Source organism: Siphateles boraxobius, unplaced genomic scaffold (assembly GCF_051911475.1).
Source record: "Siphateles boraxobius isolate OS27281-9 unplaced genomic scaffold, OSU_SipBor_1 66, whole genome shotgun sequence".
Taxonomy (NCBI): domain Eukaryota; kingdom Metazoa; phylum Chordata; class Actinopteri; order Cypriniformes; family Leuciscidae; genus Siphateles; species Siphateles boraxobius.
The window spans coordinates 19,859,977-19,919,464 of record NW_027509193.1 but is presented as its reverse complement, the minus strand read 5'-3'; the positions used below and the strand labels follow the sequence as shown (position 1 = coordinate 19,919,464).

Below are 59,488 nucleotides of genomic sequence, written 5' to 3'. Positions count from 1 at the left end.
CATTTACAGCGTTTCGAAGGCCCTCATGGAATATCTTCGGAATATTTGTCTTTGTTTTTAGTTTTGTTTGTTTGACCATGGGCTTCATTGGTCATGTGTTTACTATTTCTAATTTCATGTCTTCATTTTTATTCATTTATTTATTATTATTGTAATTTTCATCCTCAATGTTTTTTTTGTGTGTGTGTGTTATTCTTATTCCTTGACCTTGTCCTTGTGCAATGCTAGTTATGCGGTTGTTTTTTTTGTCATGTTATCTATGTGGATCGTGTTGGGTGGGGTTGAGCATTGTGAGCTGGTGTGTGTGTTGTTGTGTTTTGTTGTGCTGTTTTTGACCGTGATATTTGCTCTGCTGTTTTGGTTCTTTTTTTTTTTTTTTGCTTTCATGTATTGGAGGACCCCCTCGAAAACGAGATGTTTCATCTCAAGGGTTTAATCCTCGTCATAAAGATATGTTTAAATAAATAAATAAATAAATAAATATATTATTTGAAATTCAAACTGAAAAAAGTATGTTTGTGGGGAACATCTGATAAATGTCAGAACAAAGTTAAAAAACAAGCAAATCTTGTTCAGTAAGCATTTGTGTAAAAAATACAGTGCATATATTACTACTAAGATCTCCTATACCTGTGAATCAAACTCATGACCTTGGGGTTGTTAGCAATGTTCTAAAACAAAATTTAAAGAGGTTTACTCACACAATGATTTTCTAATTGTTAATTGTGGTAAAGATCAACTTTATTCAAACTTTCAGAGTATTTTATCTTAAAAAGTTAAAAAGATTTTGAGAAGGTCTAGGAACTCTGATGACAGATATCATAAATCCAAAATACTATAGTTACTGACTATACTTTTTTTCAGAATATTGTCTGCAAAAAAGAGAGTGTTGTATTGTATTGTATTGTATTATATATTATGTATACTGTATTATGACCCTCAAGTGAATAAGGCAAACATTGGAACAAAGGCATTTCCTGTTTTCCATCAGTTCAAATGTGTTTCTAAGAATTACAATGAGGCCAAATCACAGCAATTATTGTATAAAAGGGGGGGGGCTTCTGGCTTCTGGCTTCGGCATTTAAACTAGCAGACGCTTTTATCCAACTCTATACTTACAAATGAGGAGAGCAATAGAAGCAATCAAACTAGTAATAGGGCAGCAATATACAAGTGCTGTGACCAGTCCCAGTTGGTCTAGCACAGTTCATGTAAGGTTGTTTTAAATAATGTATAGAAAATTATGAAGGGCACATAGGTCTAAATAGTGCGTTTAGGTATAAGGTTGCAGAGCCAGTGGTTGTTTTGTAGGCAAACATCAGTGCCTTGAAATTGATGCGAGCAGCGATTGGCAACCAGTGCACTTTTGTGAGGAGAGGAGTGACGTGTGCTCTCTTCGGCTCGTTAAAGACCACTCTAGCTGCGGCATTCTGGATCAGTTGCAGAGGTTTGATAGTGCAAGCAGTTCAGTCTGGATAGAACAAGTGCTTGGACAAGGAGTTGTGTAGCATTCTCTGATAGGAAGGGCCTGATCCTCCTAATGTTGTAGAGCAAATCTGCAGGACCGGGCAGTTCTAGCAATGTGGTCTGTGATGTTAAACTGACAATCACAACTCTGAGGTTCCTGGCTGCCCTGTATGGAGTTATGGTTGACGAACCTAGCTGAATGGAGAAGTTGTGACAGCACCCTGAAGGACTTTCCTGAGAGGTAAGACTTGAACCATTGGAGTGCAGTTCCTGAGATTCCTTGAGGATTGACAGAAGGATCTGGTGGTTAACTGTGTCAAAAAGCGGCAGACGGTTCCAGCACGATGAGTACTGAGGATTTGGAAGCTGTTCTTGCCAGTCTCAGAGCTTCAATAACCGAGAGCAGGGAAGTCTCAGTTGAGTGTCCGGTTTTGAAACCAGACTGGTTCTTGCCCTGAAGGTTGTTCTGTGTAAGAAAGGTAGAGACTTGGTTGAAGATGTCTCATTCAAGTGTTTTAACAATGAACGGAAGAAGGGACACCGGTCTGTAATTTTCTAGATGTGCTAAATTTAGAGTGGGTTTCTTAAGCAGTGGGGTTACCCGAGCCTCCTTGAATGCTGTGGGAAAAAAGCATTACTCACACCTTATCACGGAATCTAGTTATTTTCCTGAAGTACAAATGCAGCATATCCATATAAACCTCAGAACTGGTGTTCAAAAAATGTTCCTTTCCTCAATTGAAATTCAGGTTAATTTGATGAAAACCAGGGAAAATAACTGAGGTCTGGAATGCTGTACAGGCTCCACAAATATTTTAAGCAGTAAGTGTTCACTTGACATTGCTTTTTGAGTTTTTGCACACTTAGGGGTGGTTTACCAGACAGTTTTAAATTAAGCCAGGAGTAGGCATTCATCTAGAATAGTTAATCGTGTCTTAAAAATGTCTTTTTGAAACACAGATTAGTAGGCTACAGATTACTAATACCTGGACTATGGAGTCCTGAATAAAAAAAAAACTGATTAATCTGAATTATGACAGAGATTGCGTATAAAACATGAATGGACCAAGAAAAGCTTAAAATTTTATGGAACTGAGAAGCAAATCCAAGGAAAACAATGACAGCAGAAAAAAAATGCTGAACAAGAGAAAACTCTTGGAAACGCAGAAAAATGCACATATTAGCTGTGGAATCTACGAAGCCTCTAAAGGGACACGGTGAAGGAAAAGTGTTTTGCGTTCCCTTGAGAAACTTTGCGTTTACAAAAATATTGTGAGCAAACGCAGTTTCCTACTCTACCCACTCCGAGCAGGATTCAAACCCGGGTCTCCAGCATGGAAGGCAGACATCCTAACAAGGACACTTCCCTACTGTCAGTTGTTAATGCGCCTCTTGAAGTGAAGTTTACACGCACAGCTCTTACTAGTTTGTCTCTGTTACATACATAGGCCTACATACACACACACACATACACACACAGACATATGCATTACATACATATACGTATGTGTGTCTGTGTGTATGTATATATACACACACACACGTGTATATTGATCTTCACTGACATAATCCAAGTATTGTGTCTTCATTGGAAGTTAAACTTGCCTCCTGGCAGACAACGTTTTACAGTTGTTAACAGAATATTTCCATGTCAACTGTAATTCATTTTGAAGGAGGTGTGGTTACTGTAGCTCATTCGTTTTCACAATAACTTACTGTGGTGTGGCATTATGGGATTGCGCAGGCTTTGTTCAAATTTGAAATCCAGTTGACTGGAGCAGCGCGAGAACTATTGAAGATTTGAAGCATTCAGTTCCTGGTAAATTCACTTAATTAAACTTTAGAATATTATTTTATATTCATATTCTTTTTATATTAATTTAATGTATAAGCAATGTCGTGTCACAATAGCGAGCTAACACATCGCCATGGTGAGACGAACAAAAACAAGGAAAAAAATTAACGAAAAGCGTCGTAAAGAATTTTAACATGGATGGATGCTGCTGTTTGCTTCGGTTTTATTTCGCTTTGCATTCAGTTAATTTTCTATTTAGAGAACTTCCTGTAGAGAGAGCATGCATTCGCTGTTTAAACATAACATGAGGGAGACAAAATGGTTTCTTAAAAACGTATGTGTGGTATGACAAAAAACATCAAAAAATGTGAGCATAGTATGAAGTAATCCAGTGAGTCCAGTGGTTAACCTCATTTTATGAAGTGGCAGAATTCGTCAGAGATTACTGTTTTGTAATAAAGTAGTCAATTATGTTAGCACTCAATTTTATGAAGCGTTAAACCACTGGAGTCACTGGATTACTTTAATGCTGTCTTTACTACCTTTCTGGGGTTTGAAAGTGGTAGTTGCACAGGCTGTCAATGGAGCGACAGAAATCTCTCAGATTTCATCAAAAAGATCTTCGTTTTTGTTCTGAAGATTAACGAAAGTCTTAGGTTTGCAACGAAATGAAGGTGAGAAATGAATGACAGAATTTTTATTTTTGGGTGAACAGAAGATAAGCTCAAACAACAGAATGTGTGGCATAATGTTTATTATAGCATTTTATTTTAATCCTTTACTTTAAAAAATCTGAGTTAGCCTACAGTGAGTTTCAACAGGATTCAAACCATTTTTTGTACCAAAATGCCACAAAGTCTGTATTTGACCCTTAATTTCTATTGCAAGTTAATGTTCTAATCAGAATATGACTTAAAATGGCTTTTAAAAAACTTTTTAGTTATTTTGTGATACTATGTATTTTTTTTTACAAGATTTTAACAGTTGAAAGACTGAAAATGTTATTTGACCAGTAAAGGCCTTGCAATGCCTTGCTGCCAGTTTAAATAAATATTTACTTGCAACACCATTGACTATTCTATTCATTTTTAAATATATATTCAGATAGTGTTCATCCTGATGCATTTAAATCAGTCTATTACAATTGTCAAAATGATTATTTGCATTCTTAAACTTTAACAACATAATCTTGGATTTTGGGTATTTACAGGATTTTATTGGCAACTTTAGTTGGTAAATACTGTAGCCTACTATAGTAAAATTACAAAAAAAACTGCGGTAAAATATATTTACAGGATTCGATTGGCAACTTTTGTATGAATGAACATAGGCTAATAGCATTATCACACTGGCTCGTGTGTGAACTTTAGGGGAGCACTCTAGGGGGTGTGGTTATAACACCCACTACCATGAGAACCATTCCGCACTCTCTCTTTTTGAGACACGGGCGTTGACCTCAAACACTAGAGACACACTGGTCGCTACAATAATGAATTCTCTGTTGAAATACTTATTGATACTTGTGGGACTCATCTCAGTGATCATCAACATTGTGTTGATATGCTTAAATTCGAATAGGCTTCCAAAATGTATAATGTCCCGCCCGCAAGTATCCCTTCAAGTCAAACATTCAGATAAAAGTCTGGTTTTTGCGGACCTGACAGCAGAGGAGTACAAGTCTGTTCGCGACTACATGTGGGCTCAAAAAGAATTCAAGATCTCCCGTTCGTTCAAAGCAAAGCCCTCTGAAAATTTTTTATTTTTAATTGACCTCTCACTCCCAAGGAAGGCTGATGTGCTGCGCTACTTGGATGCCAACGGACAGAAGCCCGGACGCGAAGCGACCGTCGTGGTGTTCGATGGCGAGAGTGGTTACGTAAAGGAATATGTGGTGGGACCGTTACCTGGTCCACTGCAGCATCGGGATGTTACTCAGAAGAAATACAATACGCCGATGTTGCCCTTCACAGCCCGAACAGTGACAATTGGGGAGTATGTGGAGCTCTTCAAACTGCTTAATCAAGTTTTCCAAAAACTTGAAAAACCTTTAAGGGAAAGTTTTGGTTATATCCCCCAAAAACGTGAACTGCTGCCGTTTGAGTGTATGCCGAGGGGCATTAAAAGTGGTGACCGCAAGACCTGGATCTCTTTTTTTCGCGATGTAAATGGCATGTACATTCATCCTGTGGGCTTCGAGATGCTGATCAATCACGAAAGCGTTAACACATCACACTGGACGATTGACAAATTGATGTACAACGGTCAATATTTCGAAAACATTGACAGATTTAATGTAGATTACGAAGCGGGTAGTATAAAAAAGATAGTCTACAAAAATATCCCAAACTACGCCTCACTGAAGCCAAGGGAAAAACCTTCTGGTTTAGGACCCCAACAGTATTATCTTCAGGGTAAACGTTTCAGCGTTACAAACAACCAGGTGATTTATCTGGACTGGAGCTTTGCGTTTGGTTTGAGCTCTCTGACTGGGATGAGGGTGTTTGATATTCGTTTTAAAGGAGACAGGATTGCCTACGAACTCAGCGTGCAGGAGGCGATGTCTGTCTACGGTTCTGTAACGCCTGGGATGATGCTCACGAAGTTCCTCGACTCAAGTATCGGAATCGGTCGCTTCGCCCACGAGCTCGTGCGTGGGATCGACTGTCCGTACGCTGCCACCTATGTAGACACGTACCGCTATATTGACACCAACGTCACGCAGCGTTTCAGAAACTCCATTTGTGTCTTTGAGCATGACATTGGGCGACCTCTGCGACGACACTTCTCCGATTTCTTTCATAATGGTTACGGTGGGATGGCAAACAGCGCTCTGGTGATCCGCACAATTACTGCTATAGGGAACTACGACTACATATGGGACTTCATTTTCTATCAAAGTGGCTCTGTGGAGGCGAGAGTTCACGCCACGGGCTACATATCATCCTCCTATAAGGTTGATGGAAATCTGAAGTACGGGCACCAGGTTGCAGAGAATGTCCTGGGAAATATCCATACCCATTTTATTAATTTTAAAGTCGACCTGGATATCTTAGGTAAGTGCCATAAAATGATCAAGAACAATCAACCTGAAATAACTTAGAATCATATTTGGTAAAACTTTATTTTATAATGTCCTTGTTACATGTACTTACCATAGTAATTACTAATAATTACATAACTAACCCTCAACCAAATCCTAATCCTACCCTAACAGTGTAGCTTCTTAATATTACTCAGTACTTAAATATATAATTACTCTGTAACAATGACACCTTAAAATAAAGTGTTACCTCATTTAATTACACACATTGATTACGTTTAAAGGTGGATGGGCCTACTACAAAAAGTCATTGAACATTGAGAAAAAAAGAAGAAATATTGTTTAATACATGTTGAAATAGTTTGACAACATGCCCCAATAGTGGGATATATTGTCACATTATAAGGGGGAATTTGTAGCAATTGAAGCTTTAGACACTAAAACAGTTCATTAAAAATTATCTAAATATCAAATCATTAATAGTTAACTACATGTGACAACTTGCCCATCTTGTTGGTTTATGTAGGTATATATATATATATATATATATATATATATATATATATATATATATATATATATATATATATATATATATATATATATAATATTAATAAACAGAATATATATAAAATAATGAGTCAATTTATGGACAAAACCAGTTATTTTTCAATATATTTTTTATGGAAGAATTTCATACAGGTCTGGAACAACATTTGGGTGAGTAAATGATGAAAGAATGTATTGTTTTTTCCAACAGATGCCTGGCTGCTGTAGCTTCCTGCATTTTGGTCATACTAAAAATGATCTCACAAAGAAATAAAGAAATGTTAATGTTAATGAGAATGCCACATGAATATCTACTGTTGAAAGTCCCAAAAAACGTTTTAAAACATTTTTTTTCTTTTTTGAAGGTGTGAAGAATATATTTCAGACTAAAGACATGATATATGAGGAGGTGCCATTGCCATGGATGCCCTCCCAAAAAGCAAAGATACCACACCTGGTGGAGCAGCAAATCAGGACAGAGAAAGAAGCGGCGATGCTTCATAGCGCCAAAATACCCCGCTACCTTCATATAGCCAGTAATCAGACCAATCGCTGGGGCCATCAGCGCTCTTACAGGCTTCAGGTGGTGAGCTTTGCTGGAGATCACCTCCCTGAAAGTGAGTCTGTAGAGAGGTCCATGTCCTGGGCACGGTAAGGCCTCAGTATCTTGAGTCATGCACACAGTACTGAGACATATGCATGTTGTTTCTAGCTTTAACTTCTCTTTCATTCACTTTCTTTCTTCTAGTTATAAAGTTGCTATAACCAAGCATAAGGATGAAGAGCAGACTAGTAGCAGTCTCTACAATCAGAATTACATGTGGTCCCCATTTGTTGACTTCAGCAAATATATTGAAGATAACGAGCTGATCGACAATGAGGTATTGATGGACAACTTCATCAGAATATTTTTTTTTCGCAGATATGTTTAATTCATTCAAATAGTGATCTTTATTATGTCTTCTTAAGGATTTGGTAGCCTGGGTGACCGCTGGTTTCCTGCACATTCCGCATGCCGAAGACATCCCTAACACAGTTACAGTGGGCAATGGTGGTGGCGTCATCCTTAGACCGCACAACTATTTTGATGAAGATCCATCCATCAACTCACCTGATGGAGTGTATTTTGGACAGGGCTCGGAGAGTGACTGTGAGTACAACAAAATGGCGTGTCTGGAAAAGGATCAATGCAGTTCTACACTGGAGCCGTTCACTTACCACGGCTTTGAAGGTGTTATGAAGTTTGAGTAAGGATCTTAATCCAGATATCTATGCTGTTACAGTCTTGCTAAAACATTTGCAGTAGAATATTCTTCATACTCACTTTACACTAGCCTTCCTTTTTTTTTTGGGTGTTTTTGTAAATATTTTGGATGTTCTCTCTATTTGTCTGTAGCAAAATGATTGTTGTCATTTACCATTTCTGGTGTTTTCTTAGTTGATGATTGTTTTAATTAGACTAGTAAATTAGCATATCCTTTCTATTTTCTATATCCTATCTATTTTTTGCAAAAAATATTTTAAAGGTCATATGAAGGGTATTTTGTATTTTTCTGTTGATATGTAAAATCATGTGCATTTAGCAATATAGCAGGTGAAATACCTATATGATGTATAATACAATGTTATGATGAACTATATGCCTTTCTTCACTGACGTTTGAGTTCCGCTGTGGAATACAAAAGGAGAGTTTTGACAAATCTTCTTGCAAGTGTTTCCCATTCAATAGTTCCAACAAGAACAAAAAAGCATCATAAAAACTCAATTAAAGTAGTCCATACGACAGACTCGTGCACTATATTCAAAATCTTTTGAATATGATAGCTTTAAAAAGAACGTACTAAAATTTGTTGCTATTCACTGAAAACCCTCAAAAATTCAAATTACACATGGTGCAGGTTTGTCATCATGACATTGCGTTCAGGATATTTTTTTCAGTGCATGTGTACCCTGGGAATTTGACCTGTGACCTTAGCAATGCTATTGCCATGTTCTACCAGTTCATGTCCAATCATTTAATAGTGCATTCTGTCTCCTTTCAGCATTTTTTTGGCCTGTTTCACATACACACGTCTTCTCTTCTTGTAAGAGACTGTTGAATTAAAGCCTCAGATTCCTTATTAGCCATCAGCAGATGCATACAAAACAGGCCTGTTTTTACAGTTGAACAGATAAGGAATCCAAACACATTAAGAGCATGACCTGTCAGAGGGCTATAAATTATGAGAACTGACATTGTACGAGAAACTTCTTCTAGGATTGATGATTATTTTGCTCCCGGCTGCCTCTTATTTCAAGGTATACTTGCAAGTAAAGACTAATGTATGTATATATTAAACAAATTCCAAATCTGTTTTCTCTCTTTCTATGTCTCAAACAGACACCCTTCCCCCACATATACATACAGTATACAGCTATTCGGTCAAAATCTCAGCAGTCAATGAATTCCAGATGGTACATTTGGAGAGCAGAACCCGTGACAGTTGCGTCCATGTAATCTTAGTTTACACATACTTTACTCTCCTCCTTTAAACATTTGCAATGAGTTACGTCCTATATGAGATACTGTATGTGTGCTCTATGAAGCAATAACATATATATATATATATATATATATGGGGAGAAGCATGGGCTAGTTGTCACATTTCTTACTACAAAAATGCATTGAACATGTCAACCATTTTTGTCTTCGTAGAGCATATTATCACAAATAAACACGTAAAAATGTAAGCAGTAATAAAATTATGAAACAAAACCTAATGAAAAAAAAATGCAACAGCAAAAATATAGTAGGTAACGTACAAAAATTGTTCTGGCTAAGAAATCCATCCATCCATTCTCCATACCTCTTACCTATCCTCTGTTCATGTGAGGACCCTGGAACACTCTGGTTCGAGGGCCAGTCCATCGCAGGGCTTGGCTATGAAATATTGTAATTAATTAATTGCATGCATTTATAAAAACATGAAAAACTGCCCTAATAAAATGTAACAGTTTGCTCCAACCTGTCATTTGTGTAATTAGTCATTTGACTCGATTCTTTAGTGAGATAGACCTGCAGCCCTTGTAACAACCTGTGTAACAACAAGCCCGTTCTCCCCTATAAGGTAAAATAATTTATCACTGTGCTACAAACAGACTGAACAAACACAGTGAGACTATATTAATTAAAGTATGCATGTTTGTGACATGCTGGGGTGAACTCAAAGTAGACTGTCAGAGTGATGAATAAGCTGTTGCTGACAAAGAACAGACAGTTCTGTCAATATCCAGAGAGACCTGAAGAAAAACAAACAAATATCATGGTTCTGTTATGGTCGCATTTTGTATGTGATTTTTATTTAAAAACACTGATTTTAATCTGAACTTTCAATCACTGAAATTTAATTTGATGTTTTAACAAAAAGGGGGGAAATTAAATATACTGCTGGATTAATATTCAAGCTTTGATATTTTGTAGAACTTTTTTTATTTTGAAACAATAGCAGCTTTACTTTGTTTCTTTTTGGTATGATTAGGATTTCAGTTTTCAATCACACTAAGACTCGTTTCTCTTGCAGTATTTCTTGTAATTTGCTATATTTGTTCTTTCTTCTCTTAAGAAGACGACCAATTGCACCATATAACAGTTTAACTCCAGATGTTCTTTTACCTGTTTTCGTGCTTTTACATGTTTTTCTTTGAGTAATTGAATTTCTTGAACACTCCTTAAGTACTGTTATATCTTTACATCATTCCCAGCCAATGAACTCTGCAGCCCCATCAGTCTGTTTTCAAACTATAAACAATGTCAAAAAAAAGAAAAAAAAGATTGGTTGAGACTGTGAGAGATATTCAGTGCTTAGAAAAACAATGTAGGATTTGTAATTCTGCCAATAAATTGTAATTCAGTTAAGGGTTGCAAATGGGTAGGAATACTTTTTTTTGAAGGTTTGATCTAGCATACGATGCAAAATTTACTTGTACTGTAGCTTATAAATAATACTGTGTTGAGACCTGTTTCAACAGAGCACAGAAACAACTTATCCAAAATCTGCTTTGTTTCCCATAGTTTCACAGGAGGAATGATAAGTGGTTGTGTATCATTGCAAGAATTCTGAGAAATTCCAGTAAGAGTCTTGTGTTTGGCTTGCTCTTAGAATTCCATAGGTTCCAATGGTTGTGCAAGCTCTACAGCTGCTGCTTTTAACTTTCTCAGCACTCCCACTGTCTGGGAATACAGATCACGATTTCCAACTGTGCAGAGTTACAGGTCAATTCAGCGATTTAATCAAAGGCAAAGGCTGACTGCATAATTAGGACTCTGAAAAGAAAAAGTTATTTTAATAATTTCATGATCGATGATGATATGCAAAACCAACACATAAGCAAACAAACTAAACATATCCTTCAACTTTATGCATAATTGACACAATCAAACACATCTATTACCATGCAAAATATTACCATAAAGAGGGAAAGCAAAGCAAGTGCTTCTAATGTTAAGAAAATTGCTGTTTCACTCTGTAACATATCTCCTTATCCAACATGCTCAGAGACAGAAGATGTTACGTACACTCTACTCCATTTTACGTTTATGAATATCTTCTTTCTCACTGGAACATCTCCTTTTTCAGGCCAGCATATATATATAACGAAATATAAATTCACACATTTCAGGAGAACATGTGGTGGACAGTATACAGTATTTATTTTCAAAGCTGAATGTCCACAGGAACTGGCCATTGTTTTGTTTTTGATTATCAGCTGTTTCATGGGGAAAAGACCTCAGAGACTGATTTGACCAAATAGCGTGAGATTGAGCTGCCCTTTGTTGAACTGAGCACTTCCTGTATGTCTTCCTGTGTATGCGAGCTACATTTGGCTAATATGAACAAAGCTTGACTGCAGTAGGCCTAAAATGCATGTGTAACAACAGAAATCAAAATCCAAAACATGCTAAAATGCAAGACGGCATCACAAATGAGACATTTTATTATGATAAATATATATGCTGCCACTTGGTAATATTCTAAGGAAACATGGAATTAGTTTCCATTGTTATGCTGATGACACTTAAATATATATTTCATCACGGCCAGATGAATACGCTAAATTATCCAAATTGACAGATTGTGTTAATGATATAAAAGATTGGATGACGCGTAATTTTCTTTTATTAAATCGAGACAACACAGAGGTAATACTTATCGGTTCTAAAAACCGTCCACAAAACCCTTCACAGCACGACTTTAACATAGTAGGATGCCCTGTTACTTTATCCGCTACAGTAAAAGACCTGGTTGTTATACTAGACCGCAACCTGTCTTTTGAAAAGCATATTTCATATGTTACAAAAACAGCCTTTTTCCACCTTAGAAACATTGCTAAGCTACGTAATATGCTATCAGTCTCTGATGCAGAAAAGTTAGTTCATGCATTCATGACCTCGAGACTAGATTACTGTAATGCTTTATTAGCTGGTTGTCCTGCATCTTCAATAAACAAGCTACAGTTAGTCCAAAATGCAGCCGCTAGAGTTCTTACTAGATCAAGAAAATATGATCATATAACACCGATTTTATCATCACTTCATTGGTTACCTATAAAGTTCCGTATTAAATACAAGATATTGCTTTTGACTTATAAAGCTCTAAATGGTTTAGCTCCAGTCTATTTAAAGGATCTTCTATCGCCTTACAATCCATCGCGCTCTTTAAGATCACTAGATTCGAGGCTTCTGGTCATTCCTAGGATATCCAGATCCACCAAAGGAGGCAGAGCATTTTCACATTTAGCTCCGAAGCTCTGGAATAGCCTTCCTGATATTGTTCGTAGCTCAGACTCTCTCTCCCAGTTTAAAACTAGACGGAAGAAGCATCTATTTAGCCAGGCATTCATATACATTTTTTATCTTACAGTTACTGTAAATTCGGCCTCTAGTTCATAAACGCCAGAGGAGAACTGGCCCCCGACTGAGCCTGGGTTCTCCCAAGGTTTTTTTTTCTCCATTGGGTCATTTGATGGGGTGTTAGGACACCATTAGGTCACTGGATGGAGTTTTTCGGTTCCTTGCCACTGTTGCCTTTGGCTTGCTCAGTTGGGGATATTCAAATTAATTAACCAATCATACCATTGATTAGCTCTACCAAACTTGGATGTCTTTTTTTTCCAGTAATAAACAAACATTGTTAAGTTGTTTTGATTGATACTGTGAAGCAGCTTTGATACAATCTGTATTGTGAAAAGCGCTATATAAATATATTTGACTTGACTTGATAGTACAATGTCTATCAATGCAGCATGTTGTACATTGACTAGGCTAACATGCCCTCAGTAGAGATGGCATCTGTAAACATTGTGGAGCTCTTAACAACCTGCAGGTAGTGTTCTTGTTTACAGTCTGCTCTGAACATGTTCCATCTTTGTTTTTCCACATGGTTGAGTAGTTCTAGCGACTCTCAGAAGTTCTGTGAGCCAATGGAAAATTTGCCATCTCACAAAGTCGTGAGTCTTCGCACGAACAGAACAGGCCTCCGGAGGTTGCTGGAAATTAGCCATCATGTCAAGTCGAGGTAGACAATGTCATGTTAAAGTCTCAGTCAAACTCCTGGTTCTTCTTCATTTGTGAACCAGAACTGAGCTACAGTTTCAATTTCTTATAATAGCACATAATTTTCCCCTAAATTTATATACAATACATTACATATTACATACTACATAGAATTCTGTTCAAAGTTTGGGGTCAGTAAGTTTTTCTGTTGTTGTTTGTTTTGTTATGTTTTTTTTTAAGAAAAATCTTTTAATTCAGCAAGGATGCATTAAATTGCTCATAAAAGACGGTGAAGATGTTAATAATGTTAAAAACAAAATTTCTATTTCACATAGATGTTCTTAAAACATTTCTAAGTAGTAGTATGCGCACATCCAGAAAACTTTAGGCAGGTGTGCGGTCAAATCAAGCATTTCAGAGTAAACAAAAAAGAGTTAAAAAAAAGAGTAAACAGACCTTCGGGTCGAAACATGAATCCTTTGGAAGCAGCAGTGACCGAACCCAACTGTTTATTACATTGGTATTAATAAATGTTTCTTGAGCAGCAAATCAACATGTTAGACTGATTTCTGAAGAATCATGTGACACTGAAGAATGGAGTAATGATACTGAAAATTAAGCTTTGATCACAGGAATAAATTACACTTTACTATATTCACAGAGAAAACAAATTTAAACTGTAATAATATGCAACAATATTACTGTTTTTTTTTTGTTGTATTTTTAATCAAATAAATGCAGCCTTGGTGAGCAGAAGACATGCGTGTGTGTGTGTATGTGTGTGTGTGGACAAAGAGTCAGGAGCCTACATGTCCATGTTATCACCTCATTCAACTAGCGAGTGTCTTTCTCATTATCGAGAGCTAAATTTAGCACACAAAACCTGCCACTTTACACACATGCACAAAACAGGCCCCCTTTAATGACCAGCGTTTAATGTTTAGAGACAATTTTCCCTCTATTTACTCCAGAGTCCAAAGCTCAGTTGGTGCCCAGTGACCAGGCAACTGAGAGGATGGATAAAAGGAGCAGACTGAATTCATGCAGGTCGTCGTTGCGATGACAGTCTGGATTCAAGTCACTGAATACAAGATGATGAGATTTTACAAATAGTGTATTGTGTTCGCTGAGACTGACAACAGTATCCATTGACTGAGAATGAAGATCCATAATACTGTTGTTTTATAGCAGACTGACAGTAGTAATGGAAGTCTTGTATGGGTATGGGTTGAGCAGCACGTTATACCTGCAGACCCATTATGGGCATGCCCAAGGCTGGTTTATGTTTGTGTCTACTGTGGCAGACCTGCGTACAACCTTTTTATTCTTTTTCCCTCTCTGGTTCCACCTACAATCAGCAGTGGGAGTGAAGCTGGTCTGGGTTGCTGTTGTGGGAGACTGGCTCAACTTAGTCCTCAAGTGGTAAGTGGTAAATGTTGTTGTTTCAGTAAAAATACAGGAATACCTTTATTTAAAAAAAAAATTAAAACAGCACAAATAAAGCATTCTCTCAATATTGAACATCTTTGGTTTGTAATTTAAAGAATTTATCTTCATGAAATGTCCTCTAATCTGATCTATTTATTATATCATTAAATAGGCTTATGTTTGGCGAGCGTCCTTATTGGTGGGTTAAAGAAACTGTTTATTATGGCAACTTGACTCTACCACAAATCAAACAGTTCCCCATGACCTGCGAGACTGGCCCTGGTGAGTGTCTCCTGATGGTTCTCATTTTATAGACAAACCAACACACTAAATGAAAAGCAGATTTCACAGCGGATTCTGTCCCCTCTTCAGGAAGTCCTTCGGGTCATGCGATGGGAGCTGCAGGGGTTTACTACGCCATGATCACATCACTACTGCCGATTTTGCAGGGATGTGACCCCCTAAAAAGATGGTAAGAGAGTCAGTCCTGTTAACCTTCCTTTCCCCTTTTGATAAAGTACTCTGCATATTCTTTAATCAATTGAGATAAATAGAAAGGAAAGTAAATCTGGGGAAAAGCACAATATCACAATCTGCAGGATCTTCCTGGCTTCCAGTCCAATGGAATTTCCTTTATTAGCCTGTAAACTCATTGATCTTAGCAGCTCTGTTTTTTTCACAATATCAAGTTCACTCACCTCTCACACAAAGATATTCAAAGTCATTTTCATATCAATGTTTTGCTGTTTAATATTAATAATACACTTCTTCCTTTGCATTTGCTATATACTAGGTGCTTGCAGGGTCTTCTTTGGACTCTTTTCTGGGCTGTTCAGGTGTTTGTCAGTCTTTCTCGAGTTTTCATTGCAGCTCATTTCCCACATCAGGTCTTTGCTGGAGTTGTTTCGGGTCAGTTGCAAAAAATATGATTCATATTTTTCATTAGTCTGCCTAATACAAGATCTCTTAATTCTCTTTGTGTCAGCATACAGTTTCTTAAGTGATTGTTTACTTTCACTATACAGGAATTGCAGTGGCCAAGGCTTTTAACAGAGTGTCCTGGATCTATTCAGCAAGCTTGAAGGGTTATGTGCACACCATCCTCTGTCTCGTGTTTGTTGCGCTGGGGCTTTATGCTCTGCTGGATGCTGCTTCAATAGACCCCTACTGGAGCCTAATGAAGGCACAGAAGTGGTGCATTCAGTCTGAATGGGTCCATCTGGACACCACACCTTTCGCTGGCCTCCTCCGCAACACCGGGGCCCTGTTCGGCCTAGGGCTGAGCCTCCATTTGCCTATTCACGGTGAACTGGAAAAAAACAAGAGTTGTGGAAACAGCGCAGTTTACAGACTGACCTGTACAGCAGCAACACTGCCACTCCTGAGCCTCTTAGACTCATTCAGACCACCGACTAGCACTCATGCTCTCTTCTATGCGCTTTCTTTCTGTAAGAGCGCGACTGTGCCTCTAACCACAATAAGTTTTGTACCTTACTGCATGAGCACATTAGCAAATGTATATCACAAAATGAAAGCACATTAAACTCTTTATTATTATTTTTTGGCAAGTCTGCTATATTTCTCACTTTGCCTGTTTTGTATTATTACTTTATGCTTTGATTTTAATGTATACAAATTAGAGCAGAGATATCATTCATATATTGAAAGAGCATGAATGAAAGAGATCAAAGGGCTAAATCTGAGTAACAATAAAGTTTTCAGTCAGAATATGTGCACATTTATTACATATTCAATATAATTGTTTGATATGTTTGTTTTACTTTTTATATTTTTTCTCTCTTGAATTGGTTTGTGTTTCATAATTGTTTAACTGTTTAAATTTAGCTTAAAATAGGCTGTTCAATGTCAGGTTCAGTTGTGACAACTTACCCCATTTGGTGTGATAACACCTCTCAGTGATACAGAGAAATTGACTTTCAAAAATAAACAACAACAAAAAGTTAAAAGGGTTACAACTAGCCCTGGTAACCCATATTATGAATCAACCACTTTTTTTTAATTGAGCTTGAACAATAACTTACTATGATATGTAAATAACACACATAATAATACCTGGAGGATACGTTACAGAACTTCAAGTTTGACATAATAAATGAACAATTTTATAGTGTCATCGACTGTGGAAAAGCAATTATTTTAAATGTATTATTGATATCTAGTTCCAGAACGCTTTACAAAATCAAACTCAGCGATGAAAAACCATAAACAGACAATATTTCTTCATCAGTGACATTACGACTCAATATGTCCATCTAGCGACAGAAGTATTAAAAGAGGAACTGCACACCCGGTAATAAAAAAAAAATTCTTTGTATTTTTACTTGATAGACCTTTGTAATCTGTTAAAAAAATAGAATAACTATGAAGAAATCGTCCGTATCTATTTAAAACAATAGTTACTTAATCGTGCTTATCATTTTTCGTGAGGCCTTTACATTATATTTTTCCACCGGAAGTGGAGAATGTAAACAACAGACGCGCGCAGTCATGACCCGTGACTGTCTGTGATGAAACAGTTTCCTTACACCTGATTAATGTATCCCTCACTTCCACTGGAATGCATTACATATGCCGCCCTCGACAAGTTTATTCGATCTAACTGTATGAAGAAACCAAGCACAAAATTAACCCGTGTGTTTCGACTGCAGTGAGGGAGAGTCGCGGAGAAGCACTATGCCGCGGCGGAAGGTATGAAGAAGGCCAACAGCGCTGCATACATGCTCATATAGCGCTCGCATCACTCACCTGTGTGTGTGTGTGTGTGTGTGTGTGTGTGTGTGTGTGTGTGTGTGTGTGTGTGTGTGTGTGTGTGTGTGTGTGTGTGTGTGTGTGTGTGATGGGGGACGTTGCTGTCATCCTTAGCAAATGACCGTGTCATGTTTTTTCAAGTTAATTTGTTTGTGCGGGGAAAGTGTAGATGGTAGTCAAAACTTAAAAGTTTAGGCTCGAAATGTACCAGTTAATTTAAATATTTCTGTGTAATTACATAATACGATATTTCCAGCCTTTATTAATAAGCACAAACACTTTTTAAAAAACAGAAAATAAATGTATATGTATTTTAAGCTTATAAAATACAGTCACATAGCCTATCACACACATCAGTTCAGACAGAGTTGTATTTTTGTGAAACAAGGAAAATGGCAAAAATGTGGTAATTTTTTCTCACAAAATGTCATTTTTTCTCTTGTTATTACCTAATATCTTATGTTTTTATTTGTGCTGATAATGCAATATTTACTATCAGGATCATATATTTTAGTGAGCTGTGGTATTAGGATTCATGATCATGATGCATTGCAGCTCACCCAAAATGTTGATTCTGACTTTGTGATGCAGCCTGAATCATTATCGCACTGTGTTCGTTCGTTGGCCAGAAGAGACTGAGCCTGGTTTCTCCCAAGGTTTTTTTTCTTCATTCTGTAACCTGATGGAGTTAGGGTTTCTTGCCACTGTCACCTTTGGCTTGCTTAGTCGGGAACACTTAATATTCAGCAATATTACTGATCTGACTGTACTGACGCTGTTGTATGAGAACTGAACTGAGCTGGACGATGACATCATTTTTTTGCCGAACTTCTTTATAAATGAAATTAACTATTTTAATAATTGATGGTCTTTACAATGAAACTGAACAACAGGCGAAATGCATCATTTTCCTGTTATCACTGTAAAGCTGCTATGAAACGCTCTGTATTGTATAAAGTGCTTTATAAATAAAGGTGACTTGACCTGACTTGAAGCATCAGAGCCCATGGCATTTTATTAGATTTTGGTTCATTGTGTACACTCATTATACTTTAAATTAATCTAATTAAAACATTTTGATTCCTTCAAGCCAGGGACCCCAGTGTAAAAAAAAATCTCAGTAACACTTTAATAATATAGTTTTCTGTTATTGAAGATAATATAATACATGTAATATTCTTACGTTTTATTAAGAATATGAACGTATATTACTACGTTATATAAATTAGTTTAAATTAGGTAAGAATTAATTGACCCCGTGGAGCACCTACTGGGACCCCTGGTTGAAACCCCTGGGTCTGTGTGATTAAATTGAGAGACATAAGGAGAAACTCACCAGGGTCATTGTCACAGGTCAAGTGGAACTATTTGATTTTTTTGTTAGAGTTAAGTTACCCTAATTAAGTATTCATTTTCATGAAAAACTTGCCATCCTTTTAAAGGTCATTTTATTTCTTATGAATCAGTGTCTGTATAACAATAATAATAAAAAAATGTATTCAGTGACCAAAAGTTTTTTGATGTTTCTGACTCTTAGAAAAATGCGGGCAGTAGCTCTGAAGGTACAGAGGATTCCGATTTCTCGGCTGAGCACACGGACAGCTCAGAGAGTGACACCCACACGGTTAGAAACACCCGACTCACTCGATCCTCTCTGAGACTCAGCCGCAACTCGCAAGGTAGGACACGAGAGAGCAGCCATTGCTATATGACTTACTAAGAGCTCTTCTGTAAAAGTATGATTTACTTTTTCATGTGGCTATAGGAATAATGAAATAATCATGCGATTTTACCTGCCCCAACATAAAAATATAATTGTAATCTTGCTACAATAGGTGATGGTTTTATTGGTAGAAAGCGTGATTGGTGGAGAACAAAAAAAAGGAGTGAACGAACAAACTTGAGAGCTTTGTTTGTAGATTCCAGTCCTGTGGGGAACCCTTCTGCCCCGGTTTCAGAGGAGGTGGTGAACTATTCCACCCGCCGTGTGACTCGTAGTCAACAGCAGGGGGTGACAGTCTCGCCCAAGAAATACCCCTTGCGGCAGAGTCGCTCTTCTGGCTCAGACACGGAGCAGCATGGGGAAATCTCAGAGAGGGGTAGGAGAAGAAAACCGCTGGGTTCTTCACTCATGCCTTCCCTCATTTGTGTATCTCCATGCTTAGCTCTGCTCACATGTGCTTCTTTTCATTTGCTCTTTTTTTATTATTATTAATGACAAGTCAAAGTTCATACAACATATTATCTTCACACAACATGAGTTTTCTCACAGGTTTTCTCTTAAGATTCAAAAGTTGGGGGTCAGTTAGATGACATTTTTGAAAGAAATTAATACTTGTATTGGCAAGGATATATGAAATTAATCAGAAGTGACATTTCTAATTTTACAAAAGATTTATATTTAAATAAATGCTGTTATAAATAAATACTTTCTGTTCATCAAAGAATCCTGAAAAAAAAATTATCACGGTTTCCACAAAAATATTAAGTAGTGCAAAGCTTTTGATATAATTTGATAATTGATCATATCAACAATGATAATACTAATAAATGTTTCCAAATCAGTATATTATGATTTCTGAAGGATCATGTGACACTGAAGACTGGAGTAATGATGCTGAAAATTAAGCTTTTCCATCAAAGGAATAAAATACATTTTAAAATATATTCAAATAGAAAACAGTTATTCTAAAATTGTTTAAAAAAATCACAATATTTCTGTTTTTACTGTATTTTTAATCAAATAAATGAATCCTTGGTGAGCACGAGAGACTTCTTTCAAAAACATTAAAAAACTCAGCGACCCCAGACTTTTGAACGGCAGTTTATATCATTTTCATAATTCTTTGTTAAGCTGAAATTTTTGTATTATTTCAAGTAATGCATATCACATTTCATGTTATTCTGTGGCTTTTGCCTACTTTTTCAAATGTCATTTGCTATAATTTGAATTCATATGCACCACTCTCCATTTGTTTAATGTTGTTCACAAATAAATAAATATACAAACAAACACCCTAAAATAGTTAACTCAGTTTAATAGTTTTTTTTATATATATTTTGTCTCGAGCATTAATAAAACTACCCTATGTTGCATTTCAAAGGCATCCTGCTTTTTGAAATTAGTTAAATTTGACTTGATTTTAAAAGTTGAAAAATGAATAAAAAAAATATAGACTTGTCTTTTTGCTAATATTGTCATGAAATTATAGGACAACGACAATCAACATTTTATAATTATTAAACCCAGTTTTTTTAACAAGATTGATCATCACATATGGCATCATCTTTATACTGTAGATTACTTATGAATATGTTCAATATTATAATCCCAACTTTCAAGAGATGTGGTTTGTACTGTATGTTGTTAGCTATACTTTAACTTTTACCTCCTCTTGTTATGGGATTGTTTCATTCTCCCTTTCGTCTGTAGTTGGTTACACATTTAATACAGTTTTCATGTAATGATTAGAACATACCTTATCACATTCCTAGACTTTATACGGTCCGGTTTTCTTTTGTGTTGGTCATCCAGACATTAAGCAAAGCGGAGACCACGATGAGTCCCCACCCAGGACGCCCACAGGCAATGCTCCTTCCTCTGAGTCTGACATTGACATGTCCAGCCCAAATGTGTCTCATGATGAGAGCCTGGCAAAGGAACTATCACTGAAAGAATCCGGCCTTGCTCACCGGCCCAAAAGACGGCGCTTTCATGAGAGCTACAACTTTAACATGAAGTGCCCCACACCTGGTTGTAATTCACTTGGTAATTGGATTTCAGGTCCTCTATTTTAATTTATAAGAATATTTACAATACCATTCAAAAGTTTGGGTCCAAATCTGTTTTTTTTTTTTATAAATCTGTGATGCTCACTAAGGCTGCATTTATTTGATCCAAAATGCAGTAAAAACAGGAGTATTGTGAAATACTATTAAAATTGCAAATAACTTATCTATTTTCATTTATTTTAAAATGCGATTTATTCCTGTGATGACAAAGCTGATTATCCAGCATCATTACTCCAGTCTTCAGTGTCACATGATCCTTCAGAAATCATAATATACTGATTTGGAATCATTTATAAGTATTATCATTGTTGATATGATCAATTATCAAATTATATCAAAACATTTGCACTACTTAATATTTTTGTGGAAACCTGCTCAGGAAACTTTTATTATTATTATCAGTGTTGAAAACGGTTGAGCTGCTTGATATTTTTGTGGGAACCATAATTAAAAAAAATTCAGGATTCTTTGATGAATAGAAAGTTTTTAAAAAAATCATGAATGTCTTTACTGTCCATTTTGATCAATTTAATGTGTCCTTTCTGAATAAAAAAAATATATATATATTTTCTTTAAAAAAAATCCTACTGACTCCAAACTTTTGAACGGTAGTGTATTACTGTTATTCATTTATGTATTAATAGTGGTTTTATTTTTCAGGTTTTGTTAGGTTTACAGACTTTTTTAATGCCGTATTTAAGCACTGTAATATTTCAATTCCACCTTCATTCCTCTTTCAGGACATTTGACAGGGAAACATGAAAGGCACTTTTCAATATCTGGATGTCCACTGTACCATAACCTCTCAGCAGACGAGTGTAAGGTAAGGGTTGTTACCGACGAAACCTTTAGCCAGGTTATATTTTTCTCAAACAGCAAGGTTTGCCTAAAAATCCAACATTTTACTCAGGTTAAGGCAAGCTCCCGAGACAAACATGTGGAGGAGAGGACGCTGTCACAGCGGCAGGATGAGAACCGTCATTCCGCCCGGCAACAGGTAAAGCAGCACACCAAGTATTTAACCTCCTCACTCGTGAACCGGTATGTGCCCTTGTAATGATCCCCGTTGTATGACATTCTTCATGAGCTACTTTCAGGTTCTATGTGCAGTGAACTTTACGTGTCAATGAAATAGTTTCTAGCACTCACATTCTCTGAGTTACCGCTTCCCTCCAGGCCCAGGCAGAGAGACAGCTGCGATATAAAGAGAAGGTGACAGAGATGAGGAGGAAGAGAAACTCTGTTCCACAAAAAGACAAGTACATGGTGGGTGTCACATGCTCCATATATGAAGATCCCTCAGCAGATGCATGTATCAATCTCTCAGCTCTTGTTTGACTCTCTCCAGGAGCACAGACCGTCCCATGGCAGCAGTCGTGAGCCTCTGCTGGAGAACATCACAAGTGACTATGACCTGGAGCTGTTTAGAAAAGCCCAGGCACGTGCTTCGGATGATCTTGTAAGAGAGAAGACCCATCACATTTTCGCCCTCTTGTTTTCTCCTTTCCCCTCTCATTTTCATGAATCTGTAAAGATCGCAGGTGGGATGAGCCTTCGCACCACTGATTTCTGGGATATGCAATGGGCCCACGCTGGACTCTCCGCCACTGTAGCCTCCACACTGCTGCCATTCTCTCATCTGTAGCATGGAGTGTCACTCAAAGTTTTAGGGGCACAATACTTTATCTGTTCTGCCAAGACCACCTTTCCTTAAAGGGACAGAAATTCTGTCATTTACTAACCACCATGACATTTCAAACCTGTATTTCGTTATCTTTTAGAGCTTGACTGGGGAAAAAATCATTTGGAACAACAAGAAGGTGTGTAAGTAATGACAGAATTGTGTTATTTTTGGTTGAGCTGTTCCTTTAAGAGAAAAGAATAATATTAACTTGAGTGGACATTAAATGCACCACCTTATTTTCTCCAGTTGATTTCTATCTTAACTTTAATTTCTAAAATTGCCATCTGTTTATTAATTAGAACATTCTCTGAAAACGTACACTTCCGTTGAAAAGTTTGAGGGTTGGTAAAATGTTTTAAATGTTATTGAAGACATATTTTATGCTCACCAAGGCTGCATTTATTCGATTTTTAAAAAAATATATTATTGCAATTTAAAAGAACTGTTTTTTATTTGAATGTATTTTGAAATGTAATTTATTCCTGTGAATTTTTTCATAGCTGAATATTCAGCATCATTACTCCAGTCTTCAGTGTCACATGATCCTTCGGGAATCATTCTAATATGCTGATTTGCTGCTCAAGAAATATTTATTATTATGATCAATGTTGCAAACAGTTATATTAATGTTTAGTAATATTTTAGTAATATCAGTAATATTTTTGTGGAATCCATTTAGTTGAAATAGAAATATTTTGTAACAATCTAAATGTCTTTACTGTCACTTCTGATTGATTTAATGCATCTTTACTGAATAAAAACATTAATTTCTTTCTTTAAAAAAAATATTTTACTGACCCCAAGCTTTTGAACGGTAGTGTACATCTCAACCTCCTCGCTCACGTGTGAATCTTCTGTGGTAGGCCTCAGGATGTTTTCCTTCTAACTCAGTGTCGTCATTCCCTCTAGTCAGACCTGTGTTTCTCCCACCCTTCATTGGCCCTTGCAGGAAAAACTCCGGCTCGAAGGACAGGTCACAGAGGCCGGCAACATGATAAAGGCCATTGTGTTTGGCCGCTTCGAGTTGGACACTTGGTACCACTCGCCGTACCCCGAAGAGTACGCACGCCTTGGCCGTCTCTACATGTGCGAGTTCTGCCTAAAATACATGAAGAGTCAGACTATTTTGCGACGTCACATGGTAACTTTTTCACATGTTCAGTTAATAACGGTTTAAATTTGAACTTGAGGAGACAAAGACTTCAATTATTAATTTTCCCCAGCCCTAAATCATTATGTTGATAAGTGTGTGTTTTTGCATTCACACATAGACCTCTCTTTTATTTCACTTGCGATCAGGCCAAATGTGTGTGGAAACATCCACCAGGTGATGAGATTTACAGAAAAGGGGCTATATCTGTTTTTGAAGTGGATGGCAAGAAGAACAAGGTAGACCTTCCACCAGGACTCTTGATTATCAAATATCAGTCAGTCCACATATTAATTTGTGATTCTGCCTCACTAACACTGGCATTTTTTTATTAATTTTTTTGCAGATTTATTGCCAAAACCTGTGTCTGCTTGCCAAACTCTTCCTGGACCACAAAACACTGTACTACGATGTGGAGCCGTTCCTCTTCTATGTGATGACTGAAGCTGACAATACCGGCTGCCATCTTGTAGGATACTTCTCCAAGGTACTCTGTTAGTGAATCCAGTGCACCACAAACTTCAGTTACCTTGCAAGTGATGGTTTTGTGGTAATCAAAATATGTATTTGGATTTAGGAAAAGAATTCATTCCTGAACTACAATGTCTCCTGCATCCTGACCATGCCACAGTATATGAGGCAGGGTTATGGCAAGATGCTGATTGATTTCAGTGAGTGCAGTAGATCTAGACCATTTATAACTACGTTTTGTCATTCCTGTGTTCAAGCTTAAACAAAAGATCGGTCTTGCAAATAAGTGGTTTTAAACGTACAATTGCAACCACAGATTACATAATTTATGTTATTTTTTAAAAGGCAAATAATGTGTTTAAATAGCTCCTTTACTTTGTGGTCACGTGCACTTTTGGATGCTGTAATTAATGGAAGAGATGAACATGTTAGAGTGTGAATGGCTGGTATCTGCACAGGTTACCTGCTGTCCAAAGTAGAGGAGAAGGTTGGCTCTCCTGAGCGGCCTCTCTCTGATCTCGGCCTCATCAGTTACAGGAGCTACTGGAAAGAAGTGCTCCTGCGCTACCTGCACAACTTCCAGGGCAAAGAAATCTCCATTAAAGGTACTTAGTGTTACATGCACTACTGTTCAAAAATTGGGGGTCAGAAAGAAATACATTATAAGCATGCATTAAATTGATCAAAAGTGACAGTAAAGAAATTAATAATGTTACCACAAAAATATCAAGCAGCACAACTATTTTCAACATTTATAATAATAAAAAATGATTCTTGAGCAGCAAATCATCATATTAGAATGATTTCTGAAGGATCATGTGACACTGAAGACTGGAGTAATGATGCTGAAAATTCAGCTCTGACATCACAGGAATAAATTACATTTACTGTATTTTTGATCAAATAAATAAAAATAAATAAAAAGCCTCGATGAGCAAAACAACTTTCAAAAACATTTTAAAAAATCTTAGCAACCCCAGACTTTTGAACGGTAATGTATTCACTTTTATGGATATCATAAAGATTTAATACTGAACAGTGATTTTTCCTCTAATTGTTTTCTTTCTTTCTCATATATTAACTCTTTGGAGCAGAAATCAGTCAAGAAACAGCTGTCAATCCTGTAGACATTGTCAGCACTTTACAGTCACTCCAGATGCTAAAGTACTGGAAAGGGAAGCATCTGATCTTAAAAAGACAGGTAATTGTAATGTAATGTAATGTAATGTATGTAGTGATTTTAGTACCCGAATGTTTACATGAATTATAGGTTTATTATGTTAACCTTATTTAGTGGTTTCTAATGCATCTAAATGAATTAATGATCTTTAGGATCTGATTGATGATTGGAAAACCAAAGAGGCAAAACGTGGAAGCAGCAAGACTATTGACCCTACAGCCTTGAAGTGGACCCCACCCAAAGGAACATAAGACAATAATCTGCATGCTCTTCCCTGTTTGCTGTAGTTTAGCAGGTCTTGCTCACTATAGGAAAAGCTTAACAAATAGGAAAACATTTTCTTGTTACAGTAAGTTACAAGTAAAGCTGCAATCTTAACTGAATCGTGTTTGTCACATGATGCAGCTAGCATTTAGAGTTACCTTAACTGTCCTATTCTAGGTTTTTGAAACATGATTGACACATTTCAACATGCATTGTAGAACTGCTGCATAAGATATCCTATCACCTAACTTATTTTGAGTTGAGTACCAGTGTTTGATACTCAAATGGCAATAGTTTTTACTGTTGTTTTTAGTCACAGTTAAAAAAAATTGCATCTCTTTATTTTAGAGAATTGACTATTTGACTGTTATATATTTATGTGTTTCTACCAATTGTTTTGTGAGCTGAAGAGCTTGACTCTTCTTATTGGGTTCTTGTTTCATTTTAAATTCCTCTTAACCAGATATGTATTTTCAACCCTATTTGACATTAGCCAAAGTAAAGTAAAAAATAATATTTTATTATTTCAAGTAAGACTAACTTGTATTTTGGAACAGACACACTGCAGTAAATATGATATATTTACCCTTCATTGTCATGTATTATTTTTTCAAAAGTCTACAACAAAAACTATTAAGCGGAAGCTTAGTTAATAGCATGTTTGGGCTATATATTGCAGCAAGTGTGTAATTTGTGAGCAGCCAGAAGAGCTTAATTTAGCTCATAGAATTACCGTGATGCACTTGTAAACTCCACATAGTGGATTTAACACAAACTATACTATGATATGTCAGTAGCATGTGTTGCACTTGATTATCTGTCTCTCCTCCAAAATAAATTTAGTCACTGTTTAAATCGATGAATCTCCGTGAGTTAATTGGATATAATATAAATATTACGGTGGAGAAAAAAAATCTCTCATTTACACACCCACATAAATCACAAAAGAAGATATTTTGAAGTAACGTTATGTTATAGTAACCAAAATTTTTTCGTTACCATTGACTGCCATTGTTTGCACACACAAAAAAAACTGAAACATAAAAAAATAAAAATAAAAATCAGAATTATATATATATATATATATATATATATATATATTTTTTTTTTTTTTTTTTTTTTTTTAATGTTCCACAGAAAAAAGGATTAAAACGACATGAGAGTGAGTAAATGATGACAGTTCACCCATTTTTGGTCCCTTCATTTGCAAGAGAAATGTGTTCAAACAGTTCATTGGTTGTAGCCATAGAAACAGTAAACGGATAAGTTAACGCGATATCAAATATTTGGCAACACACACAGGAAACAGTGCGCGCTTGTAGTAGAAGGAAGTAGTACCCCACCAACCAGCGTTTTCACAATACGGACACAAGGAACGTCATCGTTATCACAGTCAGTCTCGACGTTATGCTGTAGAAAAAAACTACACAGTATGAAGATCTAAATATCATGAAATACCTTTTGTTTTTGGACGTTAGTTCACGGTTTAGCTCGATGACAGTCTGAAGCTTCAGTTATAGTCTGCATTGCTCTTGAGAACAGAAAGGTTGGTGTTATTGTGTCATTTTAATTTTGATGTATTAATTATACAGTACCAATTTTTTATGTAACATAGTTGTCATTCTATTATATGGGTTTAGAGGCAGACCAAACTTGATTCATTAAAGTGATGGCTCACCCAAAAATGAAAATTCTGCAATAATTTCCTCACCCTCAAGTCGTTCCAATCATGACTTTCTGTCAAAACATAAAATATGTTTTGAATAATTTTGGTCACCAAACAGTTTTGGACGAGCATGGATAAAAAAGAGACACTTTTCAGCATATCCTCTTTTATGTTCCACAAAAGAAATTCATACATGTTTGAAATGACATTAGGGTGGGTAAGCGATGGCAGAATGTTCGTTTTTGGGAGAACTATCCCTTCAGCTTGTTTTCTCTCAGAGCAGGTCCTAACAAAATGTCACAGATGGATCTCCTCGTCACAAATGTAGCTGAGCTCCTCACTGCTGCTGTACAGGAGGTGTTGCAGCTCATGGGTCAGGCTATGTTAGAGTATCAGAGGGAGTCTGCCAGAACACGCCTGGAGAATCAGAACCTCCAGGAGAAGTTAAAAGAACTAACGGCTGGGGCTTCAGGTGAGGTTATGAAGAGCCTATAGTTGCTGAATTAACTTGTCTATTGACTGTCATACAAATTCTCAGTCAATCTCTTTTATATTTTAGATAAAGTCCTGAAAGTCTCTTTTCCCAGAGATGAGCCTCCTTTAGGGGAGGATCATGAGCAGGAAGATCTCGTTCATCGTGGAGATTCAGTAGTGAGTGAGGAGATTCTGAGTGACAATCCTGTTCATATAAAGCTAGTTTTAGATGATATTACTGTAGACAACCAACATCATTTTCTGCAAGGGACCTGTGACTATTCTTTGACGAATCAAAGACCCCTCTCCAGGGTTAAGAGTAGCCCACCGAGAAGAATCCGCAACCCTTCATCTGGCAGCAGAGAGACTCTAGCAACCAGCAACACTGAGACCCCATTGGGCTCAAACAAAATCAAGGTGGAATCTAAATCAGAGCTTCCGGAATGTTCCGTCACGGAGGAGACAGACAATGCGTCAACACAAGCTCCTGTTGTTCCCATGCAGGATGCTCCTCTAGCAAATGAACACAACCAGCAGCCTGTCTCCACCTTTTCCGACAGCCTTGTACACTATAACCAACCTTGTAAATTACTAAATTCTACTTCTAAACACATTCTTAGGTCACGGGTAGAGAATACGGTCTACACAGGGGATGTTCACAGTGCTCCCTGCATGAGTGAGAGCAGGCAGATTCTGCACAGCTGCCACGTGTGCGGTAAGACGTTTGCGACGCCCTCCAGCCTCGGAGCTCACTTTGTATGCCATTCAAATGAGAGACCTTTTGTTTGCAAGTGCTGTAAGTTCAGGTTCAGTCGTTTAGCCGATCTGAAAAAGCATGAGCGCATTCATACTGGAGAAAGGCCATTTAACTGTTCTCTCTGTGGACGGCGATTCAACCGAACAGAGAATCTCAAAAGACACTTGAGGAAGGTTCATTATGGAGCAGCGCTGTGAGCTTTAAATTCACAGTATGCATCTTTGCTGGCTGCAGTATGATAAGGGCATTTATACAGTTGTGGCCAGAATTATTTGCACCACTGGTAAATATAATCAAAGATTGCTGTAAAAATAAATCTGCATTTATCCTTTTGATATTTTGGAAAAAGGATGTGCAAAAAATTCAACCTTTTATTGAAGAAAAATAGTTGAAACTGGGGGTTAAATCACATTATGATATAAATGCTTTTCTCCAAAACATGTTGGCCATAATTATTGGCACACATTTTATTTATTTATTTTTGCTCTTAGTTTTCTCCTATAATGCCTGATGAGTTTGGAGAACACCTGACAAGAGATCAGAGACCATTCCTCCATACAGAATCTCTCCAGATCCTTCAGATTCCCAGGTCCATGTTGGTGCCTCTCCTCTTCAGTTCACACTCATTTTCTATAGGGTTCAGGTCAGGAACTGGGATGGTCATGGCAGAAGCTTCATTTTATGTTTGTTTTGGATTGTTGTCGATTATAAGCATTCTAGCAGAGGCTGTCAGGTTTATATTTTTTATCTGTTGGTATTTGCTAGAATCCATAATACCATGTATCTGAACAAGATTGCCAGGACCTCCAGCAAAAAATAGGCACCCAAAACATTAAAGATCCAGCAGTATATTTAACCGTGGGCATGGGGTACTTTTTATCCCTGTTGGCACCAAACCCATCTATTGTGTTTGCTGCCAAAAAGCTCCTTTTTTTTTTTAGACCATTGAAGTTCCAGTCGTATCTGAGAAGTGAATATGCTGGAGTTTGTTTTTGGATGAGGGAGAAGAATTTTTCTTAGAAACCCTCCCAAAAAACTTGTGGGGATGTCGTGGTGACCCCCAGACTCAACTAATCTCTGCAATTCTCCATCTGTGATCCTTGAGGAGTCTTTGGCCACTTTTCTCCACACCGTGCATTAAGACAATATAGACACTCATCCTCTTCCTGGCAGATTCGTAACATCTTTAGTTGATTGGAATTTCTTAATTATTACCCTGATGGTCAAATTGTGATCTTTTGCCCTTTCTATTGTGAAGCTCAACAATCTTTTGATGCACATCAGAACTACATTCTTTGGTTTTATTCATTGTGATGGATGATTAAGGGAATTTGGCCTTTGTGTTTCCTCATATTTAAACTCCTGTGGAACCAGAAGTCATGGCTGGACAATTTTATGTTCTTAGTCAACCTGGTGTACTAAAAATGGGAATATACTTCTAGGGGTACCAATAAAAATTCTAGGGGTGCCAATAATTGTGGCCAAGGTGTTTTGGAGAAAAACATTTATTTCATAATGTGAATTGATTTCTCCCACATTATGATGCATTGCCAACTGTTTGCATCAGACTGAATTGAAATAAATACCAAATCATTATCAGTGGCTAAAATATGATACATTTATAATGATAAAAAACAACAAAGGACAATAGATATGTGGTAATACTCAAAACGTTTTAAAGTGCGGAACACTGGATTCTTGTTCTTGATTTTTCAAATGTTATTTGAAATGTTATTATTATAAGTAATAATAATGTTATTAATGTCTTATTCTCACTAAGTATTTATTTGATCAAAACAAAGTAAAAACTAATATTGTGCAAATAGTATAACAATTAAAAATAACTGTTTTCTATTTGAATATATTTAAAAAATGTGATTTATTCCTGTAATGGCAAAGCTGAATTTTCAGCATCATTACTCCTGTGTCACATGATCCTTCAGAAAGGATGATAATGTGATGATTTGCTGCTCAAGAAACATTTATTATTGTCATCAATGTTGAAAACAATGTTGAAAACCACCACCCACCCCTTAATAATATCTAAGACACTGATATAATCTTTCCTTTCTGCAGCTGAGCTCTGGCAAGTAATTAAACAATGACAGATGTTTCAAAGTGAATTTCAGTGGAAATAAAAAACACCCCCCATTTCTTGTATAGCAATCTGCTTCAGCTTCTCTTTTTCCTCCATTCCACACGCCACTCGTTCCAGTCCAATAGTGTCCGGTCTGTCTGCCACTTCGCTTGATCCAATTCTGACAGAGAGAAGCAGAACAGACGATAACTAATTTTTAAGACATTTTCCATAACATTTTGTCTCTGAATGCAAATAAAACGTTTATTTTTTTTGTTACAACATGCATTACTCTGTACCTTTTAGAAATGTGTAGAAAATTTGATCAATCATCTTATGACTCTGCGATACTAACTCCCATGGGTCTGGAAAATAAAACCCAGTGTCAGAAAAGAGGCTACCATCAGCAAGCGCTATTCAGAAACAGATCACGATTGAACAAGTGCTCACCCTTAGTGTTCGCAAGCTGTTGGAGTGCACCACCCAGAGAGGAATCATTGTGCAGCACATTACGGAGACACAAGGCCTGACATGCTGCCATTATTTCATCATGCACAGACGCATCACTTCCCAGACAAACACAGACGGTAGCTGGAGAGAAAAACACATCCCATAAATCTGTGATTGTTTTGCCTGAGTAACAGTTAAGCATAAACTGACTAATATAATTTTAGACCGAATTGGGGAGTTTTTTTGTACCATTTTTGATTCCAATGAGATACGGTTTGTTGTTGTCCTTCAACGCCAGCTGCAGTTCTCCTGGCCTTTAAGTCATAAAGACATCATTTACAGCCACTAGTGTTTTCACAACAATAAAATACATATTCTTTCTAATTCAGTGAATGAATATAAAACTGGGTTTTAAAGCAGTTGAACGCACTCTTGAACAATGTCTCCAAGCCTCACACCCATCTTGATGGGAACTGTCCTTCCAAGTGCTGCAAAAAGAGAGCATTTTGTTGATTAGATTCGTAATGATTGACCCAAATCATTTCAATCCTTAAATGAAAAAGAAAATGTGATTAGGTTTTAAGGCCATACACAAGAACACAGGCTCCCTCTGATTGGCCTCCACCGGACTGAGCACTTGACCATTCAGCAGGTACTGATAGAGGACAATGGACAAGCGAGCCTCGTTAAGGGTTTCCATGACAACCGAACGAACAGCTTTGTAATTGGAAAACAGGTGGAGAACAGTGAACAGGAAGAACAGGATGAATGTCAACCTGCATGAAAGAGAACAAATCAGTATCTGGCACACACCTCATTTACAGCATGGCTTACATATCAGGGTGTTACTCACAATGGGTTATCTGTTACAAGTGGGATGAGCACCAGGCTGACTAGCAGTCCTGCCAGGTTCACCAGCGTTTCCTTATCAGGAAAGAAAGGGAGAGAAATGATACACTGATACATGACACAACTGACACACATACTGACATCAATTTCCCACACTAAGAGAGAAATTTGCTGGGAAAATCAAGAAAGAAATGAGCAAATAATTATTTAGCAAATGAGAGAAATTGAGTTATAACCTGGCTCCCATCTTTAGCAGAGATATCAGCCATGTTGTTTCTGCGAGCTTGATGGACAGTTAATGCAGCTCTTGTTGCTCCACCAGCAACTCCTACAATGGACTGGAATGACAGGAATAGAAGAATAACCCTAGATATTCATTATCAAATGATGATTTAGGCACAGTCATCATGTTAACATTTAGAGCAAGCTGCTGTTAATATTTTACCTTAAATATTCCAGCAATGCAGACGATTAGAATAAAAAAAGGAGGGAAATGAGGGGCTGCAATCTCCATGAACATTGCCACGTCATTAAGAATGTCAGCGAAGAGCCTAAAAAGACATATTTATGATGTTAAAAACGTTTAAGAAAAGTATTACAATAAAATGGTTATTCAACCTAAAACTAAAGTCCTTCAAATATTGTACCTCCATTTTTTGGCTTCAGAATCTAACTTGTTCCTGAAACACAGGGTAACGATTAAATAATATAAAACAAAACATTCACAATCTGAAATGTCTGGTGAAATATTACCCTTTGAGCCAGGCAAAAAGTATTCTTCCCAGCATCCCTGTTCCATCTGAACAATGAGAGAGAATGGTCAGAAAATTAAGCATTCGAGAAATAAACATCAGTACTTCATGCACATACCCCTAAGCAGCCATGTTATTGTGGCTGCTGCAACTGTTGCTTCTTGATTTCCAACCCCAACACCCCTCAGTGAAGCCTGAGTAGCGAGTGTACCAGACAGAGAGCTGGAAAATGCCTTGGGAAACAAAAGACAGTGCTATGATGCTAGTGTCTGTGAATATATTTTATATAATCATATATGTCAGGTGGAATCATCAGAGTAGCATGCTGTGAGACTGGTACATCAATGTAAATGTTGCTATTCTTTAAATGTTATTTTAAATGGAATCTAAACCTGTAAATTTGAAAATAAAAGCAATATTTTAAAGAAAAAACATGATATGTATTATTTGCGTCCAGATGTGCAATAAATAAAGGGATTTTTTATGTACATGCCAATGTTAAAGACCCCTGTAGTCAATAATTTTATCCCTTGAAACTCATCGTTGATCACCAAAATTACACAATTAAATGTTTTTTTTTTCCTGTGAAAGTTTAGTCATGCCTTCAAGTAGCTTGAATGTAACTTCATTTATTACATGCGGATCTATGAATATGCAAATTGACCCTGCCTCCACTCACTTATAGCAGCTCAGAATACCTGATCCACTTGGTTAACTAGTAAACGCTGTAAAATGGCAAGTGGAAATACTGGATTCATTCAGCCATATGTTTGAACCAGAAACTGATTCAGAAGAAGCGGAAGAGTGAATTATACAGGCTCGTCTGTATAGTTCAATGTATCAGAATGGTAATGTGTTTTATGTATCTCTCTCTATAATGTCGGACATGTAATGGTAATTAATATGATTTGACTACGCAATCAAACAGCTAATAATGTGCTGCTAATTTTACACAAACCAATTTCCCGTTCACCATCTCAGAGTCAGACAGCTTCCTTCAAAAATCAGCATCCGTACAAACGCTTTGAACAACTCAGATTGTCAGTGGAGAAAGGAATATAGTTCATCATAACATCGTAATAAACATCATATAGGTAATGCATCCACTATATTGCTCAATGTAACTGATTTTTCATATCAACAGAAAAATATGTAGGGATAACCTGGCTTCTCTTGAGATTCACTGCTCTCTGCAGCAGTTAATGATATGGAAAACGCACCCCCCTCGTGAGTCGTGATGGATTGGTTACAAGTTTGTTTGTGACGTAAGAAACACTGAAGATTATAAACCACGTCTTTTTTACACTGCAATTTTAAGGAGAAAATACTCAGCAATTATATTGCCTGAAGACTTTGCACATGGTTTGTCTTAAAGCATATTAAAAACACCATATAGACATATAAACAACATTAAATACTTGATTTTCACCACAGCGACTCTTTAAGGATTGATACTGAACAATGATTGTATGATTAGATGTTTGGCTAATGGAAAAAAGAGAATGTCAGATACATACGAGTGTCAGATCTGTGTGACATGTACCTGCACAGTGTCCCAGAGCTGATACTGTAAGTAATCCTCACTGACACTCTCAGGATATCCCTGTGGCAGGAAAACACTCTGGGAGAGGAGAGATCAGTTAGTGACGTCTCACATTGTTTTTTTTATTAGTTCTGAAAGGCTTTCATGCTTTTCTGAACGAGTCACGCACTTTAAACACGCCAGAGATTGAATTTCCCGCAAGTCTGCCGTCCATTTCCTCCTTCTGTCTCTTGATCCTCCTATCCTTCAACAAGTATTTCCAAGACTCCTGTGAGCCATAACGCTCTGTCGCAATCACTCCTTCACAGTCCTCCATCTCTGCCATCTGCACATCAGTTACCACGAGTCTATTTAGAAACAAACGAGCTACTAAGTGAAATAAAAAAGGGCTTTTGCTTTTCTAAAAATAAAAACTAAGTTAATAATTTTCACACTCAGCTGTAACCAGTCTCACACATTGCAGCTCATGCACATCATTTAACAAGTTATATGGTTGAATACAATGGTGCTTTCTATATGTTGGCACGCATAGCAGTTTAAAATGCTAAGGACTAAAATTAGAATAACAAGAATTTCTCCTTGCGATTCAGTTGTGATTTCTTAGAATCGCCCACCTCCCCATCATTGACCGTAAAAGAAAGCTCACCATGTATCATTCTTCCGTGTTTAGATTGTAACGCCACGTCACGAGCGTGTCGCGGCTTCTGATTGGCACGTACAATCTTACGTCGGCGCAAGAAAGAACAAACAAACAGAGAGAAGATTCTTTCCCAATTACCGCCTGTAAATGCTGTGGTAGTTTTGTGCACTAAATTTCCCCATTTGTGTGGTTATGTCATACACAATATATTTTATTTTATTTAGTTTGTAAATTAATGTATTGTTCTCTATAAATTTGTGCAGCTGTAGATTTTTCCTTTTCCATTTTCTCTTTCTTTTAATTAACTTAACAAGGGAAGCAAGAGGGGGATAAATAAGCAGTGTACGTTTTTAAGCTGTCTGACCTCAGTGTCTGTCTCTTTGTTAATGTGTTAACCCAGAACAGCCGACCTTCACACAAACAACAGAACAGAGACAGTGTTAGTGTGTGTTTGATAGAGACCATTACAGAAAAACTGGTCAGGCCAGCATTGACATAGACTTGCACTGAAAAATATTGAAGCATCAGAGAATCAGCTTTGGATATTTCAAATGAAGTGGCAATTTTACTATTTATTACTGCTACTTTTACTACATTTACATTCATTCATTTAGCAGACGCTTTAATCCAAAGCGACTTACAAATGAGAACAATAAAAGGAGTTAAACTAACAGTAGGACAACAATATACAAGTGCTATGACCCTTTTTAGTTGAATCTAACACAGTACATGTAATTATTTTTTTATAATAGAATGGAAGAGAAGAGAAAGTTAGTATTACTGGATCAATTGCTGCCGAAAAAGAGGCGTCTTCAGACATTTCTGAAAAATGGCTACGGACTCAGCTGCTCTGGTTGAGTTAGGCAGATCATTCAACCAGCTGGGAACAGTCAAAGTAAAGGTCAGAGAAAGAGATTTTGTGCCTCTTTGAGATGGCACCACAAGACGGCGTTCACTTAATTTAACGCAAGTTTCTGGATGGCACGTAAGTCTGAAGTAATGAGTTTAGGTAAAAGGGAGCAGAGCCAGTGGTTGTTCTGTAGGCAAATGTCAGTGACTTGAATTTGATGCGAGCAGCAACTGGCAACCAGTGCAGTTTTGTGAGGAGAGGAGTGACGTGTGCTCTCTTCGGCTCGTTAAAGACCACTCTAGCTGCGGCATTCTGGATCAGTTGCAGAGGTTTGATAGTGCATGCTGGACGACCTGCCAGGAGAGCATTACAATAGTCCAGTCTGGATAGAACAAGTGCTAATGTACAAGGCAAAACAGTTCTAGCAATGTGGTCTGTAAAGTTCAATTGATCATCAATCACAGCTCCAATGTTCCTGGCTGACCTTGATGGAGTTATGAATGACGAACCTAGCTGAAAGGAGAAGTTGTGGTATATGTGACAATAGGGGGCATTGGCATTGGAGTCAGTAAGGTTGAGAAAGGCCTAAAAAAAATCTAAAGTGAGATGAGTATTTTCATATTTGAAAGATGTCTTCATATCATTTCTTCATATACATGGAATGAGATAATGTAGGCTATTAAGTGATTTACCTGCATGCCTGGTCTTGAACATGGCATCTGAAATATGCAGACTTAAAATCTAACTCTCAGGTCCCGTCTATTAAAAAACAACATGCCTGATGGTGTGCAAAAGAAAGAAGTTTAGAAACATTACTTTATCTGTCAAAGAACTATCATCAAACATGGCAGTCTGTAAATCATTCAGCTGTCCAACATTTATACGGAGATATGACACAGAATACATCGAACTCAGCTTACATGTCAGGTACTTGAATCTTGTGAGATTGTTTAAAAAGAAAGAGAAAGAAAAGGTGAGAGAGAGAGAGAGAGAGAGAGAGAGAGAGAGAGAGAGAGAGAGAGAGAGAGAGAGAGAGAGAGAGTAACAGTGTCATGAAGTCAGAGCTTCTCTGTTACAAAGTCTGCAGGAGCTACTCATGATTCACAGGGGAAACAAGGTGTGGTAAACAGACTGATAAACGTAAGACTTTAAGAATGTGAGGAGTAGTAGTAGTTCAAGCTGTGTGGGACTGAATAAGACAACGTGGGAGGGAACATTGAGAAAAAAAAGGAGGTGTGGTGTTTTATTCTGTACTAGGTTCAAAGCGTTTCTCTCTCACACTCTGCCTGGCTCCTCAGCGGTCGAAACAGGAGCTAAAGAAGCTGTCCTAAATATTTCACACGTATAACTGACAATAAGAGGAAGTTTGGATGGGAAGTCAACTGGAATCAGTTGTGACAACGACGTGTGACCGTTTTGTCACGGGACTTTTGAACTTCTACATAAACTGAAAGAATAATTAGAAAAGCATTAGTCAGACATATTTTCCAAAGCAAAGACACCAGAGTTGGTTATTAAATACCTTTGGATCTTTGGTCGACCTGAGGAATTTTAGACCCTTCTTCCCTCAAGATCAAGCCTGGGCGAGTCTGTAAGTACTGGGAGCTTTAGTTTCAGCAACTGTTCTAACTGGCATGCTTTTCATTTGCTGCTTTCTTCAAAGATTATAATTTTTCTGGATGCAGATTTTACATTGCTAAGATTTCAGATTCATGGCTATTCAGTCCATGCATTTGGTCATTCAAAAACTTTAAGAGTGTTAAAGAAATGGCTTGTCATACCATCAAAACAACAGTGATTGCCAAATTGAGCTTGTTAGGCTCATAACCACAACTAGCAGTGAGATCTGTCATCACTATCTATCATACAATGCCAGTTTCTGTCATTCCATGACTATCCATACCTGTTTTTCAAGCCCCAGGACAACAAGAGATACAAACTTAAATGCGTTGAAAGGAAGTTGGAAAATCCCTGTTTTTATTCTAATATACATTTATTCTTCCACTCTCTCTGGTTATCTGACTTTTATAAATGGCCATATGTATATATACTTTTTAAATCGTCCCTTATTAAAACTGAAAGCAAAAAAAGAACCAAGATGAAAGAACCTGTTCATCTTGTTTTAAATCACTGCTTGTCTCATTAATTCCCATGTTTTAACAGAACTTAGTCATCTGTAGCATAAAGTAGTACACTACAAAATCATCAAAATACAGTAATGTGTTATTAATTCCATGCTGACTTCCAATTTGTTACTCCAAACAGAGATGAGTGCGGACGGACTAGTAGAAGTGAAGGTTGAAACTTCAGAGCCGAGGGCTGACCCGCACGGCGTCACCAATCATGGTCTACACGACATCTGTAAGGACACAGACCATCGGAAATTAGCCATATGCAGTATCATATGTGGCCTTTCCTGTTTTGGAATTATGTCCCTTCTGTACTCTGTCAAGGTAATAAGACCTTGAAATTAATGTAACAAAAACCATGAAACTTGAGATCTGTAGTCAGTGATGAAATACAACCAAAGAATCTTAAAAATACCTGGAAATCTGACACCTTGTTTCCTTTTTTTTTTTCAAGGCTCGAGAGACAAGAAAAAGACTTGAAGATTGTCAGGAAACACGGGAGAAGGTTGAGAAATACTCCAAAAAAGCTTGTAGATGGGGAATTGGGTCCATTGTTGCCTGGGTGGTTTTAATTCTCATCTTTCCATTACTGATTGTATTTCTGTCCTATATTTTAACCTTCATAGATTGACACTGCAGAAGCTTTTTTACAGATACATGAACTGTAAGAGTTTAGAAACAGTCTTATAGTTCACATTGGACTGTGCATCTAGACGGTCCACAAATTTTACCTGATAACAAGAAACTGGTCATTATTTAAATGTATTAAATGGGTTTAGAATGGTGCTTGCCATTAGTCTGGATCAAAAGTCCAAACTTGCTACCTGGTATTTAAAATAGAATTCAACAGCTCAACCTTTGTTAAACATTTTAAATATGTATGCTTTTAGTAGCAATTAATTTTTGAATTAATGCAATTTTTGAATGCAGTTCAAAAACGGTACAGAAACTTTCAGGAATTTGTTACATGCAGCAAATGGAGCCACACACACAAACCAACCTTACCAAAACTACTTTTACATTTCAACAAGCTGTTTTTATTTAGGGTCTTAATGAAAATAGGAAATTAAACAGACAGCATGGCAGTCAAATGCTGAGATATTGTGGTTACAACTTTCTGTTATTGTAAATAAGTATTTTCAATATGTTGTGCTTTTGATGTTTTGTACATTGCATGTCTTACAGGATTTGTAATAAAATGTGTAACAGTCAAAATACACCTGTTCTATACAAAACAACTGGGGGTGGGGGCACTAATATACAAAACACAGCTCAATTGTATTCTGTTAGCAATACAGAACCCAAATACATCTATACATATTTTACACACAAACCATTCAACATGTTCAAACACCATAAGCAGTATTATAAGTCACTACATCAAAGAGGAACACAAGTGTAAATTAAGTGAATGGACCATATTCAGAGTACCTGAGTAAAAGCATAGAATGCATTGAACCCTTTAAATCCTTTATGCTTCTATGAGAAGCAAAAAGCATAATTTAAAACTGAACAATGCAAACTTTTGTCCTGCTGGTAACTCCCTGTATATAATGCTGCCGCTACAACTTTATAAAAGCCTTTGTGCTGTCTCCTTTATAACAAAACACACACAGGCCATACTGACATACTGAGAGTGTATTAATAAGGCATTCAACTGAACCAATGAAGTTTACATGTTTTAAATGTGGAAGATACGGAGAGAGGAATTGTTTATGAGTGATCTGGCGACGCTTACTTTGAAACACTATTTGATACAGAGATGTGCCAAACAGGAATTATATATATATATATACATACACAGATTAATGTAAACAAGTGCTCTTCCTTTGAACATTTACAAAAGGACAAAACTCCTTGAAGGGTGTTTCTTGTTTATCAGACCACTTTACAAAATACCTAGCAAAATATATAAAGAATGTGATGTATTTGTAAGATCTTTACAGTACACTACTGATCAAAAACTATTTTACAGCTTTGCGAATCTATTTGTTGCTTTAATGAATTTACAGTAAATTTCTACACGTAAAGCTCATTGTTTGGTACAGATCAAACAAGACCTCTGTTTCAGCCCGCTATCTGCTGAAGTGCCATCCAGGTGTCCAGCTCCTCAAGCTTAGAGCAAAGGAGTGACTCCAGTTCCTGCAAGGTGAGGCCATCCTCCACTTTGGAAGAACCCCCGACACCTCGTCTGGTTCTGGAGATGCCAGAGTTCCCTCCTGCCTTCCTCTGGGCTCCACCCCCCGCCATTACACCCACCAGAGGTTTCTTGGGCTTCCTGGTAACGCCCAGTTCAGGGAATTCGAAAAAGCGCTTCACCTTTTTTTGTCCCACGACAGCCTGAGAGCCATCTCGCCGGTTGAGAGGCACCTCAAATATGGTTTCCAAACGTCTGAAAAAGTTTGCAATAGTAGCTTCACTGACCAGAAGTTAAAAGGGAAAGAATAAAATCTCAAAACGTAACTGCATGGGCTCAAGGTAAATTCAAGTCCAAATATGCTACATAAAATTATTTTACTTAGCCATTCCTATTTATTGTTGTAGATTATAGACATTAAGTAAGTGGTTGTCAAAATGTGATATGAAATACAACTATGGAATAATAAAAAATAATGCACTAGACCAGGGACTCCCAAACCTGTGTTTGACAGCTGAAGCCCTTTAATTTAAAATATTTACTTGAAGTAAATAAATTACTAAGGTTTTTATTCAAATTAACGACACATTCACATGTTCTTGGTTATCTGATGTTGATTAAGGGTCAAATTACATGCAGCTAAATAATTAAAATATTGGAGGGAAACTTTTTCTTTCTTTTTTTTGTATTTTTAAATTGTTTTAATTTTAAGTTTTTGTGATTTAATAGCTTTTTTTAGAACAGCTTTTCATCAACACACAAATTCAGTGCAGTTCCTCCAGGGGTTCATGAGCCCCAGTTTGGGAAAACCCATGTTCTTTGGCAGTACAAGAACACTTTGAGCTAAAAGGTACTAAAACGGGGCTATTTGAGGTGACAAATAAATGAATAACAAATCAATAAATACAACCAGTCTGAGGGGTGTTTATACATAAAAATTATTTCAAAACATTTAGCTTTCATGGTTTTGAAATGGACTCTTGCCATACACACTGTAATTGCATTGCTGTCCTAGTGTTAATGTTCTTAAGGTTGCAGGTCTGTGCAATTATTGATAAATACAGGTGGTATTTGGATGGTCTGATTTGATCAGATGCCTGGCCAGAAAACTTTGAGAGCCTATTAAGTCGATAAATGGGTTATTAAGTATTAACTACCCAGAAAATAAAACACCTTTGGAAAATGTCTCACCCATCAGGAGGTTTGCTGAAGTTTTTGTTGGTATAGATTTCCTCCAAGCTAAAATCCTTCTTCTTTATTCTGTAAAAAACAAAAAGAAATGCATCTTTGCTGTGATGAGGTAAATGTAAACACACATTAGCTTCATCTAGGAAGAATGAGAAAAGATAAGTCCATGACCTTCTCTATGCATACACACCTGATGACCTTAGGAAGGCCCATAGGAGTGAGATTATTCTGGGGCTTTGGAATCTTTTTACGGATACGAATAGAGGACACCTTTCCACCCATACCATCCTTTATGTCTGTCTGTTTACACAGAAAGTGAAGAAAGGATTAAGAATAATGATACATTTTTAAACCACAAACCAAAGTTAAGAGAAACTCACACCTTGATTTCAGAATCTGATAATGCTTTCTCCTCTGAGATGGCTGCAGATTGTTTAAGATCAAAGTTGGATCTCTCTTCTTCATTTATTGCCTCCTCACACTCCATCTGAAGCACTCCATGGTCATCCTCCAAAGAACTTTGAGCGAAGAAAAAGTTGGATTTTAACTACTGACATGCATTTTTTTAAAAGGTCTTTTTTCTTAAGGGTAAAATGTCTGAGATCATCAATAACGGTGCTCCGATCAGTGTTTTTGGGGCCGATCACTGGAAGCAGTACTGGCCGATACCAATCATTGATCATGGGGTCTTATTTGAAGCCTTCTTTTTACCGTGAAGCATTATTTATAGAACACTAATACATTACAACATTCAGCAAGGTTGCATTAAATTGATCAAAAGTGACAGTAAAGACTTTTATAATGTTAAATGTATAATATTTTTTACTTTCATTTTTTTAACCTTTTAAATTTTGTATTAAATCAAAGAATTTAGAAAATTTTATCACTGTTTCCACAAAAATATTAAGCATCACATCTGTTTTCAACACAATAAGAACTGTTTCTTGAGCAGCAAATCAGCATATTATGATTTCTGAAGAATGATGCAAAAATTCAGAGCAATAAATTACATTCTATAATATATTAAAATAGAAAACAGTTATTTTAAATTTTAATATTTCACAATTTACTGTATTTTTGATCAAATAAATGCAGCCTTGGTGAGCATGAAAGACTTCTTTCAAAAAAAAAAATCATTGATTTCAAACTTGTGAACGGTATTGTAAATATTTTTAAAAGAGAGGCTTACACAAAAATAGGCTTTTGAGGAAAAAGAGCCTACCTCTCACGGCAGGCACGTGTCTTTTTGCGACGTCAGCATGAGATCGGCAAATTAAGAGGTCACTGATTAAGTCATAAGAAGCAATTATCGGCAAATAGCACTTTGAATATGATCGGAGCACCACTAATCATCAACATGCTACATTATATAATAATGTAGATGCATAATAATGGGTAATCAAAAAGCGAGTATACTCGGATAGGGTGGATGGGAATCTGTTAAATTACCTGCGGAGGGATGATACAGAGGCAGAAGGTGTCTCAGGGCTGGGAGTGACAACAGAGGAGAGGCCGGTTAAAGCATGACAGGAAGTGTGGGTGGTAAAGGGGGAACTGAAGGAGGGCGATGATGATGATGATGATGATGATGATGATGATGATGCAACAAAACTGGAGGCAGCTGAAATGCTGCCAGTGCTGGCATCACTAGCATGACTACGCCCTTGGCTTGAGCTTTTACACAAGAACGCTAAAGGACTGGACAAAAAACATGAGGCAAGGGCTGTGAGAGAGGTGGAAGGAGAATAAGGGGAAGAGGGGCACAAAGGGCCACCCCGACTAGCAGGGTACACCTCTTTACGAAGACACAAAGGGGCAATTTCTCGCTCAATCTCCACACTGCAGACAGTGTGTCGGCGAGTGCGCTTGGACGGAGAGTGATAGTGGATGGGAAGTTGAGTGGGTGAGCTCTTTCTGCTGGGTGAGGTAGTGCTGTTGTCATGCGTGTGGGACCGGAGTAAATTACAGTCACTGGATACTAGGAACGGGATTTCAGGGCAGGAGTAGCTGCGCAGGAGGCGGTTGGAGCCGCTACCTGACAACGGCACTACTGGAACGGCTTCAATTTCCTTGTTGCTTCCTTTTCTTTTTGCAACGGAAAAATCTTTTCTTCTTGGTCGGTTTACATTCTTCATGGGTCTGCTTAGTTTTCTTTCTAAATGCACTAAATCTGTTGAATCCGGTGACATTAGTTCCTTTATTTCTTCTCTTGATGCAAGACCAGAAAGAGATGTCACCTGCTCCTCAGACACATTAATAGACTGTTGGTGGTGCACTAGTGTTATTTTTGAAGGTTTACTTGGTCCTGCTGGATCAACCACTGAAGTCACCATGCCGTCCTCAAACTTATGCTTGGGTGGACGAAGGTTTCTCTTCTGCAAAGCATCACCTGAACCTTTAAGATGCCGTCTTGTTTTTCGAGCTTCAATGGTCTGCTCAGGCTCTTGTGGCTGCGTAGGGTGCTGAAATCCTGGAGATTCTGATTGACCATTCATGATTTTTATATCGTTGCTGTGCACACTCTTGTTAATGGAGTCATTTTGTGTGCAGTTTTGAGAGGATGTTGCATCAGTGGCATCACCTTTATTGCTAAGGGTCAGTAACATCCTACGTTTTACATTTTTTCTCAACCGACTTCTCATCGACTTGTCCTGTCCCATTTCTTCGAAGGTCTCTATAGAATTTCTCATCTCAACATCTACTGTATTACTACTACAGATAGGTACATCTGAGTCTAGGTGCGTGTGCGTCATAGAAACCCCTTTCTTGTTTTTCCTAACCCGAATAAAGGTTTCATCCTCCTGTTTTATTTCCAGAGTGATGACATTGTCTTTGAACTTTTTATTCCTCACACGTCTTCCCTCTTTAGCGTTCGATATGTCACATTTCCTCCTTGCCTGCAAGTCTTTCTTTGTCTGAGGAGCTTCTCTGCTTCTCTTTGCCCTCACTTCCTCGACAGTAGTGCTCATTGGAGGGTCTGATACTTTAGCTGAGGGGTGCGTCCGCTCCATAACATTTCCAGACTGTGATTCCTTTATACCCACATCCAATTGCTTTGATCCCGTCAAAAAAGTGGCCAAACCACTGGGGGTGGGCTCAGCCGTCCATGCCAGATGCATCTTTCTAGGGCTTTTTCTGGTGGCCACCCGTGGATAGGATTCTTTGTTGCCAAACGAACCACCTGTGCTTGTGTCTTTATCCATCAAGTCAAAATTATAGGAAGTGCTAAAAAAGGAGGCTCCGGGATCAGGCTTGTTTAAGCAAGTTTTGTTTGTGTTGCTGTTTGACTCTGGGCTCAACAAGTTTGATCCCTCTTCTAAAAAGCAGGACTTACGAATATGTCCACAGGCTGCATCACTGCTAGGGGTCTGACTCTCACCTGACAGCCGATGCAAAACAACAACGGCATCCGCTTGAACATTTACTTGACTAGACACATGCATGGCACTTGTAGAATTCAAAAGTTTGTCTGAGGACAGATTTGTTCTAGTCCTGAAGAAAGGACTCCATGCTTTACAAGGACTGGCAACATGAGTCACATCCTGAAGGACGGCTTGTTGTGACTGGCTTGAAGGACAGTCTATCTGATTTTCTTCATTTGGTGCAACCTCGTTCTGCATTTGAATATGATCCAATACTGGTTTGTGGTTGTTACTTGTTGAAATTGTACAAAAATTGAGTCTCTGCGCAACTCTATGGCGTTTTGGAGCAGCGTGGCACCGCAGATTTTCAGAAGAAGGCCTTTTTGTAAACAATCCATTTCTACATTTATCATCATCTGTCTCGCCCTCCTCTGTCCGGGTTGAATTTTCAACATTTGACTCAGTTATTAATGGTTCATGCTGTTCAGGATGTACGATTGAGGACAGAGTCTCACTAGGCTTAAAAAGCCGAACAGGGCTCATGACGATCTCAGTGAAGCTAGCCATCTTGGATTTGAATGACTGTAGAAGCGGACCTATCTCCCATCGTTTTATTGGTGAAGGGCTCTCTGGGGAACCCCTCTGCATTGGCTTCCGGTCATGGCTTTGCTCCGTTGCAGGGCAGCCATCTCCTAACTGTGAGATCGCACGGGGTGATACCAGCTTGTGGCTTTCATCTCTAAAATAGAGAGACAAAAAACATATTTAAAACATGTTTGCTGGCTAAGGGTTACAGATCTGTATTGTCCCTCTGACCCAGTAACACTCACTCTGAATATTGCTCCTCCATCTCAACTTCAATTCCGGTGCTTGTCTAAAAACAAGAAAAAAATAAAAGTAGGTTAAGATATATATATAAAAAAAGAAATTAAGAATAAAACACACTGTAAAGCTACTGTCTAACAGTAACTGATCAATCACATGACATGCAATCACTTTTGTACTGGAGCGAAGTTGCTGCTATAGGAAGTGTATTTATTCACCAAGAATTTAACTATTAAACATTTTTCTTCAAATAAAGTTGGGGGGAAAACAAAAGCATACATATCATGGTTGATCAGTATGGAGAAAATGAATGGGAGTTTTACTTCCATCACAAGACTGTTGCACACAATATGAACAAAAACAACAGCCAATAGCATCTGACAATTAACTGACTTTAAATGTGAATATAGATTACTAAACTTACATTGCTCATATCTGGGTTTACTTTTTACTTTTGTGTAATTTTAAACAAATTTAGTTGTTACAGGTTCTTAGACATAGACAACATAAATAAGCAGACAACCATGTAGAAAATAAGCATAACTGAAGTCATGTGATTCACAGAACCAGTGCGTCGACAGTGGCAGAACTCATTAGTGCAAAACCTAAACAGTGACTCTTTCGGCTTCACTCCTAACGATCTACCCTTTTCTTCCATTTCAGTTCCATTGTGTCAGTCTTCCCTCCTTGGCACCATAGTGACTCTTACAACAGTAACAAAGCATGAGTATGAGGAGTAATGCCTCGGATGGTTTGGTGTATGCTGTGAGCAACCTATTCTTGACTACATCTCTATTACTTGTATCAACTTGTGGGAATTCATTAAGTTGTGACTTATGTCTGGAAGTCGTCAGGAAGAAGCAACCAGCTAATTACATTGCAATGAAAAAGGAGAAATGTGAAAGTTGAGGGATGACAAACATGATGTTACCATGCTGTTTTCGTCTCTTGCATAGGGATGAGCTCAAGTGTTGAGGATGTGATGACTGAGCCTCATTTTTGTGTCTCTTTCATGGTCCGGTCCAGTCCACTTTTTATGTTTGCCAACCTCATTCCCAAATCATCACAACTGTGGAACAAGCATATCACTGGTTGGTTAGCTAGTTTCACTCCAATTTTAGTTAACACTGATGCTTTTACCAAGTTAGCACTCATTCAATACATTAACACAATTTATAGTCATTACAATTCACTAAGGATGAACAAAAGGATTAAAAAAATAATGAATAAAGAAGTACTTTAGAAACCAGCCTTTATTAATTATTATTGCTGAGATGGGATTTGGGCATTGAGTGCATTATGTACGTAACTAGAATTTTGATCCAGACACTTTTATTTTACCTACCTTTTGTCTTCTGAGTCCTTACCCAGGTCTCCTGTTCTTCCCTCAGATTTATCCCCCAGAAACAGTCCCACTGACCCAGCCCCAAACCCCATCTAATAATAATTAATAAAGGCTGGTTTCTAAAGTACTTCTTCCTGCCTCTATGTATTAATGTTCATGGGTAGCCTAAATGGGTTCCATTCAGACCTTAACATTAAGTCTTTTACTTTATGTCAACAAGATTCAACAAGACATTTTCACCTGCTATACCAAATGTTTAGATTTGTTGTGGTATTTATGCAAATTAGCATATATGTCATTAGATTATGCACCGTTTGTCCATGTTAACAAACAATTTCAAAAAACTTGTAATTAATTTGTTTTTCATGATGTAAGTAATCAACTCAGTAATTTTCATGGTGATATTTAAAGGTTAAAATTTGTACCCTATTCACGTGAGAAAAATAATGAACAGGCGAAAGAATAGACTATATTTGGGTCTTTTTCTAAACTTTCCCCTAATGGGATTCTTCGGGGCTTTTTTTTTTCTTACTCATGACATATTGAGGATACACAATCAGTTGAGTTTGCTTCTGTTGCAATTTGTTAAACCTTTTTTCATAAAATGACTGGACTATAATTCATTAACTTGCAAACAACACATCATAACGAGGAGCTGCTTTCGGTACAATTTGGTCCCCAATATTTTGTTCGGAGACCAAAGTTAGCATGTATTTAGACATATTATTAGACACAATTACAACATTTTCTCATTCTGTAAGTTAATATGCTGTGCGGCTAAACGACTCGACATTCAGCACCGAGAAAAGATCGGTTTCATATCGGAGACATATTCACTTCAGCATAATAATATACAATAACCGCAGTCAAACAGATTCCCACATTAAAATCTCAAAAACAAAAGATTAAACTATATTAATTCCTCATTGGTTACGGTCATGAGTTATGTTGCTCAGCAGCGGCTTTATTAGAAATATTAGTTTTAAGACACTGGTGTGGTTTTGTGTACGTCGACGACGTATATTGCGGCTAACTAAGCTATGCTGCTATCTAAGCATAAACCAGTCAAATACAGTGTATTAAAAGAGTATTTTACCAGCTCATACCTTAAAAACAGATGTAAATAAACTGCACACTAACCAAAGATCGTTTGACGGGAAACTTGCAGTGAAAACATCTCCTTTGGGCGCTGTTTCTATAACACCGACGTTTGTGTGACATTTCCACGCCGGACGGCGCCCGAGTTTCACCGCTGCGCTTCACGGTTCAGACCAATCATTCGATGCGAGCTTGTTCCAGGTCAGTCGATGAGCCAATCAGAATCTTGCATAGTAAAACATGTCCCGCCCCTCGGGTAGACTCTAAAATCGTGGCCAATTAAAAAATGTGTAGCATCAACGTACTGGTCAATTAGGTTTCAGGAGGGAGAAATGCAACCAATAGCGATGCCATAAACAGTCGTCTTTGTCCCGATGTAAATTTAAAAGCTCTCGTTAGTTTATGTAGAATACCGCAGTTTGTAGCTATATTGAATCTCGTGCATTGCAAAATAGCGGCGCCTTGTAAAAAAATTGGACATTGAAAATCCAATAAACGTGCTATTACAAAAGTGCATGAGTAATGATAGCTACATAATATGTATATATTAACCAGAACATTAGGTTGGATCCAGCCAGAAAAAAAGTCTTTATTTTAAAACACATCAGGTATCAAACACAGGTGCACATACAGGTGTATGTGTGTACATAAGACAAAGACAATTACTGATGAGTAAACTATTTTTCAGAGAAGCCCAGTCAGAAGGGCAGAAGAAATCAAATAAAATCAGTAACATGACTCAAGGACAGATCATGTGTAAAGTTCAAAGTCTATTCTCTTTGAGTTGTAGAATGGGGCGCCTCCTTGGTCAATCCTTCTGCAGTATACTCCATCCTTGAAGTAGCCCTCATCCACCCAGTCCTGGAATAAAAGATACAGCAATATATAATACACTACTCTTGTTCATAATACCTAGACTTTCACAAAAAAATTGTCTGTCTTTAATATAAATCAAAGTCATTGTGACATTGTGTAACGCTTGGACCGGATAACGAGAGAGAAATCGAGGGAAGAAAGAGCTTGAAGGCTGAAAAGGCTTTATCACGCACATTTAATGATAAGTGCACAGGCAATGCAATCCTCTCATACATGAGAGCTACTCTTTCTTAGCGTCACAAAACTTAGTTACCAAATAAAATATACAGGAAAAGGGTAGAGCACATCTAGCATCTACAATGTTCTCATCTCATCTCCAACTACGTTATCACGCATAGTACACGTCATGAATGACGTAACCATCTCTTAAAGGGCACACTCTGCACTAATGTGATAAACATGAATACACAGTAACGATCGTTACAACTGTAACAAATGTAGGTAATACAGAATTGGTCATGTAACCATGTACTTAATGGTCATGTCATTTTTTTGCCAAAACTCTGCCTGTCTACAACTCGCTGGTCACATCATTGGTTAAGCCAGTGTCAGATGATCTAAAAAACAGCAATATTGCATCTGCCACAGTTTTTACATTTTTAATAGCAAATTTAACATAGAAATAAAGGGAAATTAGTTGTAAAAAATTGTGCTAGTTCTGGTGTGTTTGCTTACCTGCATCTGTTGGCTGCTGAAGGGCCCATAGAGCTCAGAGTTTTCCTCATTGTCCCATTTGTACTCCCACATGACCTCATCACTCACTGGAGAGAAACACTGCTATTACTGAGGGATAAGCCATGAATCAAATAATCATAAATGAAGAGTGACGATAAAATTTCAAACATGTTTAAAATGTAGTTTCACTGATGTTGGATAAAGTTCATTTGTTTGCATCTGAACTAGACTTGATTATTTGTGACCGAAAAAAAAGTTTAAACAACTAACACAAATACAGGTTCATTTAAGATGTATCTAATTACAACAAAACAAAAAACATTCTAATCCAATCACTGACCTAAGCTGTTGTCTTTATCCTTATCTTTTTCTGCACCATGCTTATCATCAAACTCATCAGCGAACATGTCTAGCTCTTCTTCTTCCTCTTTTTTATCCTCAAGCGTTTTGGCTGCCTTTCCTTGAGTCAACCCCTTCAGCTTGTAGGCCAGTTTTTCATACGTCTGCTGATAAATTTCAAACTCTCCAATCCCCACCAGTCTATCTGCCAACGCTGTTAGTTTGTCTAGTTTATCAGCGTCTCTGTTCAAAGTCTCTTTTTTTTCCTCCTCTCCTCCTCTCAGTTTCCCTTTCTTCTTCTGTCCTCCAAGACCGCCCAGTCTTCTCAGAGCAGCAGCCACCGTTTCTCCAGGAAGCAGCAGCTGAATGATGGCTTCTGCGAGTTGATAATGGCTGTATGTAGCCAGAGGGTCTTCTGCAGGCACTTTCTCCTCCTCCATCTCCTCTTCCTCACTGTCTTTCTGCTGCTCCTCTCGTTTTATCTCCTCCTCTGCTTCATCTTCATCACCAACCCTTCTCTTACGCTTTGCTGCAAGGCCTTTCTTCTTTTTCACAGGTTGTTCTTTTATCTTAACCTGTGTGAGAAAAACATTGGAACTTTGAGCTTAAGCTTTGACTGTAAATTATTTATCAGAATTTATTGAATAAAATATACCCAGTCAATATTATCCAGCCAGTTGTCCCTGATATCTTCCTCTTTGTTGACAAAATAGTTTCCCTCCGAATCAAAGTAACCCTCCTGCATTTCCTCATCGAGGTTAAAAGGGGTGATGCGTACCCCCTCATCATAGTCAATTGTTGCCATTTCCTGTCCTGTAAACACAAAGAATGTGAAAGACAAATATTAAGTACTATTAATCATAACTAAAATACAAGCAACCTTGTGATTCAAAATACAGCCATGTCATCAACCTTTTGCTCCATTCATTACATAAAAATTGCTTATGTATTCATAGATGCCACCGACGTCACTACCAAATAGAACGCCGCCATATTTACGACCGATCTCGCCCGGTATGGCCGCCCAACCTGCCCATTTGAATGAGAGAGAGACAGAGATACCTGGAGAAAATTTTAATTTTAGGCTCCAATCCTTATTTGTTACCCCCAGTTTTCTTTTGTCCATTATTATCTGCCCCAGACTTGCCTTCCATGATATATTTATCTTGTGCATAACCCCTCCCCATACAGTGGGGATCACTTGAAGGCTTTCAAGAGTACAGACGCGTATCAATATCCTGTTGCTGGATGGGTAAAAGATGTAAAAGTGCGGCACCTGGCCACCAAGGATTTATATTAAATCATAGGAAATGTAGGTATTATAGAAAAAATTCAAATCTATGAATTTGGTGGTAGTTTGCTCTCACGAAGTAGCGAGTAGTTAGCTAGCTAAGTGGCTAACAGCTGGTAGCTTGCCAGCTGTTAGCCACGGCTCACTGCTAGCTGTCATTAATCTGGATTAGGCCTGTCGCGATAGTCAATAAATCAATTAATCGCACGATAAAAAAATGAGCTTGATAATTTCTATTTGCTTTTGTTTTCCTCGTCTCTCTCTCTCTCTCTCTCTAACAAAGAGATTGGATGACAACTCTGTTTAAGACATAGCCGACATATTTTACGTGAATACTCACCAAAACGGACATTTAAACATAATGTTGTGTGTATTTGTCCATTCAGACACGAAACAGCTCAATTCATTACTCGCGCGCTGCATAGGGGTCTATGGCTGCACGCTTCGGGTCGGGTTTGTGCGCACAGAAAGATGAGACATGAAACAATATGAGACATTTCTTCTATCCTTTTCTTTTGGTATATAGAATAAAATACCAGTTCGCGGTTCCTCTTTCGGCTGTTGTTGCAGCCAACTGCACAACATATTGCAGGCATTACTGAGACCGTCGGTCGTAAAGATGGCGGCGCAAAGCTACAGTGACGTCATGTGACCCGAACGAATACATGTTGTTCACATCCCAGAGCCTTATAAACAATTTAAAAGGAAGGCATTACAAAGGTCAACAGGAAGGAGGGAACAGGAAGGAGAGAAAACATTCTGCAATGCGCTTAATTTATTTGATAATCAGCATGAGAACAAATTATTCACAGACCTTCCACGTCATCATTGGCAAGGATGTCATATTTGCTGATATTTTTTCCATCCTCTCCTTCATCTTCCTCATCACTGTCCAATGAGTGTTTCTCCTTAAATCTGGATCCTGGGCCACTTACAACATCAACAATCTGTAAAAATACATTGGATAAAGCAGAAGAGAGCATGGGCATTCACAATACTTTACAATCCCTTTAATCAGCATAACAACATGCATGGGAATAACAGGACACATAGTATAATTAAATATAAAGAGTTATATGAGACCAACCTTTTTCTTTGGAACAACTTCTTCCAAAGTAATCTCCCCATCTCCATCCTCAAATGTCACTTTCCTTTTCGACATGCTAAAAAAGAGGCATAAGAAACTACATCAGACAACATTGTGTTTTTGTTGTGTGTGTGTGTGTGTGTGTGTGTGTGTGTGTGTGTGTGTGTGTGTGTGTGTGTGTGTGTGTGTGTGTGTGTGTGTGTGTGTGTACACGTCTAGTATACACGGTAAATATTTTATATTCTAAGCAGGATGCTAGGACTACATAATATATTTAATTAATAAAACCTGTACATGTTGTTTAAGATTTAAAAGCCAATAAAAGACACTTCATAGACAACCAAACTTACTGCAGTTGACTAGAAGACACTTAATTGCGCTCCTGCACATAAACTAACGTTACATCGAATGAGATGTGTATAAAGTATAGGCCTATTTCTTTAATATCTACAAAACCTTACACAAACATGTATGTGATGCATTGGATTGGTGATCCAGTGGGATTATTGCAAACAAAATTGAATCAAGTATCACATTTAATTGTTTAAAATGTTCAACACTGCGGAGTAATGCTTGAGCTAATGCTGCGAGCGTCCGTTCAGAGCTTGTGTCAATTAGCTAACGTGTTCAAAAGTCATATAAAATTAACTTTAACTTGACTTAGAAACACGCTTAACGGACTGGTCAGATATAGACCAATACTAATAAAGTGTAAAACACACGGTAGAATAATAGTTACCTGGATGTTATTCTCCCCGCTGCGCCATTCAAGCAAAACTAAAACCGGAACAACGTCATTCGTGTGATTCTGGTCGAATCTCGATCGCCACCTACAGGAGAACCGGTTGAATGACGTCCATTGCGATCAATTCACTTCTGTGTGACCTCACGTCCATCACTGATATTTACTACAATAACCTCCTGATTTACGTTTCCAAAAGAGCAATTATTGTTCTGTTATTTTAAAACGAGAATCTGATCATTTGGCTTGTATGCTTTGTGGGAACATTTCACTCTCTGGAAAGAGAAAAATATGATGCGTCTCTATGAAAACAAAATACAAGAAAGTGCATTTGAGATGCAGCGACTGTGTGCAAAAGCCACTTCTATGCAAAGGCACAGTTCTGACATAATCTATCTAGTAAATTTTTAATGAGAGCCTAAATTAGAAACATGAATCAATAGCTGCGCAGTGAATCTGTTTTTATGATTTATGAATAATTATTTACTTCCCCTATTATATGCCCATCATTAACATTTGTTGTGGATGTGAAAGCGCACATGCCACTGCAGTTTCACTATTAAGTCTAAAGAGAATAGGACATCGGCTTTTGTTACCAGGAAGTGGGTCGCGTTATTTATATTTCAACACTAGAAGACCGGCGCGATAGCGCGCGCTGGTAACACGAAACTTAAATAATAATATTGGTCTTTGCCAAGATTGAGGTGCTTGGCCTTAAGTTATGTTTTCCACTAAGGTCGTATATGGATACCCTCGATAAATCAACGGAAAGGCATTGACAGAAGTAAGTTGGTGCACCTGACAAATATTGAGGCGGTTTGTCACAGTTGAGTTCACAATTCCTTTTCATCGTTTGTTTCCTTGTTTATCCTTTTACAAAACGTATAAAGATGCTTTAAGATGGATACATAATATTTACTTGGCAGTGCTTTGATTAAGGGTGAACCGGATAGACAGGTTGTTCACGTACGATTTAATGCTTACTCATGATTAGATTTGCACGTTCCTTTTTCAAAAAAAAAATCACTATTTATTTATTTATTTATTTTTCATTTTAATCGTATTCTGTTTAAAAGAATGGCGATAGCCAATTCGATTTGAACATGGGCTGTAATTTCTTTTGCTGACTGTAAAGCTCGCTCCCTGTGCTCACGCTAGGACACGGCTGAACGCCAGGTGGCGTTGTAATGAAGATCCATGAGAAGATTCTAACCCATTACCTGTCCTGCACTTCACCTGTAGATAAGGAGGGTTACCTCTACAAAAAGGTAAGGACCTGGATTTGTCAGTTAACCCAGATATTATTAAATGAACCTAGAATGCTACTTTGAAAAAGCTGACTCTAAACAGTAAAATGCAAAAAATATTTTTTAAACCGTAAAATGCACTGGTGAGTGCTGTAACTACTTGTATCAATGTGTTGGGATTGAAACTGCCTAGGTTGTTGGATTTCTTTTCTATGTGAGTGCTTGGGAAAGTGAACTACATTAGAGGCTATCTGACACATCTAATCAGACGTTACCTTCAGGATCCTTGTATAGAATCCCTTTAGCAAAAACAGATTTAAATTTCCATTTGTTCTATGTGTGATTTCCCTGCTCAATTAAAATAGAAAAAAGGTGCATGTTTAGTTTATTGTACACTTGAAATATTTATTTATGTTAATGTACTATGGTGTTTTGTATGCGCTTGTACTCCACTGCTGTAAAACACATTGCCCCCAAGGGTGACAATAAATGGTTCAAGTAAAAACGATGGTGGCAAGCAGGACTATATGATTTGATAAGGAAATAGTTATTGTAAATTATCTCCAATAATAACATTGTTCAAAAGCCAATATTCTGAACAGACTAAAAATAAACCACCTCACTATCTGTGAATGGTACTACTGGAGAAACAAAGCTGTTACACTTATCATTTGATAAACACTTATTAAAAGCATGCCATCGGCCTATTTCATTAGTGACACTTCGAAGTCTATCAGTCTTCTGTGCATGACATACATTTTTCACATCTCCTCTGTCTCTGTTCTGTTCAATCTAGAATCATTTTCTTTCTCTTTAAACGAGTCATAATTGAAATGACTTCCTACCTGTATTTGAATCTTAACCACATTTCTTTTCCACAGAGAGAGAGGAACACCACTTACCTGCGCCGCTGGTTTGTGTTGAAGGGGAATCTGTTGTTTTATCAGGAGCGCCCAGGCGATCGTAACCTGTTGGGTGTGATTGTTCTGGAGGGCTGCATGGTGCAGGCATGTGAGACGAACGGTCAGTTCTGTTTCTCTTTGGTGTTCACCGGACCAGGCCTCCGCACTTATAGACTAGCCGCTGATGATCATAACAGCCAGGAGAGCTGGATCGGCGCTCTGTTCTGCGCTAGCCACATCTACCTTTCTATGATTGTCAGAGACCTGGAGAGACGTTACCAAGGTGTGTTTATGTGTTTTGTGTGGCTGTATTAGCTTGAATGCAATCATCTTGTCTAAATTATATTTGTTTATGCTCTCAATAAAACAGAAGCTAGAAGAGACAAAGGCCTTTGTGATTCCATCCAGACCTCAGAAGTGACTTCTACACCCAACAAGATAATGGCTTCCTGGAACACAGGACAACCTTATTTCGTACATGGGTCTTCCATAGTGCCCAGAGATGGGCGAAGCTACAGCGCTAGTTCAGCACCACCCCCATCTATGCCGAACAGACCCATCAGCTACAGTCTTCATGCCCCTCCTATTCAATTAAAAACTACCAGTAAGAGATCTCCAAAGCTCTGGCCCAAGAGAAATGCCCACGTCACCCCCTTAAATGGTCCGGCACCATCTTACGGGGAGTGGCCAGTTGTGGGCTTTGATCCTTTGGAAGACTTTAGTAAACTGCATGAGTACTATGGAAATGAGATTAAGCAACTAAGAGCTGACTGGCTGAAGAAGAAGCGTGAAGAAGTGGGATATGTCGAGGAGGACCTCATTGATCTTGGCTAGAGTGACCTCTGTTGGTGCAGATACATATTCATATGCATGTGTTTAGGTTGTCATCAAAATAGTAAATCCTGTTCTAAAACAATGGATTAATGAATGTATTAAGGATTCATGAAATGTATTACTGAAGAATCCTGCTGTCTGTTTAATTTTATGAAGGTATGTAAATTAGCACTGACTTCTGATCTTGATGGCATTTCTGGTAAATGGTTTCTCATTTCCTCTCTGTGGTCGGCCTATACGTCTCAGCCCCCATCTCAGCCTAGTTCCTTCTTGCTTCAACTGTCATAAAACCGACCCAAACCACAAATAGTTTTACACCCATCATTTATGTGCGGACATTACTGCAAAAGTTCATATTGCATTCAAAGCAATTCAAATACTGCCAAATGAGGTCAGATGTCATGCATGTTTAGTAAAGGGATTGAGTATTTGCTTTATTTAAGATAACATGTTAGTTGTATATGCATAGGCTTTAACAATGGTTGATATTTAATTTATTGTTACATCTTCTAAATTTTGTACTGAGGGAGCCTAAATGAAAGGAATTGTATTGTGTATATTAATAGGTCTGGATTTGTACTCAATGCTCATCTTTTATTTGACAGAAGGATGTCAATGAACTTATGTGATTTTCTAAAGAATAAGTGACTGTTAAGTTCTGCCTTACAAAACATGTTTCACTCAGTTCAGGAGGTTTCACAAACAAACTGAAATATATGCCCTGTCTGCTCTTCTTCTTTCTCATCAGCTCAATTCTCTGAGGATGTAGATGTGCCTTTTTTCTTTTAGTTTTTAGTTTATTTGACACATTATTTAATAGTAATAGTTTTTAATAGGTTTGACAGTCATATCAGTCAATATAAAAAAATAAACTGTACAGTTTGTATGCATTAATCTTTTCTGAAGTGCAGCTCTTTATAGGGTTAACAGAGGACACTGCACCTCACTAACAGTACTACTACCTACTGTATATTTAGCGTGAGAAAATTAATGTTTTATTATATAACGCCCAAAATTATATATATATGATAGAAGTAATTTTAGATGTGTTTTATTGAATAAACGTTTTCTATATTCACAGTTTCTATTCTATTTCTATTCTAACTGCATCCACAACAAATTGTCTGAAATTAATATAGATCCATTTTGTTATAATATTTATTTTAATGATAATTTGTTGACAGAATTTGATGCAATGATTTTAGTATTAATCCTCTGATGTACATTATAATAAATTCTGTAAAGATCTGTTTGAACATTTTGAGTGTATTTCAACACTGCATATTTCACAGCCGCAATAAGGACATTTTTTTTACAACATTGATTGTTCGGTTTGAGTGTTAATATCAATTTTATTGTACTTCATATATATATACATACAAATATGTAATTGTCAGCATGTAGGAAAATTAATAATTTAGTATGGTGAGTAGATTTAATACAAACATTCAGTATAGGCAGATATTGTGGTTAGTGTAATGAATAATAAAATCACAACAGGTTATGAAGATTTATGGAGATTTGTTAGCGTACATTAGAAGCTCTAAGAACAGAAATAAAACTACCAACGCCTTCAGGGTTGGATGCAACATGAAGATCCTCATTTCAACCATAACACATTGCAGACCTGAGGTATGTCTAACCCCTATAGGGATGGTGCGGCCTTTTTCACCTCATCCGGATTCCAGTCATCTCTGTCATATCAGATCACGTTATGCATAACTCGTACTGTACGTATAGACATGAACCCTTTGACAGGCTATAAACAAAACAAAGATGAGTTAACACAGTGGCCTATGGTCCAGCCTATGAAGATACTAAATCACAGATGTGTACAACCATATCAGTCATGAAGCGAACATACTTAACAGGCCTAAACTGAAGACCTAAATCATTCTTCTATGATAAAAAATATCTCGAATCAAGGTCCACAGATCCTCTGACCCAGAAACCTCCTTCCCTCCCTGTTACTCTCTCTCTCTCTCTCTCTCTCTCTCTCTCTCTCTCTCTCTCTCTCTCTCTCTTTCTCTCTCTCACTCTCTCTCTCTCTCTCTCTTTCTCTCTCTCACTCTCACTCTCTCTCTCTCTCTCTCTCTCTCTCTCTCTCTCTCTCTCTCTCTCTCTCTCTCACACACACACACTCTTTGAAGGCTGTTCCACCATATATAGTTATATGAGGGGTGTGTTAATATAGCATAGGCTATACATATCTAATTTGAGAACTTGTCTAATCATTAAACTGCATCAATGATTCAATTATTAATCAATGTTACCTTAAACCAATATAAATCCAATATATATACAATATATATATATATACAGTTATTTGCAGGAAATGCAGAAAAATGGTATACTTTGTGTATATGTAAGTATTTCCTTTTCAAGATCAGTATTAATGAACAATATTATAATTTACAATAATCTTTTTATAATTATATATAATAATTTAATGTGAATATATATATATATATATATATATATATATTGGAAATCATTGGTAATCAATATGAATTTGATCAAATAGATCAAAATTTATCAAGGATGCAAATGCACTACTTACATGACTTTCTGATTTTAAAACACTTAAAATTCACCTCATAAAATGCTGCATATAATTACAGCTGAGCTAATCTATTAGAAAATATTGCTTAAATAGAACAATGAAAGATCTAGGCAAGATCTACATACGGGAACACAAGTAAAGGACAAACTACAATATATCAAATTATCTAAAAGAGGAACGGAACGCACAACAAACTGTGGAGTTTCCAGAAGAGGTCGAGGAAATTACTGATGGATTAAAGAGAGAAGAAAAGGCAAGCACAAGAAGCAGACAAGTTTGTTGTGCTATTTTGGTCGCTCTCAGCTGTCCATTGCCCCCGCCTTCCCAAAAGAACCTGTTTTAAGCCTCTCTTCATGTGTCCCCTACCAACCCCACTGGACTGCATTGTGCTGATCATCTCAGACTAAAAGAAAAGAGGATAATTATGTGCCCATTCATAGAGCAGCTTCCCATTTGCCACCACAAATTGCACCTCAAAGTGACTGTGGAGTGGCCAAGGGAGGTCAAAGAGCGCCAAGGAGAGAGAGAGTGCTCAATATAGGCATGGTCTGGTGGCAGGGTGAGGGAGGGGGACATGGGCCCAAATCTTACGGTATCACTATACTAGGAAAGGCATTAAAACCCTATTTTCAATTAGGGCTGACTTGGAAAGAGGCAATGGGAAGGGCT

The 59,488-nt window shown here is 37.5% G+C and overlaps 8 protein-coding genes and 2 long non-coding RNA genes across 31 annotated transcripts; 6 read left to right on the top strand and 4 right to left on the bottom strand.

Moving 5' to 3' along the window:
* Positions 1-4,684: 4,684 nt before the first annotated feature.
* On the top strand, positions 4,685-9,204 carry aoc2 (amine oxidase copper containing 2). The gene is made up of 4 exons (XM_077212863.1): positions 4,685-6,315; positions 7,217-7,502; positions 7,600-7,732; positions 7,821-9,204. Exons 1-4 carry the CDS (start codon positions 4,752-4,754, stop codon positions 8,100-8,102), a joined length of 2,265 nt encoding a protein of 754 aa, XP_077068978.1. The 5' UTR covers positions 4,685-4,751; the 3' UTR covers positions 8,103-9,204.
* Positions 9,205-13,291: 4,087 nt separating this feature from the next.
* g6pc1b (glucose-6-phosphatase catalytic subunit 1b) lies at positions 13,292-16,536 on the top strand. 2 transcript variants are annotated; one of them, XM_077212893.1, is made up of 6 exons: positions 13,292-13,405; positions 14,742-14,805; positions 14,984-15,093; positions 15,184-15,283; positions 15,605-15,720; positions 15,837-16,536. In XM_077212893.1, the coding sequence occupies exons 1-6, from the start codon at positions 13,393-13,395 to the stop codon at positions 16,352-16,354; spliced, it is 921 nt and encodes a 306-aa protein (XP_077069008.1). In that variant the 5' UTR covers positions 13,292-13,392; the 3' UTR covers positions 16,355-16,536. The 2 variants fall into 2 exon arrangements, with proteins under 2 accessions (XP_077069008.1, XP_077069007.1); XM_077212892.1 differs by lacking the exon at positions 13,292-13,405 and having other exon boundaries at positions 14,450-14,805.
* Positions 15,990-16,983, bottom strand: LOC143721939 (uncharacterized). Its single transcript, XR_013196795.1, has 3 exons — positions 16,844-16,983; positions 16,702-16,723; positions 15,990-16,120 (listed from the first exon to the last, which is right to left on the bottom strand). It is a non-coding gene; the product is annotated as an uncharacterized LOC143721939 (long non-coding RNA).
* Positions 16,984-17,063: 80 nt separating this feature from the next.
* On the top strand, positions 17,064-26,976 carry kat7a (K(lysine) acetyltransferase 7a). 12 transcript variants are annotated; one of them, XM_077212869.1, is made up of 16 exons: positions 17,064-17,122; positions 17,260-17,520; positions 19,118-19,259; positions 19,500-19,679; positions 21,116-21,349; positions 22,113-22,195; positions 22,283-22,369; positions 22,549-22,638; positions 22,721-22,831; positions 24,006-24,197; positions 24,356-24,445; positions 24,553-24,693; positions 24,784-24,877; positions 25,136-25,282; positions 25,772-25,878; positions 26,010-26,976. In XM_077212869.1, exons 2-16 carry the CDS (start codon positions 17,506-17,508, stop codon positions 26,106-26,108), a joined length of 1,812 nt encoding a protein of 603 aa, XP_077068984.1. In that variant the 5' UTR covers positions 17,064-17,122; positions 17,260-17,505; the 3' UTR covers positions 26,109-26,976. The 12 variants fall into 12 exon arrangements, with proteins under 12 accessions (XP_077068984.1, XP_077068986.1, XP_077068987.1 ...); XM_077212867.1 differs by lacking the exon at positions 17,064-17,122 and adding an exon at positions 23,154-23,192 and having other exon boundaries at positions 17,281-17,520; positions 22,721-22,810; XM_077212865.1 differs by lacking the exon at positions 17,064-17,122 and adding an exon at positions 23,154-23,192 and having other exon boundaries at positions 17,281-17,520.
* A 441-nt stretch (positions 26,977-27,417) lies between these two features.
* LOC143721937 (uncharacterized) lies at positions 27,418-31,184 on the top strand. Of its 2 annotated transcripts, none has more exons than XM_077212895.1 (3): positions 27,418-27,667; positions 28,071-28,259; positions 28,347-31,184. In XM_077212895.1, exons 2-3 carry the CDS (start codon positions 28,082-28,084, stop codon positions 29,213-29,215), a joined length of 1,047 nt encoding a protein of 348 aa, XP_077069010.1. In that variant the 5' UTR covers positions 27,418-27,667; positions 28,071-28,081; the 3' UTR covers positions 29,216-31,184. The 2 variants fall into 2 exon arrangements, with proteins under 2 accessions (XP_077069010.1, XP_077069011.1); XM_077212896.1 differs by having other exon boundaries at positions 28,066-28,259.
* rusf1 (RUS family member 1) lies at positions 30,508-37,303 on the bottom strand. 5 transcript variants are annotated; one of them, XM_077212888.1, is made up of 16 exons: positions 37,100-37,303; positions 36,872-36,957; positions 34,859-35,036; positions 34,690-34,767; positions 33,265-33,379; positions 33,148-33,193; positions 33,042-33,074; positions 32,840-32,945; positions 32,631-32,732; positions 32,399-32,469; positions 32,137-32,321; positions 31,976-32,033; positions 31,795-31,859; positions 31,546-31,686; positions 31,395-31,460; positions 30,508-31,276 (listed from the first exon to the last, which is right to left on the bottom strand). In XM_077212888.1, exons 3-16 carry the CDS (start codon positions 35,012-35,014, stop codon positions 31,191-31,193), a joined length of 1,308 nt encoding a protein of 435 aa, XP_077069003.1. In that variant the 5' UTR covers positions 35,015-35,036; positions 36,872-36,957; positions 37,100-37,303; the 3' UTR covers positions 30,508-31,190. The 5 variants fall into 5 exon arrangements, with proteins under 5 accessions (XP_077069003.1, XP_077069000.1, XP_077069002.1 ...); XM_077212885.1 differs by lacking the exons at positions 36,872-36,957; positions 37,100-37,303 and adding an exon at positions 35,336-35,408 and having other exon boundaries at positions 34,859-35,014; XM_077212887.1 differs by lacking the exons at positions 36,872-36,957; positions 37,100-37,303 and adding an exon at positions 35,336-35,386.
* On the top strand, positions 37,226-39,523 carry LOC143721938 (uncharacterized). Its single transcript, XR_013196794.1, has 3 exons — positions 37,226-37,770; positions 38,445-38,632; positions 38,763-39,523. It is a non-coding gene; the product is annotated as an uncharacterized LOC143721938 (long non-coding RNA).
* Positions 39,323-48,438, bottom strand: prr14 (proline rich 14). Of its 2 annotated transcripts, none has more exons than XM_077212861.1 (8): positions 48,306-48,438; positions 46,752-46,889; positions 45,826-45,869; positions 43,083-45,734; positions 42,016-42,151; positions 41,824-41,933; positions 41,637-41,705; positions 39,323-40,700 (listed from the first exon to the last, which is right to left on the bottom strand). In XM_077212861.1, exons 2-8 carry the CDS (start codon positions 46,752-46,754, stop codon positions 40,376-40,378), a joined length of 3,339 nt encoding a protein of 1,112 aa, XP_077068976.1. In that variant the 5' UTR covers positions 46,755-46,889; positions 48,306-48,438; the 3' UTR covers positions 39,323-40,375. The 2 variants fall into 2 exon arrangements, with proteins under 2 accessions (XP_077068976.1, XP_077068977.1); XM_077212862.1 differs by having other exon boundaries at positions 48,272-48,418.
* A 389-nt stretch (positions 48,439-48,827) lies between these two features.
* Positions 48,828-54,452, bottom strand: cd2bp2 (CD2 (cytoplasmic tail) binding protein 2). Of its 2 annotated transcripts, none has more exons than XM_077212790.1 (7): positions 53,271-54,452; positions 52,532-52,607; positions 52,259-52,391; positions 50,809-50,966; positions 50,155-50,728; positions 49,815-49,900; positions 48,828-49,124 (listed from the first exon to the last, which is right to left on the bottom strand). In XM_077212790.1, the coding sequence occupies exons 2-7, from the start codon at positions 52,604-52,606 to the stop codon at positions 49,014-49,016; spliced, it is 1,137 nt and encodes a 378-aa protein (XP_077068905.1). In that variant the 5' UTR covers position 52,607; positions 53,271-54,452; the 3' UTR covers positions 48,828-49,013. The 2 variants fall into 2 exon arrangements, with proteins under 2 accessions (XP_077068905.1, XP_077068906.1); XM_077212791.1 differs by lacking the exon at positions 53,271-54,452 and adding an exon at positions 52,882-53,046.
* pheta2 (PH domain containing endocytic trafficking adaptor 2) lies at positions 53,826-57,339 on the top strand. Of its 3 annotated transcripts, none has more exons than XM_077212792.1 (4): positions 53,826-54,057; positions 54,432-54,541; positions 55,402-55,705; positions 55,793-57,339. In XM_077212792.1, the coding sequence occupies exons 2-4, from the start codon at positions 54,461-54,463 to the stop codon at positions 56,254-56,256; spliced, it is 849 nt and encodes a 282-aa protein (XP_077068907.1). In that variant the 5' UTR covers positions 53,826-54,057; positions 54,432-54,460; the 3' UTR covers positions 56,257-57,339. The 3 variants fall into 3 exon arrangements, with proteins under 3 accessions (XP_077068907.1, XP_077068908.1, XP_077068910.1); XM_077212793.1 differs by having other exon boundaries at positions 53,856-54,057; positions 54,409-54,541; XM_077212795.1 differs by lacking the exon at positions 53,826-54,057 and adding an exon at positions 54,094-54,230.
* Positions 57,340-59,488: the final 2,149 nt, after the last annotated feature.

What these genes read in the sequence shown, in the direction of transcription:
- prr14 (XM_077212861.1), bottom strand. An exon ending in ATGGAGGAGCAATATTCAGA is followed by an intron (nt 45,735 to 45,825) that starts GTGAGTGTTACT and finishes TCTCTATTTTAG; the next exon opens with AGATGAAAGCCACAAGCTGG. An exon ending in TTCAGCAAACCTCCTGATGG is followed by an intron (nt 40,701 to 41,636) that starts GTGAGACATTTT and finishes AAACTTTTTCAG; the next exon opens with ACGTTTGGAAACCATATTTG.
- rusf1 (XM_077212883.1), bottom strand. An exon ending in CTTGTAACAGATAACCCATT is followed by an intron (nt 32,322 to 32,398) that starts GTGAGTAACACC and finishes TCTTTCATGCAG; the next exon opens with GTTGACATTCATCCTGTTCT. An exon ending in ACAGCTTGCGAACACTAAGG is followed by an intron (nt 31,461 to 31,545) that starts GTGAGCACTTGT and finishes TTTATTTTCCAG; the next exon opens with ACCCATGGGAGTTAGTATCG.
- cd2bp2 (XM_077212790.1), bottom strand. Translation starts at nt 52,606, where the DNA reads ATGTCGAAAAGGAAAGTGACATTTGAGGATGGAGATGGGGAGATTACT. An exon ending in AAGTTGTTCCAAAGAAAAAG is followed by an intron (nt 52,392 to 52,531) that starts GTTGGTCTCATA and finishes GTATTTTTACAG; the next exon opens with ATTGTTGATGTTGTAAGTGG. An exon ending in GGATAAAGACAACAGCTTAG is followed by an intron (nt 49,901 to 50,154) that starts GTCAGTGATTGG and finishes GTTTCTCTCCAG; the next exon opens with TGAGTGATGAGGTCATGTGG.
- pheta2 (XM_077212792.1), top strand. Translation starts at nt 54,461, where the DNA reads ATGAAGATCCATGAGAAGATTCTAACCCATTACCTGTCCTGCACTTCA. An exon ending in AGGGTTACCTCTACAAAAAG is followed by an intron (nt 54,542 to 55,401) that starts GTAAGGACCTGG and finishes TCTTTTCCACAG; the next exon opens with AGAGAGAGGAACACCACTTA. An exon ending in CCTGGAGAGACGTTACCAAG is followed by an intron (nt 55,706 to 55,792) that starts GTGTGTTTATGT and finishes TCAATAAAACAG; the next exon opens with AAGCTAGAAGAGACAAAGGC.
- LOC143721937 (XM_077212895.1), top strand. Translation starts at nt 28,082, where the DNA reads ATGTCACAGATGGATCTCCTCGTCACAAATGTAGCTGAGCTCCTCACT. An exon ending in ACTAACGGCTGGGGCTTCAG is followed by an intron (nt 28,260 to 28,346) that starts GTGAGGTTATGA and finishes TTTATATTTTAG; the next exon opens with ATAAAGTCCTGAAAGTCTCT.
- kat7a (XM_077212864.1), top strand. An exon ending in TGGGGAAATCTCAGAGAGGG is followed by an intron (nt 19,680 to 21,115) that starts GTAGGAGAAGAA and finishes TTGGTCATCCAG; the next exon opens with ACATTAAGCAAAGCGGAGAC. An exon ending in CAAAGAAATCTCCATTAAAG is followed by an intron (nt 25,283 to 25,771) that starts GTACTTAGTGTT and finishes TCTTTGGAGCAG; the next exon opens with AAATCAGTCAAGAAACAGCT.
- g6pc1b (XM_077212892.1), top strand. Translation starts at nt 14,588, where the DNA reads ATGGAAGTCTTGTATGGGTATGGGTTGAGCAGCACGTTATACCTGCAG. An exon ending in CTCAACTTAGTCCTCAAGTG is followed by an intron (nt 14,806 to 14,983) that starts GTAAGTGGTAAA and finishes ATCATTAAATAG; the next exon opens with GCTTATGTTTGGCGAGCGTC. An exon ending in TGTGACCCCCTAAAAAGATG is followed by an intron (nt 15,284 to 15,604) that starts GTAAGAGAGTCA and finishes GCTATATACTAG; the next exon opens with GTGCTTGCAGGGTCTTCTTT.
- aoc2 (XM_077212863.1), top strand. Translation starts at nt 4,752, where the DNA reads ATGAATTCTCTGTTGAAATACTTATTGATACTTGTGGGACTCATCTCA. An exon ending in AGGTCCATGTCCTGGGCACG is followed by an intron (nt 7,503 to 7,599) that starts GTAAGGCCTCAG and finishes TCTTTCTTCTAG; the next exon opens with TTATAAAGTTGCTATAACCA. An exon ending in ACGAGCTGATCGACAATGAG is followed by an intron (nt 7,733 to 7,820) that starts GTATTGATGGAC and finishes TGTCTTCTTAAG; the next exon opens with GATTTGGTAGCCTGGGTGAC.